Here is a 72,089-nt window from a genome sequence, read left to right as displayed (position 1 = left end):
ATTGGTTGTTGATACCTGTTAATAAGTGGGTATTTGATGTTGCACACTAGCCAGTAATTCCTCCTCTACTGTTTACCCATTCTTTTCTGTAGTCCTGCTCACCTCCAACTTTTTCATTTTCAATCAGCTGATGACCTTAAAATCATTAGAAGAGTTTAAAGTAGATGAGAGAAAAGAACTTGACAAATTCCCAATCTGCCATGTATGTATATAGTGGCATTTTTGCCTTCCCTCTTGGTTAATCAAGCTCATGGCTTTAGCAGTTTTTACCTTTATTGGTATTTATTTGACCATTCCCTTCCATCAGCATACATTCTGAAGTCTACCCTTCCAGGTGGCACCCTACCTAAACCCCTTGTAGAGCAAAGCTCAAAAAAGTTGACAATACATGCTTTTTCTTGGAAAGTGAGTAGTTTTTTGTTTGATGTTTGAGTAAACCATTTTCATTGTATCTTAATTTTACTTTTAAAATTACCCAATTAGACACATCCACAAGCTGTTGGCTGTGAAAGTTACAGTGACTTCGTTGCTAAGTCTAAATGGTCTATTTATGACCTTTTATGTGCCTCTAGTGGCATTTGACAGTTGATTTTCTTTGAGAATCTTAAAAAGATTTCCTCCCATGTCAGTAGCCATTACTAGTTCATCTCAGACTTGTTGGAGAGGTGTAGGGCTTAGTCCTTGGATAGTTATCAATACTCTCCCTAGATATTATTCAATATATTAAACTGACTTCCAGATTTTTTATTTCTAGACTGTACCTTTCTTCGAACTGTAGGTTTGTCTATCCAACTGCTTACTTGATATCTTTACTTGGATAGAGAATAGGCATTTCATCTTTGACAGGTCTAAAATGGTATTCTGGATCCTAACAGTTTAAACTACTCTTAGGTTTTAGGCCAAAATCTTCTGGTCATCCTTGACAATTCAGTTTATTCAAAATATATCTGGAATCTCACTATTTCTTAACCAACTCCATTGCGATCACTTTTGTCATCATTACTAACCATACTGTTACTGCCCATGGTCTGTTCACTCAAGGCCCAAATTGGAATTGTCCCTGACCTCTTCTTACCATTCCTTAACATTTGTAGCCAGATTGCCCTCACTATTCCTGGATGGGCGAGGTACATTGTTAACCTTAAGGATTTGGCACTTGTTCTTCCTGTGCTTGGAATGCTCTCTCCTTAAATGTCAGAGAGCTTGCTCCTTAACCTCTAAGTCTCTAAGACCCCCTTGATGGGCTTGGCCTATTAGAAATTGTGCCATATCCTCCAGCATTCCCAATTTCCCATTAAACTTTTTTCTGTAGTTTTGTGTCTACTAGAATATTCCATGAGGATTGCTCTATGGGCTTGTTCACCACTATACCTCTAGTGCCTAAGAGTTCAGTGTTTGTTGAAAAAGGAATGAATGCTGTTCCTATTAATACCCTATAGTGAAGTAAATGTTTTCAGTGAAAAACATTAGTTGTACATTTGGATCTCAAATACAGGGACTTCCTTTCCAGGGCGGACAAGTTAGGTCTAAAAAGAGGTTACTGAGAGTAGGGTTCAGGAATTGAGTTAAATGGTTTTTATCGGTGTTAATCAGTAGTCAAGCTCCAATCTGCTACATCTATATAGGGCTTGGCATAGCTCTGTTTTATCTTAAGGGTTCATTTGAAAATGGTTCAGAAACAATATGTGATTGGATTTTTTAAAATGGTTCAGTCGAAATCAGTTTGATGATGGGTTTAATTAAGTTACATTCTTGGCCAGCTTGAAGGTGGGTAACTTCCAACCAGTGGAAAATATGTAAAGGGTAATTGTGTTACCTGTTTCTCCTTTAAATTTTATAAACTTAATACATAGATCCTAAGTGTTTACACATGGCTTTTCTCTACTTGACTCTAATTGGAACAATTTCACTTTGGTCTTTCTTGGAAAACAGCTGCTGTAAGCAGGGATACAGGAACCTTCAAAAACAAGCTACTGGAGAGCTTTGTGTTCAGGCATGATTGGGTTAGGCAGTAAACCTAACAGGTGACCTTAAACTGGCTTTTGCCCTTTTTTTTAAAGTGGCTTTTGCTTCTGAATGTGTACAGTTGAGAGGTATTTGAAAGTGTGTACTAATGTGGGAAAAAAAATGCTTGGAAGAGTATCCTAGATAATTTGGGTGCACATTATGTAATTCTGCAGGTTTTTAACTGGAAAAACGAGGCAGAAGATTGGGGTAATGGAGCGTGAGGATTCTGCTTTGTTACTTGCTTTGAAGGGGAAAGGGCCATAGGCCAAGGGAAGTGGGTGGCACCTGAAAGCTGGAAAAGACATGGACATAATCATGTCACAATGGTATGATAGAATGTGACATCATTATTCATCCCACGTTGCATGCACAGTTGTCTTACCACCACCAATGTAAATTATTGGACAGTTTTTTAAAGAATGTGACATGGCCTGCTAATTTTTAAGATTTGTTTTTAAAGAGAATGCACATGTGCAAGTGGGGAGAGAGGCAGAGGAGGGAAAGGGAGAGGTTCTGAAGCCAACTCAGCACTAAAGCACTGAGTCACAGCTGGACATGGGGCTCAGCTCACCACCTGAGCCAGAACCAAGAGTTGAATGCTAAACTGACGGAACCGCCCCAGAGCCCTGGCACACTAAATTCTTACAACTGGCCTGACATTGCTTGAGCGCACAGCCATTACTTATATTCTCCCTCTTAGGCCTTAACGTAGTTTCATTGCTACAAGTATGTATATCCTTATTGCCCACTTCCAGTTCTTGCATTGATAGCTATGTAGTTAAATTTGTTTGAAGCTTGTCCTCTGGTCATTTCCTCTGGAAGTTCTCATGGCATTATTTTCTGAATTTTTGCATGTTTAGTATAGTTTGTGTCTTTATTCCTGAAAGTAGCTTTTACTGTTTTTTTTCTTTGAGCATCTTAAATATGCTCCTGCATTTTCCTCTGCCATTAAACATTACATTGCTAATGAAGGTCTGATGAGAATTTTTCTAATTTTCTTTCCCTTTTAAGTCCCTTTCTGTTTTGGCTAGAAGTCCAGAGATTTTTTTTTTTTTTTTAATCTAGTGAGTTTATAAAATATATCTTGGTAGTTGTTCTGACTGAATAGTCTCAGGTATGCAGTATACTCTGTAAATATGTAATTTCAATTCTTTTTGGAGGCAGAATTTTCATAAATTAAGGTTGTTAGCATTTGTTCTGTTCCCTTGATTGGTTTCCTTTATTGGGACTTCTTTGCCTGTGATTTCCTGGCAGCTGTTGTAGTGCCTAACTATCCATGTGATAAACTCCTTAGGTTGTATTTTTGTAGGATGTGTTGGCTAATACTGCCCATGGGCTGTGTCTGGCCAGTGTCTGTTTTTTGATGGCCTGCAAGCTAAGAATGGCTTTTCCATTTTCATATGGCTGAAAAAAAAAAGTTATTATATGTGAAAATGACATGAAATTCAAATCTCAGTATACACAGAGTTTACCTGGAACACAGCTACACATTGAGTTTTAGGTACCGTCAGTCACTGCCTCTGGCCCTGCAGTGGCTGAGTTGAGTAGTTGGGACAGACCAGCTGTGGCACACTCATTGCTTCACACTAAGAGGCAGCACAGTGCACACTGCAGCAACACAGTAACAACTGTTTTCTATCACCTACCCGAAAAGACCCCTTTGAAAGCGCAAGACATAAAATCTCATTACAAATCAGCATTTATAGATGAACACTGGCAGTTTACGGAGATTGCTGACTTGAACACTAAGGGAAATGTTACCCCCAACCCCCAAAGGAAGAACTTCTATTACTAAACTATTACTAAAAAAATTTACTCAGGGCGCCTGGGTGGCTCAGTGGGTTAAAGCCTCTGCCTTGGGCTCAGGTCATGATCCCAGGGCCCTGGGATTGAGCCCCAAATCAGTTTCTCTACTCGTCGGGGAGCCTGCTTCCTCCTCTCTCTGCCTGCCTCTCTGCGTACTTGTGATCTCTGTCAAATAAAATGTTAAAAAAAATACTCAACTGTTACAGCTTCTACTTAAAATTTTTGCAGGATTTTGTTTCTGCTCATTATGCCTACATAGTATCCTCAGTTTTGCTCCTTGGCCCCTTATAGAAAAAGCATACTGACACCTGCTATAAAAAAAATAAAACATTCAAATTAACTGACAGGGTTTGGGCAAAAGTTGCAACGGAGAAAAAAAATTATACTTGCAGAATAAGTGTGTATGTGTGCGCACGCGCGTACTTCTGGATCAGTCCAGCATACTACTGTATATTCTGCTAAGGCTGAGATAGATGTATACATGCTTGTGCTATAAATGCTTGTAAAGTTTCAAAGATTTTCCCATCCAGGGTACTGCTACTTTTATAAAGTGTTAATAGGACAAACTCCCCTGCCATTCACCACCAGTGGGTGGGCTAGGATTTAACACAAGGGCCTCTACCCTTCGGTGGCCAGTATCTTCACTCTGTAGATGTCCTATTAGTTGGTAAGGCAGGATCCTTAATCTCCTAGGCCTTGACTAGTTTTTATCAGCCTTCTAACAGGGATGTTTGAAAAACCAATAAAATTCAGGGACCTGCTCACCAAGTAGTTTCTTGGGACTGCGTGGGTGGATTTAGAATATTTAATCCCTTTAGTAATCAAGGCAGGTCTCTTGACCTGCTACAAAGGAGGCCCAACTCCCTGGAGGCTTTGGGTATTGGAGAAAGCATACATCTCAGTAAGTGGGCCTTTCCGGTCAAGTAAAAATGGCAGCAGCTTTAGCATCTTCATTTTGCATGAGGTTGTGACAGTTACTCTTGGGAATCCGTGTCTCCCAACCCATTGGCTGAAGCCTAGCTGCCAGCTCATGGGGGCCCTCACTTCATAGAGATCCCCTAAATACACACTCTCAAGCACTGGTGGCTCAGCCAAGCTGCAAGCTGATGGTACTCATTACGCTATGTGGAACTAAAGGAAGCGGTCACTGCTCAGTGCACTGAGGCAGTTCTCACAGACCTGCCAATCCATCCCTTGATCAAGTCCCCTTTGCTGACTCTTTGCCCACGGCCTAGCCATCTGGTCTGCCACTTTAAAGACTCTATTCAGGCAGATTAAAAACATCCCTCTTTTAGGGCTGTGAATTGTGGGAACAAATTGCAGCTATTGGTTGGGCCATCTGGTAAAGGCCAGCTCTGACACGACCTAGTAGAATCAAACTACTGATCAAGCCTGCACCACCTGGATTGCCACCACACACGGCAACACGTTCACCATTAAGGGCTGTGCACACAGCAAGGAACTCTCGTGCATGCCAGATGTGTGACTCCTGCCAAAAGCTGGCCCATGTGTCCCGAGGTGAATGAAGGCACAGACTACTGACAGGCTGACTCCACTGGACTATGCTGCCACCACTCAGGGCAACTGATGGTTATGATGTTGCTGTTCCACTCTGATCATCTGACCATACAACTGTAGCCCTTGAAACTAATATCATACGTGCCATGTTCTTAGCTTTCCAGACCACTTGCGATCTGACGTTGGGCCACTTTTGTCACAAAGGCCACTTAGCAGAGTATCTGAAGGATATCTCATGGCTAGCATCGCTGGGCATTGGGAACAGGTTTTTGATTCTACCACCCTCACTTTCTCCTGGTTCTACATACCTGAGTAAGGTAGTTAGGGGTCACAGAATATGGCAGTCCCCAGAAAAGGATCGTCTCTTGGTTGCCTTCTGGGTGATAATCAGGACAAAAGATCTGGGTGAAAGTGGGGATGATTGGAGAAAAGATGAAATTAACGTCTCCTCCGGCATCGGAGGAGAAAACACCTTAGATCCTAGGAGGGAGGGCAGCGCAGCAATTAATGTACTCTTTGTTACCTAGATCATTCTCAGTCTTGGCACTGTTAATATTTTAGGCTAGAAAATTCAGTGTTGTGAAGGGCTGTTTTGTGCATTGTGGGATGGTCAGCAGTATCACTTGCCTCAGCCCACTAGATGCCAGTAGCTCCTCTCCCTTAATTGTGACAATAATGACATTGGACATTGCCAAATAGCCAAAAAAATTGCTCCCAGTTGAGAACAGCTAACCTTAATCTAAAACTCCTACCCAAATCATGTGGCAGTTGCAGCTAACAGTCTGACCTGCTCCTGGGTTTCTCATCTGTGTCCATGTGTCAAAAAAACAAGAAAACTCGTATAGACATGTATGGCCCTGAACTATTCTGCTATGCCTGATGCCATCAACCGCAGCTCCCAAATGCAAATGTGTACAAACTGGCAGATCAACACAACCTTGATCTGATCTGGTTGATCACCTGCTTTTGACGTCTGAGTGGCTTTCAGTTAATGCCAAAAATGGCAACTGGAGCTGCAACTATTTGGTGACGCTGTCCCTGTGACTTAAACCAATGTGATGATAATCCCAATCACGCCTGACAGCAAAATCTGAAGTGAAGTTACCTTTGCCCTTTTGGTTGTATTTCTGGCTGGGGGAAAAGAAATGGGTCACGTCCCCTGGAGACAGGGGTTGCTTTTTGCCCACCTACTCCCCTGTAATGATTGACAATGACACCAAAGACGAGCAGATCAGTTGAAACTCATTTGCACAGTTTCCAATGAATGAAGGCCTGGCCTTAGAATCAATCATGGCTGCCTCAATAAGAGCTACTGCTACTCTCTTGGGCTTATTCACAGTTGGTTATGTGTAGAGGGAATGAGATCAATACCACACGTTGGCTTCATCTGTTGCTTCAAGTCTAACTGATGACAGTCTTAGCTATGTGCTGTGAGATTCTAACCTCTGTTGATTAACCAGAGTGGTTGATGGAGAAGCATATTCATATAAAAATTCAAATTTGGCTATGAATGTGTCACACTGAGCGAACTGTGAAAAGCAATCTGCTACAGAGCCCAAGTCCCTGCATGTGCTTGTTGAGTAAGCCAAAAATACAATTCTTTGCTTGCTCTTTGGGGCCATTTCTCAGGTTTGTGTTTGCATCCTTGTGGCCAATCTTGAGGGATGATGTGATGTCTCCCCCTGGAAAAAGAGCAGGCTTGCCTCCACTTACTACGCAAGTGCTAAATCTTAGTGTTCCTCTTTTGGAATGCAATCCACTATATGACGGGCCCTTTGCATTGCCTCTGTGGGATTTGAGGGGCATGGGAAACTGGAACAAATGAACATGAAGCTTTGGCTATTGGTTTGCTATGAGTAAAAAAATCCTTTCATTTCTAACCCAGGAGTCTCATGTCTTTTGCCAGCATCCATGAAATGGTGACAGGCTAACTTTTCAGCTTGTATGTTGGGTAAAATGTCAAACACTGCACAGTTCCTAATACTTTCTTCTCCTCAATTATTTTGAAGCAAATTTCAGATATTAAATGTAAATATTTCATCAGGTAAGTCTAAAACAATTCCTTAAAACAAAAACAAAAACATAACCACAATTCTATTAACATACTTCTAACTTTTAGTGATTCCTTAATAGTATTAAATATCCAGTCACACCAATTTAATTGGTGATTAATTCTCTGTTGGATATAATACTGTGATAGGCAATGCAAGTGTGAAAGCAAGGGTAGTGAGCTTCCATTTGCTAAGACCATTCACGAAGTCTACTGCAGGTATCATTAGCTCTTAGTCTGTTTGTGGAACGGTAATTATTTCTGTTCAAAAAGAAAATATAATTCACTACAGTGGCAGAAACAGACAATACAATTGGACTGTTAAAACCAAATACTGGGGCACCCCGGTGGCTCAGTGGTTAAGTGTCTGCTGGGACATGAACCCAGGGTTCTGAGATCGAGCCCTGCATCAGGCTCCCTGCTCGGTGTGGGTGTCTGCTTCTCCCTCTGCCTTTCCCCCCTGCTTGTGCTCTCTTGCTCTTTCTCAAAATAAATAATATCTTAAAAAAAAAAAAAAAGGACAAACCAAATGCTGTTAAGAAGTGGAGTAACTGGAACTCTCAAATATCACTAACGGAGTGTAAAATGGTACAAAACTTTGGAAAACAGGCAGCCTTTTTTTTTTTTTTTAAGGGAGAGCGAGTGAGCGAGCGAAGGTGAGCAGAGGGCGGGGCAGAGAATCTCAAAAGACGCCCCGCTGAGCTGGGAGCCTGACGCAGGGCTAGATCTCACAATCCTGAGATCATGACCTGAGCTGAAATCAAGAGTTGGCCACTTACCTTAAACTGAGCCACCCAGGCGCCCCAGATAGGCAGCTTTTTAATAAAATTAAATATGTTATCTATTTCACCCCTTAACAATTTTACTCCTAGATATTTATCCAGGAGAAGTGAAATCCTATGTGTGCAAAGGAGTTAAGAATGTTAATACTAGTCAACAATAAAGCTGGGGGAGGGGAATGTAGATACCAGTTTTATTCATAATAGCTAAAAACTAGAAATAAATCAACAGGATAAATGGTGGTGTATTCATATGATGAAATACTCCTGGGAAATACAAGGGAACCAACTATATTACACACAACATGGATGACTCTCAAAAATATGTTGAGCAAAAGAAACCAGAAGAGTAGATACTATGTTATTTCATTTTTATGACGTCCTAGAACGGGCAAAACAAACCTTTAGTGATAGAAATCAGAACAGTGACTGCCTCTGCAGGGGGCAGGGGGTGGGACAGGAGAGCAGGATGTGATCATTGAATGGAAGGCGGCATGAGAAACTTTCTGTGGTGATGGAAATGTTCTATATATTTATTGATGGTTTTGAGTGTACAGAATTGTCAAAAATCATAGAATTGCATACTTAAGTTCTACACATTTTGTGCAAAGTATGCTGCAAATTAACAGCAACAACAAAAAATGATCTAACCAGCTAGGTCATGGACTTGCTGCATTTTAGTGTCTGTCACATTCTGGAATATGCTTTCCATTCTATGAGCTTCCTCCTTCATATCTACTTCGGTCTGGAACCAAATCGAAATACACTTGTCATGGGCTTCTAGGCCGCCACAGGATTCAGGACCTTGGCTCCATGTACGGCTCTGCACGGAGGCTTGGGCATCATCTCCAGGAACCACGCCAGATCTGATCACAACGTCCAACATTCCAGTGGTTATGGTTATTACTGCCATCGATGGCCTGATGGCAGTTGTCCTTATTACCAAATTCTAAAGAAGAAAATCTTACTTTGTGCACTTGGACACCAGTTTGCGTGATTTGGCTACTGGCTTTGTGCAAGGTCTGCTCAGCAGCTCTATTTGTGAGTGAATTTCTGAGTCTCATCTTTCCAGAGGAACTGTTTCTTTGGTCTCATCATTTGCCTTTTATTCTCTTTATAAAGTAGTCCCACCTCGTGTCCATCAAATAGAATGTGCTGTAGCAGCCATCCAGCCCGATCCAGCAGGAATAGCCTGACACATCGCACCGGGGCAATCATCCCACTTAGCAGTTAGTCTTCCGGAGGCACGGTGCTTTAGTGCCCTCTATTCTCTTGCTTTCTGACCTTGCCCCAAACTGTCCCATTACAGTGGACAACTAAGCCTTCTCATAGCCCAGCCAGGCCCCTCTGACCAGCAAAGATGGAAGCCTCTGTCTGCTCACCAATATTCTTCTTCCCTGAGAGTGCTCTGTATATATAAATGAATTTGATAATTTTTTCATCACTGTATATTTTTTATTTATTAATTATTTTTTCTAACATATAATGTATTATTTGCCCCAGGGGTACAGGTCTGTGAATCATCAGGCTTACACACTTCACAGCATTCACCTTATCACATAACCTCCCCAATGTCCATAATCCCACCACCCTCTCCACAGCCCCCTCCTCCCAGCAACCCTTAGTTTGTTTCATGAGATTAAGGTTTGTCTCCCTCCCAATCCCATCTTGTTTCATTTTTTCCTTCTCTACCTCCCCCCCCCCACTCTGCCTCTCAAATTCCTCATATCAGGGAGATCATATGATAATTGTCTTTCTCTGCTTGACTTATTTCGCTCAGCATAATACCCTCTAGTTCCATCCACATTGTTGCAAATGACAAGATTTCATTTGATGGCTGCATAGTATTCCACCGTATACACACACACACACACACACACACACACACATATCTTTTTTTTTAAAAGATTTTATTTATTTATTTGACAGAGATCACAAGTAGGCAGAGAGGCAGGCAGAGAGAGAGGGGGGAAGCAGGCTCCCCACTGAGCAGAGAGCCCGATGCGGGGCTCGATCCCAGGACCCCAGGATCATGACCCGAGCCGAAGGCAGAGGCTTTAACCCACTGAGCCACCTAGGCGCCCCTCACACCACATCTTCTTTATCCATTCGTCTGTTGATGGACATCTAGGTTCTTTCCTTCAGATCTGTATATTTATTTTTTAACAGCTCTGACATTTCATATGTTAAAGAGAAGACACCACTGGTCTCCTTAGTACAGGTATAGCTCATTTGGGTTTTTTTGTTGTTGTTGTTTTCTTGTTTTTTCATAAGTTGGAGGTCTGTGGCAACCCCGCATCGGGCAAGCCTATTGATGCCACTGTTCCAACAGCATTTGCTCAGTTTGTGTTTCTGTGCCACATTTTGGTAAGTCTTGCAATATTTCAAATGTTTTCATTATTATTATATTTATAATGCTGGTGATCAGTGATCTTTTTTTTCCTTTTATTGTGCTGTGTGACCTTTTATTAGGTATGAAGACTTCCAATCATGTCACCTAGGGACCATTTTACCGGCTGCTCTGTTTGGCCGCCAGTCTCGTCTCTCTCTTCAGCAATGGTGGGGCAGATATCCTTTCCACGGGGAAGAGAAATCTATAGTTTGTTGCCTTTGCCAGTATCAAAAATGTTGGTAGTTGGGTAGCAAAGCTGTTGCTAATGGCATCTTTCATGTGAACAACATCAAACGAACCGGGGTGTCTCTCTCTGTTGGTGATCACACCAGTACTTCCCAGGTTAGCACCCCCAGTCACCATACACAGATTACCAGTGTCAAACTTGATGAAATCAGTAATCTTTCCGGTTTCCAGATCAATCTGGATGGCATCATTCACCTTGATGAGGGGATCAGGATAGCAGATGGTATGAACCTTGTGAGTCACCAGATGGGGGATTCCTTTTGTCCCCACAAAGATCTTTCTCACTTTGCACAATTTGTACTTGGCCTCAAGTGTAATGCGATGAAGAGCTTGGTGTCACAGATCAGAAGGAAATTCTCCCCAGTCTTGTCGATGCTGATGACAGCCATAAAGCCAGCTGGGTCGGTCATATCAGTTTGGACCTTGCCATCAATCTTAATAAAACCCTGCATACAGATCTTCTTTACTTCATCTCCTGTTAGGGCATACTTAAGTCTGTTCCTTAGGAAAATGATGAGAGGGAGACATTCTCTCAACTTATGGGGACAAGCAGATGGGTGAGGAGCAAAACACATTGGTCAGTTTATCCAGCATCCAACGCTTTGGCGCTGCTACACGCCTCAGGTGCTTCTTGGGACCACAAGCCATGGCTGTGCTAGGCACGAAAAGAGGACTGCCTCCTTCTGGTACCAGAGAAAAGAGGGTTGGAAGCTGTGTGCCGATCGGTGATCTTTGATATTACTTGAGACCCAACAATGTTGAAATTAGGCCAATTAATAACTCTACAGTGGCCTCCAAGTGTTCAAGTGAAAGGAAGAGTTGTGTGTCTCTCACTTTATAAATCAAAAGCTAGAAATGATTATGTTTAATGAGGAAAGCATGTCGAAAGCGGAAATGGGCCAAAACCTAAGCTTCTTGCACGTAAGTTAGCCAAACTGTGAATTCAAAGGTAAAGTTCTCAAAGGAAGTTAAAGGTGCTACTCCAGTGAAGAATGATAAAAAGTAAAAGAGCCTTATTGTTGATATGGAGGAAGTTAAAGTGGTCTGGATAGAAGGTCAAACCAGCCACAACATTCCCTTAAGCCAAACCCTAATCCAGAGCAAGACCCCAAGTCTCAATTCTGTGAGGGCTGAGAGAGGTGAGGAAGCTGCAGAAGAAAAGTCTGGAGCTAGCAGAGGTTGGGTCATGAGGTTTAAGGAATGAGTCCATCTTCATAACATCAAAGTGCAGGAAGAAGCAGCACATTCTGACGGAGAAGCTGCAGCAAGTTCTCCAGAAGTTCCAGCTAAGATCATTCATGAAGGCGGCTACACTGAACAAGAGATTTTCAACAGGGATGAAACAGTTGTACATTGGAAGAAGATGCCATCCAGAACTTTCATAGCTAGAGAGAAGTCAGTGCCTGGCTTCAAAACTTCAAAGGACAGGCTGACTCCCTTGTTGGGGGCAAATGCAGCTGGTGACTTCAAGCTGAAGCCATTTACCATTCCTCAGATCCTAGGGCCCTTATGAGTTACGGTAAATCTACTGTACCTGTGCTCTATCAGTGGAACATCAAAGCCTGGATGACAGCACATCTGTTTACAGCACGGCTTACTGAATATTTTAAGCCCGCTGTCGAGACCTACTGCTCAGAGAAGAAGACTCCTTTCAAAATATGACTGCTCATTGACAGTGCACCTGGTCACCCGAGAGCTCTGATGGACAACATCAATGTTTCCATGCCTGCTAACACAACACCCATTCTGTGGCTTGTGGATCAAGAAGTAATTTCAACTTTTGAGTGATCTCATTTAAGAAATACATTTCCTAAGGCTATAGCTGCCATAGTTTCTCCTCTAATGGATCTGGACAAAGTAAACTGAAAACCTTCTGAAAGGATTCAGCATTCTAGATGACATGAAGAACAGTTGTGATTCATGAGAAGATGTTAGAATATCGACACGAGCGGAAGTTTAGAAGAAGTGCGTTCCAAACCTCAAGGATGACTTTGAGGAGTTCAAGACTTCATGCAGGAAGTAACTGCAGACAGGATGGGACGAGCAAGAGAACTAGAATTAGAAGTGGAGCCTAAAGATGTGACTGGGTGGCTGCAATCTCATGATCAAACTTGAAGGGATACGGAGCTCCTTCTCATGGCTGGGCAAAGAAACCCATTTCTTGAGATGGCATCTACCCCTGCTAAGGATGCTGTGAATATTGTTGAAATGACAACAAAGGATTTAGAATATTCTGTAAATTTAGTTTGAAAAGACTGACTCAAACTTTGAAAATTCTTCTACCATGGGTAAAATGCTATCAATCAGCATCAAATGCCACAGAGAAATTGTTCATGAAAGGAAGAGTCAATTAATGTGGCAAACGTCACTGTTGTCGTATTTTAAGAAATTGCCACAACTAGCTCACCCTTCGGTAGCCACCACCCTGGTCAGTCGGCAGCCATCACATTGAGGCCAGACCCTCCACCAGCAAAAAGATTATGACTTGACTGGCTGAGAGCTCAGATATGGTTCCATTTTTTAGCAATTAAGTATTTTTAAATTTAGGTATATACATTGTTTCTTTTTAAAAACTTAATGCTATTGCACATTTAACAGACTATGGTATAGTGTAAACATAACTTCTATACGCACTGGGAAACCAAAATATTCATTTGACTTGCTCTGTTGTGATATTCACTTTATTGCAGTGGTCTGGAAATGAACCTCCAATATTAACGAGCTTTCTCTGTAGAGAGCGATCTTAGGCAGAGTACTGAACTGAAGGGTTAGTGACATGCTCTGATGCTCTTTGGAAGTAACAAATCTGCCCTTCGGCTGTTGGCTACTTGGGATCAGGAGAATACTGTGGTGGGCCTCAGTGGTCCCGAGTCAGGACTCTATGGAATAAATAAACTTAGATACGACTAGAGAAATAAATGCCACTGTCCTTTTTATTTTAATTGTGAAGAAGAACTAAATAATGCTATTTTGGTATTAAGACTGTCAGCTGATTCCTGTTAAAAGAGGATAGACAACCAACAGGTAATTTTCCTTTCTAAATTTCCTTTCCTTTCTAAATTCTAAAGGAATCTGAATCACTATTTCTCCTGAAAAATATTTCAGTGAGTTATTACTTAATTTGCAGTATTCGAAGATAAACAATCCATGGCTTATATACAATTAAGATTCCTTAAAAAATCCAGACTCTGGGGACGCCTGGGTGGCTCAGTTGGTTGGACGACTGCTTTCGGCTCAGGTCATGATCCCGGAGTCCCGGGATCGAGTCCCGCATCGGGCTCCCAGCTCCACGGGGAGTCTGCTTCTCCCTCTGACCTTCTCCTCGCTCATGCTCTCTCTCACTGCCTCTCTCTCAATAAATAAATTAAAAAAAAAAATCCAGACTCTGAAATATAAATTTATTGGCTTAACAGTGCCTGAGTTAATCTATTAGACTACAAAATACTGTAACAGTGTTTTGCACTACATGAAAACTTAGGTTTAGGAATTTTTGCTCTTACCAAGAGCACAGCCCATAGAAACACCTTTTCATGATCTGGTGTTTCAAGCATTCATAAATTCCCTATTAAGCCAAAAAGGAAACCCCATTAATGGTCAGTTTATGTTTGAGTTTTTAGGTACCATCAATATAAACTGTCTACATAAAATTGAGAAGCCAAGAAGGAATTTTCTTTTTTTCTTGAAGAGAAATAAATTTAAGGCTGTAATTTATTCTCTGCAGCTTTTTTTTTTTTTTAAGATTTTATTTATTTATTTGACAGAGAGAGCTCACAAGCAGGAAGAGAGGCAGGCCGGTGGGGGGAGGGGGTGGGAAGCAGGCTCCTTGCTGAGCAGAGAGCCCTATGCAGGGCTCCATCCCAAGACCCTGAGACTATGACCTGAGCTGAAGGCAGAGGCTTAACCCACTGAGCCAGCCAGGCGCCCAATTCTTCTTTTTTTTTTTTTTTTAACTGTTACTTATTTATTTTATTATATTCGGTTAGCTACTATATAGTTCATCGTTAGTTTTTGATATAGTGTTCAATGATTCATTAGTTACACATAACACCCAGTGCTCATCACAACACGTTCTGCAACTCATTCTAATCATATGTATCGTACCTGAGAAGTTATGTTTACAGGAAAAACAGATCTACTCATTTAATTGCTAGAGAGAAATGCATCGTGTTAGCACAACAAATGGGAAAAGGTACTCAACCGGGAATCAGTAGAGCTAGCTAGGTTTTGCGTTAGGCTTTGCCATACCAGTATGACCTTAGGCAAATCATTTACCCTCTGCAGGTTGAGCTCTGGTGTGCAGACTCTTCTGTGGTTTAACAGGACGAGCTTGCAATTAGGAGAGACGCCCCTAGATGGTGCTGTTGTTCTGACTTAGGCTTTGTATTTTTTTTCCCCTCTAGCATTACAGTGAGGTAAAAAAGCATAGGTTAGAAAACGTTTTCCTCTTAGTTCTGAAAAAATTCGCTCTTAAGTATTCAAAACGGCATTGAGTTATGAATCATAAGGCCCATGTGCATCTGGCATTAATTAAAAGGAATTAACCATAAAAAGGAATAAACCATTAATGATTATAATGAATATCTCCTATTATAATTAGCCCAAATATCCATCAATATTTCTCTAGATATATGTATCTAGGCCTAAGAAACTGAATAAAAACCAAAAAAATTACCTTTAAGAGTTGATGGATAACAAATACTATAGAAGAGTATTGTGTTTTTTTCGAGTGCTAGTTCTAACAAAAAATCTTGACAAAGACTGATGGTTTTTCACTATGAATGTTTCAGGCTATATTTAAAAACCTGTGATTTCCACAAGCACAATGACAGATACATTGCATTACCCCCCACCCCGCTCAGCTATGTAAACAAGGACATCTTTTTTAAAAAAAATCTACTTTAAGTATTTCAAAAGGATGAGAATAATGTATTAAATGACTTCTCTAGTTTCAACCCACTAACGACAAAGGATTTGAAGATTCTAGTTTGAGTAGGCTTTGGATGTACACTATCAGATTTCATCTAAAATTATGGAAAGGAAAAGTAATACATTCTTATTTCTCCCCTATGAAATTCACGGAGTATAAAAATTAGGTTCAATCAATACAGAGAATAAGGAGGTACCTATGAAAACCCATCCTGAGCAACATCCTGGCCTCTTGTCAGTTGAGTGGGTAGTAAGTGGCAAGCAAAAAAGGTGCCTTGAAGGAGTGAAATGATACAAAACAGAATTTTGTTTCAATAAAAACTTTTGTCAACAAGTTAAAGAGGTAAGATATTAGATCTTGGTGTATCCAAGATAGTACTGCTGTGTGTGAAATCTTTCCATCCAACCAACCAATCTACCAATTATCCAACCAACCAACCAACCAACCAACCAACCAACCAACCAACCAACCAACCCACTCAACCGTTTATTGAGCCCTGTATGGTGCAAAGGGCTGGAGACACAAAGGTATCATCTCCACTCTCAAAAAATTCAGTCTAGTATGAGAAAAGGACTTTGAAAAGTTCATTTCAGTTTATTATAGTGTCAAGTAGATTTACAACTATTGCACTTATCATTCTGCTAACACAAGGCCAAAATTTAAGAGGGATATTTTTCTCCAATAAAGCTAGGCTTTCACGATCTTTGATATATGATGTCACAATTATAGGCAAAATAATATACCTCATGTCCTATTCCAGACACATCCCCCACTTCCAGCTGTTGTGCACCTTACTGCAAATAAGAATTTACTTGAGATAATACTCTAAGTCATTCATTTCTCATGAAATTACTCTTAAGTGAGATTTGACAAGTTTTCTTTATAATGTCCTCTAACCAAAATGTATGAAAAATAGCTCCCCTACTCCAAAATCAATTATAACCATGTAACTGAAAAATGAAGTTCTATCAAAGACAAAGTAAACATCTCCTCCCATACAGAACGAGCTTTCAAATAATTGTTGACAACTGGCTGCCAAACTTTTTGGACAGTGGGAAACAATGACAAAAGCTAAAAAGTGGCCAAGCATATGAAACTCTTCTCAAAAATGGAAGAAAACCGTGAGGGCTGTTGGGGAAGTGTTTTACATTTCCAGTGAAATTCTATTCCATTGATCTGTCTGGAAGATTGTCTTCGACCTATTTGGCTTGAGCCCATAAACTGTAATTGATTCAATCACGTAAAGAACCACTTTTATCTTAAGTCTGGAATGCATAACAAATGGATAGCAGGAAAGTGTTTTTTTTAATTTACACTAATAATTTGCGCAGGAATAAACTGGGGACAAAAACCCAAAGAATTATCAGCCTTGGGTCTTCTTCAGTTATTTTTCATTCTGATTATAAGGAAGAAACGAGCTGTGGGGGTCTGGCGTTTTCTGTCTTAACAGTTGCTCTGTATTCTGAGATATATGTGATTCATAATGTACCACTATAACAAGACACAGGTTTTTATGTATTACTGGGGTAACACAAAGAAAATGAATTTTTCTTTGGGTACCAGTAATTGTCAAAAGAATGATTGCAGATTCAGAAAATGTGCTTTATAATAACCCTGTTAGCATGAAGTATACATGGAAGAAAGAAGGTGTGGCCGGTATGTGGAAGGGTTAGTTGTATTAGCAAGGCATTTCAGGATGGTTTTGGTTCTTTTGACTAAGATACATCAAATTCTAACCCCCTTTAAATCCTTGGACAAAGGGAAAAATACTTAGTAACAAAAGAAGCATTTGATAAGCACGAGCTGATTTACCAAGTGCTTATAAAGGCTCCAGCTAGTTAATAGACTGCCCCACCGGAAGCAAAGATTTGCCCTGGTAATAAGGATAATGGGCTTAAATGGTTAGAACTAATTTGAATGTCAAAAATGAAATTTAGATTACCAACCATGTCCTGACAGTTACAGCACAGAGAATATCAAATTACCAAATGTCCTCTTTTTAAACTAAAGTGAAAAATGAAGAAGCATGGTTAATTTCCTGGTGTTGAGGTCAAGATGTCAAAGTGCAACCTCTGCTCATAAGCCTCCCCATGCCGCCACGCCACCTGACGCTTTCCCTGGGGGAAGTGTGTACCTGCCTTGCTGATCCCACCAGAGGTCCTCCCTGGTAGGATACCAGGGTGGTTCACGGGTTTCCCCGTGCATGTTTCTACTGTGAATGAAAGCGGACTACAAAACCTGGACATATTCTGCTTTCAGAAAATTCTAGTGTACCATGTAGAGCACAGATATTTCTTTCAGTTTACAAAAATAGTGCAAAAACGTATCTGATAGTCAAAGTAATAGTTCAAGTGAGTGCTTATGCCAAAGAACACAGTCAATCTTCACCTTTAGCTGACTTGTAAAAACTGAACGTAGTTTTTGGGAAATATTCCAGATTTTCCCATTAGTTCTCCACTCATCCAGTCATCATCTACAGATTCCAGCTCTGTTATGATGTCTCCAGCCTGTCAGAAGACAAAAATTTCAAAGAATGATTATTTTCTATTGCGAGTAAGTGTGGAAAGAAGCCTCCTTGAAGAGGCATGGTTAATCTTCTCTTGATGTCACTCGCTGATCTTGATCTGCCCAGTGGGTTAACATGATAGGCCACACAGATGATGGAGACCTATGACACCCTCTGCTTATATGCCTCTTCTCAGAGCCCGTTCCTTCACCATTGTCACCCTTACTGCACTTTTATTTTCCCACTTGCATTTTGTGCCCCCCAATTCACTACTCCTAATCTCAAATTCTTCTTTAAGAACAGTCCTAGATGTCATATATGTTATATATAGATTTTTCATGTAACAATTACTTCCTGAGCACCCAGTATGTGTCAGACCCTGTTCTGAGTATTATGGACACAGCAAGGAATAAGGACTTCATCTTATTTATTTACTTATTTAAAAAAAAAAAAGATTTTATTTATTTATTTGACAGAGATCACAAGTAGGCAGAGAGGCAGGCAGAGAGAGATGAGGAAGCAGGCTCCCTGCTGAGCACAGAGCCCGATGCGGGGCTCGATCCCGAGACCTTGGGATCATGACCTGAGCCGAAGGCAGAGGATTTAACCCACTGAGGTCACCCAGGCCCCCAAGGACCTCATTTTAGAGTAGGGAGGCAAATAAATAAGCTGGCCCAAGAGGACAGAAAGTGGGGTTCACATCTCATTAGTTCCAGTCAGGGAACACCCCCCTAAAGGTGACATTTAAGCAAAGACTTGAAGGTAAGAGAGCCCATGTGTTTACCATAGGTAGTTCTACTCTGTGTACTTTACAGGAATTAACTCGCTTAAACAACACCACAGTCCTAGAGGTGGATGCTGTTATTTTGCTGTTTGAGAATTTTTTTTTTTTTTAAGATTTTATCCATTTATTTGACAGACAGAGATCACAAGTAGGCAGAGAGGCAGGCAGAGAGAGAGGAGGAAGCAGGCTCCCTGCTGAGCAGAGAGCCTGATTTGGGGCTCGATCCCAGGACCCTGGGATCATGACCTGAGCCGAAGGCAGAGGCCTTAACCCACTGAGCCACCCAGGCGCCCCATGAGAGAGATATTTTTATGGACTTCTTCATTTTACATCTCTCTGAAGCTCAGAGAGATTCAACAGCTTCCTCAGGGTTGCATGTCTAGTCAGTGGTAGGGTCAGGAGTCCAGTTCAGTGCGATTTCAGGGCTGGTGTTGCAAACCATTGGGATACATGGCCATCACAATTTACAGTGGACTTTTTACTTTTATCATTGCCTTTTCTCAACATCCTGAGCATTTTGAACTGTACATTCATTCCTCCACATAATGGTATCCTCCTTTACCATTTAGTTCATTCCATGCTTCTATGGTCTAACAATCAAATTTATATTCATTCCTTTAAAGAGCTTCTTTAAAGATGATTCTTTAAAGAGCTTCTCCCTGACTCAGAACATCTGATTTACCCTCATCAAGTTAGTCAAAGGGACTATGTGTCTTATTCGTGCGTGAATTATAATTCCTCAACAGATGAAGACATCATTTTTTTAATTTTCTCTTGAAACTATTTTGTTCTTTATGGATTCTAACCATTTCTTAGAATCTGGGCTTAAGATTCTATAATGGTTCAGGATGACCCTGGCTACTTTTAAGAATATCTTTATCAGGCTAAATGGATTTTATTTATAGCACTAGTACACTGCCCTCTGTAAAAATGGTTTGATTTAAGGCCTTTCTTTATGGAAAATGGAAGGGGAAAATGCTGACTATCAAATGTCATTAATTTACTTTACTCTGCCAAAATCTGTAAAAATTCTGGCTGTTCAAAGTTTCTATTATAAATAAGTTCCTTCTGGTTCCTAAATTATAACATAATAGTTAAATGAAACCATTTTTTTTTTTTTTTTTTTTTGGCTCTGGTCTATACGTACATACTATGTATGTCAGTTTTCTGATGGCGAGGAAAATTTCTTTTTCAAAAAAAGTTCTACTAAAATTCTGTGAATATTTAATAAAATATTAAAGATTAACAATGAATCCCTTAAGCTAAAAAAACTCAGGAACTACCCTGTTTATATTCAGTCATTTGTAAAATGAAGACACCCTATTTTCTGGAGAATATTGTGAATTCTGTTATTGACACTGACATAACTTAAACAAAGGCCAAAATAACATCCAAAGAGTTTGAATCCAGATTGTTCACTTGCAGTAACATTTTACGTAACAATAAAAAGAATGAACTTTGAGCCACTGATTCCCATGACAGAAAAAGATGAGGGCAACGGTTTCCAAACATTTGGATTCTGAGAACCAAGAAATTAAGGAGAAAAAAAGGGAACTGATACAAGGTTACCAAATTATAATTCTGCATAATAAATAGTATTTACTCACAGCATTTTATAAGAGAAATGACATTTTAATATGAAAAGGAAGAAATTCCCAGAAGAATGGAAAACTCCATAACAAAATAGGAAAGTTAGCAACTTTCTACTGACTTATCTCTGCATGCCCCTTACTCCACGACTTCCCAGCATCATCTTCAACTCCCTTGTTTTGTTTTTGATAGCTGGTGGGGTAGCCACTGTTTTAAGTCTCATCTTCTCCAATCACTCCCTGATGATTTAATTTTTTCTATGGCAACTCTGCCTCTGGCCGAGTATCCGGTGATAGAGAACTTCCCAGCATCTGACGCAGGCTGCTCTGATGGCAACTGAAGGAAACCCACCCTCTTTCCTCTTGGAACAGTCCCAAAGTCCTGTCCTGAGTGCCTTCCTCTGACCATGGTCAGAGGAAATATTCTGTTCTTACTCTTTAAAAAACAAACAAAAAAGAACAAACAAAAAAGAGGAGGTACTTCTTTGGTAAAGTAAAATTGGATTTTAGGCTGCTAAAAACAAAAAACAAAAACAACACATTTGCAGGGGCACCTGGCTGACTCAGTCAGAAGACTGTGCGACTCTTGATCTCAGGGGCATGAGTTCAAGTGCCACGTTGGGTGTAGAGATGACTTAAATAAATAAATAAATAAGCCTTCGCATAGGAGCATAACCTTTTGGGATCATTTCCCCAAAGTCTAGTCAGTATCTTCGTAGACAAGACTCCAGTGTTTTACGAAGCCTGCTGCCGTGGCCAGCTGTGGCAGGAACCATCTGATTCTTCCATTGATTTCGAAGACATGATAGTAGCAGGCTGCAAAGGCCATGGAGAGAATTATCCTTCACTAGGGCTACCAATGAAAATTCCAGTATTGTTGAGCTCAGATGTTACAAGGCCCAGGAATAAGGAATTTGTTTGGGGACTGTGGGGCGGTAAGGTTTTAAGTACTTAAATGCCTTGCTGATAATTTAAATGTGCCCTATTCACCTTCTCTAATCCTATCCATTAGAGTTAGCGTCTAAGATCTGTTCATTCCTGACTAATAATCAAGACTCCACCCAAATGTTCCCCTCTTCACTGGAAGACACTTCAAAATTTACAACCATTTAATGCAGTTACAAAAAGATACATGTTCTGACCTTGAAGGAAAGTTCATCTTCATTCTCCCCATGGAAATCATACAAGGCTTTGGCCTTCTTCCCCTTCAATGCCAAAGCAGACATACTTTTTGCCTCTGCTATGAAGACACCAAAAATCCAAATATATAGAGAGAGACATTGGACTAAAACACAAATCAAACATTTCAAGAAGCCCCCCTTCTCATTCCTGGGACAGAATAATTTCAATTAATTTTGTATCTATTTAGCTCGCAAAAAGATGTTTTCTTACCAGGAATAAAACTAGACAGCATACATTTAGTAGACAAAATTAGCCATTATTAAGTGAAGGCATTTTTGTCTTTATTTTCCCCCCAAAACAAGAGAGTTTGCATACATTTATGAATCAACTCTTTCAAATACAGGAAAGCAAGTTAAACTGAGCATGGCCAGAGGGGAAAGGAATATCTACCATTTCCAAAGGTCTTAGGCTCCCCTTCGAGAGAAACAGTCATTTCTGCAGTTGCCATACCTGGGCAGGGCCGCACGAAGACTGCTGGGAAGATCCCCTCCCTGTCACGCAGTCTGCCCTTGTACCAGTCAGAGTCCACACGCTCAAGGATCAGGATCCGGTCTCCCCTCCGGAAGGATAAGTCATCACTGGTCTCTGCTGTAAAACTGTGAAGGGCTTCACACCATTCTCCAGAAAGACTATCATCCTGTTACAAACCACAAGTTTGGTAAGAAATGTGAGATTTTATTTGACTTTGATTCCTACAAAGCTTAAAAAAGTAGTGGGGGAAAGAAAAAAGAAGAAAAGCTAAGGGGTTAAAGATTTCAAAGCCTGAAGGCTTCTTTAAATCACCCAAGACTTTATGTTTCCTACCAACTTTCAGAAATAAAAGCTTCCAATAACTTTTTTCTTAAAAGAGAATTCCAAATGACAGATATGATGAGATTTGCGGCTTTTTGGCTTTTAAGGTATACATACAATGCTTAAGCAAAACCTTTTTTCTAATTGTGATCTTTTTTTTTTTTAATTTTATTCATTTATTTGACACACAGAGAGAGAAATCACAAGTAGGCAGAGAGGCAGGCAGAGAGAGAGGAGGAAGCAGGCTCTCTGCTGAGCAGAGAGCCCGATGCGGGACTCGATCCCAGGACTCTGGGATCATGACCTGAGCTGAAGGCAGAGGCTTAACCCACTGAGCCACCCAGGCACCGTCTAATTGTGATCTTAAAATAACATCTGTAACATGAGTTACATTAAAAACGTTAGGTAAAAGCATATGGTGTTTACGTATAGTATTTATGACGCTTTGAAAAATTCTGGTGAAGCATATAATTTTCAGTAAAGCTCTTCTTTACCTAAATTAGGAAGGCTCAGAATGGGCAGTCTGTTAATTCCAGATCTTTACCTGATTCACAGGCTATCAGATTCCATCACGTGGGACTTCATTATTCACACTTTTAATTTTATGAGGTATATAGTTAGCTTTAAGGCTGGCGCGGTAATGACCCAAACATGGTGGGCTAGTATGAGGAAACGCTCCAACAAGAATGCTTTTACCTCACATCCAACAGAGGAAGGTTTTGCTCTGTAAAAACGTGTCTCTGCCAAGTCAGGATGGGAACCCCATGTTCGAGGAGCTCAAGCAGTGAAGAGAGGAAAATGCGAAGGCAAAGGCTTGGAGCCAGACAGGCCTGGGTTCTAGAACCGAGCCTCAGATTCATGTTAGTACTGCTCAGTGTTGTTGTGAGGGCAGAATGAGGTAATGCAGATTGCACGCTGGACACAGCGCCTAGCATAGCTGAAGTTTGCCACAACTGATAGGCTACTATACAAAAACAAAAATATAAGCAAACAAACCCCCTCTTTTTCTTGAACTTGAGTAACCCATCTTCAAGAATGGCACTTTCAACCCCTAAGAAATGCAGGCAACTAATGTGAACATTTCCTTCTGGAGAACTGTAGTCACCAACCTTCCTGTTTGACTTTATCAGTGAGCAGGGATCAAAGAATTTAGAGACACACAGCCCAATTACCAGTGACGTTTTGATAAACAATGACCCCATCAGGCTCACTCTTCTAAAACAGGTCATAAAAACAATGGCAATCACCCACATTCCTATTCCATTTAAACACTCTAAAGTCACATTATACAGCATAACATTTTTAATATTTTTTCTCTTTCCCACTATAAAAATAATAAAATGTTCCCAAACATTTGGCAAGTTGGAAAATGTATGAAGTTGGGAAAAAAAAAACCCACCCCTTACAGCAACTTAAATATATTTCCTTCTAGTCAGTCTTTTATGCTATATATTCAATTTCCCTATATGTTTTCCTCCCATGACATTTACTTTATAAATCTAGTATTCATGGTCTCAGAACATCCTCCGAATAATGGTCATATTTAGGTTGCTTCTAATTTTTTCCTATTATACAAACACCACCATGACCATCTTTGTGAAGAAAACCTTTTTTTTCCCCCTTGGGGGTCGGGGAAGCAAGGGGAAGGACAAAGGGAAAGGGAGAGAACCTCCAGCAAACTCTGTGCTGAGCATGGAGCCCCACGTGGGGTTCAATCACAACCTGAGTTGAAACCAAGAATCAGATGCTCAACCAAGATACCCAGGCGCCCTTTAAATTTTTTTTTAGTATCAGTCACTTATGGTATCTCTTTTATGAATATTCTAATCATGTCTCTTTGTTTTTATAAAAAAAAAATAGCACATCTTTTAAAAAAAATTTATTTATTTACTTGACAGAGAGAGAGACAGCAAGAAAGGGAACACAAGCAGGGGGAGTGGGAGAGGGAGAAGCAGGCTTCTGCTGAGCAGGGAGCCCAATGCAGGGCTTGATCCCAAGACCCTGGGATCATGACCTGACCTAAGCCAAAAGCAGACACTTAATGACTGGGTCACCTAGGCACCCTGTTTGCATGTCTTCCTAACCCATCTTTATGAGCTCTATTATACAGAATAAAGACAGTAACCTTCTAACCATTTACTTCAAACATTTGCTCCATGAATTGAAAAATGGTTTATAACATTTTCTCTTGTTAATTATGATTTTAATATTCCTCCCAGAGTTGAAAGCAGTTTTCACTACAGTTGCCTATTCAAGCGGCCTACCTGAGAATTTGCACCAGAATCTTCTTTTTTGGTCCTGGGTGGTACTTTTGTGCCTATGTTTAAGGAAAAAAAAAAAAAAAAGTTAAAACTTTAGATGTTGCTATTGGAGATGCAATAGATGTTGGAGAAAAACCACAGAGAGAGAATAAAAATTCGGGGACTCCAGATCAGTCTCTTCATGTTCTGGATAACTCTGACCAGTACCATCCTCTTTGGGCTTGTTTTCTTTACTGAGAAGTGGAGGATACACATTAGTTATACTAGATAGTCTACTTCTGTTTAATAGTCTATGATTCTTTACAATTTCTGATATGAAGCAATTGCTAATTACCTAAAACACCAATGCCAGATCTTTGAGAGATTACCACAATAATGGCTATCCCAATAATGATTATTATCATTTAAAAATAATTTTTCTTTCTACTTAAAAAAATATAAATTATTAAGCAGCTCAAGAATTATCCTATTATTTGGTTTAGTTGAATTAGGATAGAACATAATAAAAAACCATATTCTCCATACTCACTGAAAACATTTGTTCCAGAGGTGGGATGGTCCTCCACGAGTTCTACAAAATTAAGGGGAAAAATCCCAGTTCTGTCTCGAAGTTCTCCTCTGGCCCATTCTTCACTCACATACTCTTTAAGAATAATAATTTCTCCCTCCGAGAAGCTTAACTCATCCTTCTGGTCTCCAATATATTCAAACCGAGCGACACATCTTGGGCCCCTGAACAAAGATCAAGCTGTGGGTTAACCTAGGGAGTACTAACTTTCAAAATGCTGTAAAACCTGCACTCAGTCTTTCAATAAACATGTATTCTGTGGGGCGCCTGGGTGGCTCAGTGGGTTAAGCCGCTGCCTTCGGCTCAGGTCATGATCTCGGGGTCCTGGGATCGAGTCCCGCATCAGGCTCTCTGCTCAGCAGGGAGCCTGCTTCCTCCTCTCTCTCCGCCTGCCTCTCTGTCTACTTGTGGTCTCTCTCTGTCAAATAAATAAATAAATAAATAAAATAAAATAAAAAAAAACCCAAAAAACCATGTATTCTGTGTTTATTGTGGAACAAGATACACGAGGCATAATTTAAAAATTCCTGTGGAAAAGAGTAAGCTATATTTCTAAATGATAGTCCTTACTTTCTAGATATGAACCTACACTCTCAAAAAGAGTAAAGAAGAAAGGCCAAAGTCAGGGTCACAGAGTACATGTAGAATTCCAAATGAGGGTCTGGATGGAGAGAGGTCAGTCTACACTGGTCGTCTTTTGGTCACCTTTACTTCATTACATGTTGGTGTATGCCCGGGCCACAGAAATCCACGGCCGAATCCGAACCCTCTCAATCAGAGAAGGTTTAGGAGCTGAGTTTAGGAGCGTCCACCCTGAGAATCTCGGGGCAAGGCACGGAACTTCCGCAGCAGAAGGCAATGGGCATCAGCTGGGCAGAGGAGACCGCAACACGTGGTGACTCATCCGTGAGTTGTCTATAGGGATACGTGGTCTTCACAACCAGGAAGTTGGAAGAAAACAGAAACTGGGAAAATTGTAACAACCGTAAACTTAATGCGGTTTTTTAATTTTAATTTTTTAAAGATTTTATTTATTTATTTGACAGAGAGAGATCACAAGTAGGTAGAGAGGCAGGCAGAGAGAGAGAGAGGGAAGCAGGCTCCCTGCTGATCAGAGAGCCCGATGTGGGACTCGATCCCAGGACCCTGAGATCATGACCCGATTCGAAGGCAGCAGCTTAACCCACTGAGCCACCCAGGCGCCCCAATGCAGTTTTTTAAAAAGATGATTTCTGTAATCACCTTTAAAAAGGCTTCACTTCTGAGAATAAGAACAATCCTTCAATGATCTACAATTGTGACTAAAAATAAGGTGAAAGTAGAGATAAAACGGTGTCTCTGGAAGGCACAGTTTAATACCAAACCTTCGATTTAAGGCTTCAGAAAGGAAGTCTCAGTCGGAGACTCAGAAGCAACAGTCGCAGGAGACACAACTGCCTGAGGAGACAAGGTCGGTCCCGGCACCAATCAAAGTCTAATTTAGGTCCAGTTAATGGACCAACGGCTGCGAAAGCCCACTTTAAATTCAACCTGCTGACACAGTAAACACTGCTTAGAAATAGGAGACAAATTGAACCTGAGATAGAATTCAACTATTGTGACATCAGAAGTTTTCTTATTTGTGGTAACCTTTGCATTTATTTTCTGAAGTCCTTGGGGAGCATCTCCTTATGTCTGACCTATTCAAAGACAGGTTTACAGTCTTCAGCAGGTAGTGAATTCTACTAATTTGCTCCTCTAACTGGAATATAAAGTTGCAGTGTGGCAGTGTTTTAAATCACAAAGGAGTTACGGTGGTGCGTAAAAGGGTATATAAATTCACGGAAAGGTCTTTAGGCATAAAGGTAGACCTCTCCACCTTAACTCTTCCTTTACTTTCTTCTCATTCCTCTTAAAAACAAAACAATATAAAAGGCCTAGCAGTTTTTGTAGGATTCCTATTTCTATAAGGTTAAAATATTTTCAGTGACAAAGATAACTGAACCTTCTAAATAGTCTGTTGGTAGATAGACAGAAGGCCCAAGCAAAATGCATCAGATAACGAACCTGTCTCTGCTCGAACTCAGGCCAGGCTGTGTGTGGAAAGCTGCAGGAGTTAGTCTGTGGCTGTCTGTCTGTCCTGCATGACATGGAGCATTGCTCCTGCCAGCTTCTATCGGCATGTCGCATTTATCAGAATTTTAATCCACTATGGCTTTTTATTTTTATTTATTCATTTATTTTTTTAAAAAGATTTTATTTATTTATTTGAGAGAGAGCGAGAGAATGAGAGAGAGAGAAAGCAGGAGAGGCAGCAGGTCAGGGGGAGCCTGAGCAGAAGCCGAGCAGGGAGCCTGACGCAGGACTGGAACCCCTGACTCCAGGATCATGGCCTGAGCCAAAGGTAGTCGCCCAACCAACTAAGCCACCCGGGCACCCATTATTCACTTATTTTCTAAAAAGATTTTATTTCTAAGTGATCTTTACACCCAGCATGGGGCTTGAACTTACAACCCTGAGATCAAGAGTCACATGCTCTTCCAACTGAGCCAGCCAGGCGCACCCCTCCCCCCCACCACTAAGGCTTTTTAAACCCTCATCATTACAAAGACACACTGAGAAGGTGAATAATCACACATGTTAAGTGTTTGAAGTTTGGTAATTCTTTATGACATAAATGCTTGCCTCCTTTGCATTTTGTGCAAAAGAACACAAATCAAACTTACTTAACACAGTGAGATGAAACAGATTCTCTTTTCCCATTTCCTCCTTCTGGAACATCAATCTGTAAAGACAACGTCAAGGCAACAATTTTATGTTTTCAGATTTTAGTAAGATAAATGTAAGGCTCAGTAATTAGGAAATATGTGATTAAAACTAGCCAATTTACATAGGTATTAAGCTGATGAAGTTGTACCACAGGTGCTAAAAGGTAAGAAACCCAGAATTGGGGTTTTGAAAAAAAAAAAATATGTAACCTGTCTTTCCGCAGTAGCCTTTTTTGAATCGCCAATCAATCCTCTTTCTTGCTGGAATAAGCACACTGATACTGCTCTACAACAGACTCAATTTTCTCTCTCCCACATCCTCTAAGTCAAAAGCTTCAGATGAGGAGGACTGAAGACAGAAACTAGGCAGCAAGCACTCAGGCACCAGCCCGCCTATTTCAAAGCGTTAGTAGAATTCTGCCGTACTTTCCTGACCCCCAAACAAAAATTTTAATCAAACTCGTGGATTCTCTCTCTTTTCCCCACTCTGGACCATTTTCTTTTCCTTCAGTGTGAGTGGGGAAGAAGTAAGGAGAGAGTACTCAGTGAGCGTCTATTAACTGGCAGGCACTTTACAGAATACCTTATTTACAAGGCTCAGTAGAGCGGGGTTGTCATAAAATATTTGACCATAATGCACTACGCCTGACACTACGTTAAGGTTTTGAGGTTTATTTGAAATAAATCAGCACCCTTCCTGATCAATTCTGAAAGTTTAAAAACAATTTTTTAAACCAGGAGGCTTCGAAGTGGCACTTATACCAATAAAATGGCAGATTCGGTGTGACTGATTTCACTGTGGTTACTGGGCTTTTTAAAGTACTGCCATATTGGGCAGAAGAAAAATAAGGAAGAGTGCTAAAACTAACATTATTCTTAATATTAATTTAGAGAGTGTGGTAAAGATTTCTCTAAAGAGTCAGGGCATATAGAGATCTCTATCTATATATACACTGCACAATTTTTAAGACCCTCATTTTAGAATTCAAGAGACTCAAACTCATTTATCTTTGAAAAATACAGTTTTTTAAAAAAATATTTTATTTATGCATTTGACAGAGAGAGATACACCCAGAGAGAGAGAATGAGCAGAGGGAGAAGCAGGCTCCCCACTGAGCCAGGAGCCTGACATGCGGCTTGATCCCAGGACCCGGGGATCATGACCTGAGCTGAAGGCAGACTTTAATCATCTGAACCACCCAGGTGCCCCAGGTTTTCTGTTGTTTTTGTTTGTCTTGTTTCTTAGGTTTCTGATGTAATGGAAAATGCTTGGCTTTTTCCCCTTCAAATAAGCTGTTAATGCTCAATGATTTAAGCTAGCTTTATTGATATCTTCCAGTATCAGTAAGTTATATTACGGACTGAGTCATACTCTTCCTATTGATATAAATGTTCAAGTGGCATTCTGATTTTCTGTCCATGTTTCACAGACATCTGGGCTTACTAGCACTGAAGGCTCTACAATATGGACTCACATACTGCAGGCTGGGAGGGTGTAAAAAATTCTGATACTTTAATTTTTTCCAATCAGATTTGAATTTATTATGTGAAAAACCATGAATGGACCACTACCTCTAATGAAAGTACTTTAGTAACCCCAAACCTTTTTTTTTTTTAAGATGAAAATAAATGGGAATGGAAAGAATGAAAGAAACCAAAATTGATATGTACTCCAAAGAAAGTAAGTGGCACCATAACCTCAGGGAAAATTCCTCTGGGACTATCTGGTACCATTTAATTGTTGTTTACTAAAAGTTTCAAGGAGTTAATATATATCGTTTAGTGCCTACCCACCCCTCCAAGTTGGTTCGTGTGTTGACCTGCAGTCATTTCCCACCTTCGGATTTCAGACAACACTGAGGCATTAAGTTGTACACTCCACATAAAATAATAATAATCATTATCTAGTTAAACAAAACTTTATTTTTCAAATTTTCCAAATACCAGATGCATCAACGTTAGAACATGAACAGGAATGTAAGAATCTAGGCTTCCGTTTTTTTCCAAACTGCAAGTTACACAGAATATATGACAAATTTAAACAAGCATTACCCACTTACAATTACTCTGACGTAGTTGGCAGGAAATATGCCAGTCTGGTTTCTACATCTCCCTCTATACCAATCTGGGTCTATTTTTTCCAGAAGATAAACAATTTCTCCAGAAGTGAGGTGCAAGTCATCAGCTTGCTCTGTAACATAAAATTATAATTACGTATATGATGAATTCTCTTGGTTGCAGATTTGATTAAAGCAGAGCACAAAGTAACATTTACTTCTGTCCACTGAGGCAGTATGTTCCAGTGATTCTGAGAACAGATTAGTTCAATCAAATTGACTTAAAAATATATTCTTTTGGGGGGGATATTGTTATTATGAGCTTCCTCTTTAAAGACCAAATTAGATGCATTTACCATGCATTGATTGATAGGAAATGGTTAAAAAAAAAAATACTATGCTGGCCAACGGTTCCTACAGGGCCAATATAAACGTTTGCTGAATACATATTGAACAATGAAAGATTTTATAGACATAGTATAATATTCTTATTATTCTCAATCATGCTTAAAAATCATTTTAATCTCAAAATATTAACTAAGGGACTACTACAGCTCTTTAGCAAGCAAATGTACTCACACTAAAATAAAATCAGTCTACCAAGCAGATCAGAAGAGGTGTTAAATAAATCAGGAGTTTATTTGTAGTCCTGTAATCTTAGATATAAAAGGTATCTAAAAATTTATTACAAAAAATGTATATTTTCATCTTGTAAATAATAGCTATGTGTGCAAATTTTGCAACTGAAAATTATTTCACTTATTAAATTAGAACTAATCTCATTATAATTGTTAATTGGTATGCACTGTTTTTAAAGAGTTAAAAGTTTGCAGTTGGTAGGCAATTTGATATTTGTTCATTGTAAGGAACCCTCCCTCCTTTCTGCCTCCCCTCACTCTTTCTCTCTCACAGGAGTTTCAAAGGCAAGGGAATGCAGCTAAGCTCTCTGGAATGGTTGGGTCCAATCGACCCTTCCTTGAAGGCAGGGTGATAGATAAAATGACCTTTCCAATTCAGAACTCCACTGGTACAGAATATGAAGATGTCCTTGAGAGGTTAATTCAGGGAAGATGGCTGCCTGGCTATCCTAAGGCTCTAGCACCTGATTACTCATGTGCTTACCTGCTGGAAAATCATGAAGAACAACAGCATGAGGGGCACTACTGTCAACAGGCTTCTGGGCATGGTTCGGATCCTGAGGGAGAAAACAGGGCTATGAATGAAATGTGCAGGATGGATGCTGGATTTGCCAGTCACTCTGAGACCATTTTTTTTTCTCATTAGAATCCTCTTGACACAATTATATTCTGAGTACAAGATGCAAACCACACAGCTGAGCCAAACAAGGCAATCATTATCAAGTTGAAAAGGCATGTGTCCTTGCCAAGGGAGGAGAGAAATAACTCAATTGTAATATCCCCCAGCACTTTTTTGAAACCAAGAGAGTAAAATAAAAGGGAATTAACTTTTTATCATTATTATTATTATTTTTTAAACTAGTACCATTCTCCTCTGAAGTAGTGGTTTTTGATCTGTGTACCTTGCCAAGGTCGCTTTTTCCTTAAATTACGATCAGTATTAAATTTCAACAGAGCCTTAAAAGTTGAATCTTCATTAAAATGGAAAAAGAAGAAAGCTCTGCAATTTATGCTCTTGCCTTTCATAATGAAAAGAGCTAATGACTTCCACACAAGTATAATTCACAAAAAGTAAAATCTATTTCATTTATTACCACTTAACAGAATGCTTTCTCTAATTTGAAGGCCAACAACACTACTTCCCATGCCTCGTCTGGATTTTCTATTTAATCTAAATGGTTTATTCAACAGTAATTCTAAGTAAATTAGCAAAGAGAATTCAATACTCTCTACTCATGTAGCCAACTTCCTAGATTGGCTAGGGGAGAAGGTAAAGTTGAAGAGTGACCTTTTCTCATTGGCAAGCAGTTGTTACTCTTAGTTTAACACGAATAAGTTATCATCATCATCATCTAATCTAACTAAAAGATATTATTTGGAGTTATAACTTCAAACTCTTCAATACTCACAAACTTCTGAACTGAATGAAGGTAGATTTATTACCTCATCTTTCAATCAAAATACCTCCCCCTCCCCCCCCAGGCATGCTATATTCTCTCAAGTTAGGTAATCATAAATACTAATTTAGGCCAAGACAGCTTACCAAAGTAACACTGATATTTTCTTGGAAGCTGCTCAGTGCTTTTCTCTAACTAAATAAGCATGATGAGAATTTCAGGAAAGGAGCTGTGAGGTATCTGCAGTCTGGAGGGGCTTTAAAAAATTTACTTAAGTGGGGACCCTGGGTGGCTCAGTGGGTTAAAGCCTCTGCCTTCAGCTCGGGTCATGATCCCAGGGTCCTGGGATCGAGCCCCGTGTCAGGCTCCCTGCTCCTCGGAGGGCCTGCTTCCTCCTCTCTCTCTGCCTGCCTCCCTGCCTACTTGTGATCTCTCTCTCTGTCAAATGAATAAATAAAAAATCTTTAAAAAAATTAAAAAAAATTCACTTAAGTTATTATAGGTGTGTCTGTATGATTTTCATTTTTTTCTGATTTACCTCTGTGGAAAAAGGAATGACTATTCAGTGAATGGTGTCAGGCTAGATGGCTATCTATTGGGAAAAAAAATGAAGTCAGAGGCTTACCCCACACCAAACACAAACAAGAATCTTCAAAGGGGCCCAACAATCTGAACATTACCAAGCCTGAGAGGGAAGATGAGGTGGGACAGTAACTTGAGCCTCCCAATTAGTTTCCCTTCTCCGTCTTCAATGCAAGGATTTCCCCAGCAATGAGGCCATAGACCTGGCCTGGCCTGGCAGCTGAGGGGCAGAGGAACAGGGTTGGCCACGTGGCCACGACTCTGACCACGCCATCAGGGTGGGTATCTGGTAGGTACATGGAATATATTCCAAAGCTCTTCCTAATAGGACTATAACTGCTGACACAAATGAGTAATAAAAAATGCTAATATTCAGTATTTACTCACTATGTGCTACTCACCAGGTTAAACACCTTAATATGCATTAATTAGTTCTTTTAAGTTTTTAAACATCTTTGAGATATCACTCACGGATCACAAAATCCACCCCTTTAAAGTGTACATAGTTTGAAAATTCACAGAACCGTGCAACTCTCACCAAAGTGAGAATTTAGACCATTTTTAGGTCCAAGTTTAGACCATTTTTATCACTCCCCAAAGAAACCTCCTCCCGGTTAGCAGTTGCTCCCCCTGCACCGTCCCCGTGGCCCTTAGGCAACCACTAGTTTACTGTCTGGATTTACCTCTTGTGGACTTTTTATATAAATGGAATCATACAATAAATCAATTCTAAAGAAACCTCTGTGGTGTTATCACAACTATTTCTCACATTTAAAAAAATGAAGTTAGAGGTTAAGAACAGCCTGGTGACATACAGTGAACTGAAACCATGATCTGAGACATTCAACCTCAACTGATAATGTTCACTATTTTCTGTCTACTAAGGTAGGGGAGAGTAGAACTCAGTTTTAGAAATCTTTACCTTAAAACTAGGCTTACAAATAGGTAAATTTTATTTTTCTGAAAAATGTAATGCTAAGCCATGAACCCAGAGTCTACAGGAGGCTTCATTTTGGTATCACGAGTAGTTGGCCAAAGGAGGCCGGGTGTCTTCAATTCTATGGTACAAGGGGAAGGAGGTAACGTTTAAAGTGGAAAAAGCTGGGGTTCCTGGGTAGCTCAGTTGGGTGAGGGTCCTGGGGTCCTGGGACAGAACCCTACATCAGGGTCCCTGTTCAGCAGGCAGCCTGCTTTTCCCTCCCCTCCAACCCGCTCCTGCTCTCTCTTGCTATCTCACTCTCTCTCTTAAATAAAGAAAATATTTTTTAAAATAAAGTGGAAAAAACTTTGGACTGTTATAAAAGAATAACTTCTAATTTTTTTTAGCTTTTGTTTTTTTATCGAGGAAAGCTTTTTGGCAGTACAACTCCCACTATTACCTATCGGTATGTTCTGAAAGAGGAAGGACAGCTGGGACAGATGGATAATGCTGTATCAAAACAAAGGGAAAATGAGCAACAGGGGAACTCTACGTATGCGGACTAAACTTAGAATTTCAGTATCCTAGCGGTGACTAGTTTCATACATATCTTCTCTGCTCTCCGAAATATCATCTCTTACGTTTCTTAGCAAACTTCAAAAGATAAACCGCCTTCTGGGAAGAAAGAATTGGACTAGATTTTGAAAAGCAGGACAAATGGCCAATCAAATATACCCCCTTGTGTTAAGTGATAGGTGGCTATTATTTTTCATGTGTGCCACGTTAACGACCAGATAGTGAAAACTTAACGGGATAACTTAAGAAGCTCTTTTACAAACAGACCTCTGTAAATCATTCGGTGCTACTTTTCTGGCGAAACAAACGACCTTCAACAACCACCGCATTCTCCTAGGCTCCGCAAATTTGTTAGGCCTACCCTGTGACTTGAGGTTGTTGGATTACATTTCATTTCATTATTCTGAGCTACGATGAGAGGAATGAGGCTTGCTCTAAGCTTCAATCTTACAGGGAAGTGCTTCTTAATGCCAGACTTAGCATTTATAGGGCCCCCTTAAAAATAATTATCCATTCTGGTAGAAAACTAATCTGTGGCACTTTGGTAAACATGTTTACACTATTTCAAAAATAAATAGCTCTCACAGTTGAAAATTAATGACGGAGCGGCCTGCTTGCTCTAAGTCATCATGAGATGAAGAAGGCTAAACACATGGTAGTCATTCTCTGTAGCAAAGTGATTAGCATGGCAGTGGCAAGTCTTTTAGAAGTAATTTATTCTTAAAATGAAATAAAACGCTACCGTCATTTTTAACTCTGGTTAAGATAAACGTGCTAATAAAAACCTGAGGATGAGATATAATTAATAGTTCTATGAAACGTGCTGCCATGTGTGATATGAGGGCCGTACAGCATTAATTCCTTACGTTTGGTCTGCTTCTAAGATGTTCGTCAAGTGGGGTGATAATCTTTATCTGAGACAGGTGAACTCTGCCAGTATCTTCTCCCTTTTGGCATTCCAAGTAATTATTTTCCGCCTGCTTCAGCACCACAAGTACGTCCCCGCGCTGTAAGGCACAACACCACACTCTGCAGCAATTCTTATTTAATAAAACATTATTACCTTTTTCACATTTTAATCTTCAGAGCCTAAAGCATTTAATAACGTGTAAAGCAGTAACAGAGGCCAGTGATTTTTTTTTTTTTTTTAAATCAGTCAGTAAAGAAAGAGCTCTACTTTACCTTACAGGAGAGTTCTCCAGGGTTTTGGGAGACAATGTCTTCATTGGCAATTCCATGAGGCACAGACAGCTTAAACACAAACCCACAAAAGGATTATTCGCCATCAAATGACCTCCTCCTAAGCTGCTGATAACATGGAGATTTCACACGTGCACAGACGTGCGCGGACAGTGCAACTTCTCCAGCAGCTCAGCTCTTTGGCTTCCTCAGGCTCTAGATCTGGTTGGGCCTGCCACTCTCATGGATCCCTCAATAGTCCCTGGGGAGGTGTAGTTGAGCCCACAGGACGGTGGTTTAATGTGGCCCCAAGTTCCCCTTAACAACCACAACCTGCAAGTTCTGCTCTGCAGGACTAGGCCCACCATGTCTCCTGGGCATCTGGATCAATGCTCAGCACCCGACCTCAAGCTCTGTCAGGACAGGGTCCTCAGTCTTCTAAAGGCTGACGGGGGGGCTGGAGTCTCCTCTGTAGTGCTTGACTGACTGATTCCATCTGCCTTGCATCTCATTTTCTCCTAATCTCCTCGACACCAAGGGTCTACTTAATCCTAGTTCACTGTCTGACCCCAGTCACTTCGTGGTCTACCCCACTGCTTTTCTATCTGCAGCCCACCCTGGCCAGAAGAATCTGTTCCCGGCCTCTGGTAAATTCAGGCCCGTGAGTGCAGATCAGAGGCCTGTAAAATATAAAAGGCATACCCAGGTAATGTGAGCACACAAGCTCACTTCCAACAAGGATAAAGGAGGTTGCCTGGGTCCTTGGATCACTCAGGAGCGAAGACTCAAGAGTGCAAGGATGTGTGGCCCTGTAAGGCTGGGTTGGGTGGTGCTGATTCTCAGGATCTCTGTGAAGAGCCCCAGGCTCCTGAAGTAACCAGATTCCTGATTAGTAATTTAATGAAAGGGTGGCCATGGAAAAAATGAGAGATTTAAAGAATCATTTCACAATGAGACACTTTACTCTACTACCATTTTTAATTTATTAACTTGAGACATCTAAATGTTTTATACAGTTATGCTAAGAACCATAAGCAAAATGCGGTTCTTACTAAATGAGACTCTGAACATGGAATGGCCCAAGCAAGTAGACTTTACAGCTAGTAACACTACTGTTGTAGTATGGTTTAATGGCTCGAGCATGGGCTCAGAGCCAGCTGACCTATGTTCAAATCTTGGCTCTACCATTAACTGGCTTTGTGATCCTGAACAAATTCCTCAACCTTCCTGTGTCTTATTTTCCTCATTGGTACAACAGAGATCATTATAGTATTTACTTCACAGGGTTGGGTGAGGAATAAATGAGTTATTTAAAAGGCATAAAGTGTTTCAAACAATATCTGGCTCATAGTAAGTACTTAATACATCAACCACTGTTTATTATTTTAAGTCAAAGAACATCCCTGGGTTTTAGCCATTAAAATTTCCTCAGTTTAAATGAAAATGAAAATGGATATACTACCTCTTTCTTACCTATTTCTTATCTGTCTATACCCTTCCCTCAGGGGGACTAGAAAATCCTAAATGGCTTAAGGTAGAAACAGATTCTGCCATAATGATGGAAATGCAGAACATCGACTTATTAATTAGTATCCTTGTTAGAAACCACTGTCCTATAATTGTTTAAAAAGTGCAAACAGTTCTGTTCCCCTTCTTTTTATTTGCTTTGCATTTTATCAGGCTAACCTGACCAAAGTAGAGACAGCACATCAGCTCTGTTTTCAAGCGTGGGGAATGGACAAATGTTTAAAGTGGAAAAAAACCTTCAAAGAGAACAGAATTAATACCTCAATGATCTCAGTTATCGATTAAAAACTTCTAACTGGTGACTGTTAAAGGGGCCATGATAATTAGGTTTAGAAAAGGGAAAAGTGAGGAAGAATGCACCCATTCTAATGAGGAATTCCCTTCTATTGCAATTTGAATTTTAGTCTGTGGGCAAGGTGGCTGTAAGACACAAACTGTATCAAGTTATGAACTACAACATCTGTCAGAGCTACTCCCATCGGTATAACCCACTGGGTCAGGTTTTTCAGTTTCTGTTTGGTCAAGCCAGACAGCAGGTTACAATCTCTGTCTGCCCTACTTCCTCTTCCTGCATTTCTTCTAATAAGGAAACCCCGCTGGAAAGACCTAGGTTTCACTCTGGCCTACTTATCTCAAGCCTTCTTGGCGCTCAAGGGGCAATTCCACATTTGTCTCATCATCTTTTTCTAAGGAATAATGGGTCTTTTATGTACTTCAGGACCAGAAACATTTTTAAAAGCTACATTTACCATGTATTTCCTGTAGAGAGGGTGTCCTGGTTTGGGGCGAGGGGGTAGCACCGGATCTTGGGTTCTAAATACTTGACTCTTGGCTTTTGAGAGTCCAGATGCCAAGTTACTTTGCTTTTTCTGAAGATCCATGTCAGAAGAAGACCGATTAAACGGCAGTTTTTTACTGGATGCTCTGGCTGCAGAAAGTTTGGGGGGAGGTGGTCTCTCAGGGGCTCCCTTGTGAGGAGGGTGTCGAGCTGGTATCGCTTTTCCATTTACAGGTCTGAAAGTCAAGTTGGTAGCTGTGAGTCCGTGCTTAATCAATATTAGGGTCCTGGTTGACTCTTTATTATACACACACACACGTTTCTGCTGGTGTAATATAATTTACTAAAACATGCAGGGTATGCTATTTTTGAGCAAATGACTGCTGCATTAAACATTATATTATTAGAGGAAATGCCATGATGCTCCAGCTTCCTCTTATCTTGCACTAGAGATTCATTAGTTTCAGACAAACAAGGCTTTACTATCATGAGCTCTCTAAGGCCCCATTTACTCTGAAACACACCATGATGACTTCAGAAGACTAAGCACTTTCTACCAAAGTCTCAGATGAGAGCTAATAATAAGGTATCAGGTGTATCTATGGGGTCTTAGACGTAATTACAAAAGGAACATCAAACTCCAATATTCGTGTTATAGGAATTATTATTAAAACCCCAATTTAGATTAATATAAAGCAAGCTAGTTCTGCAAATGGGGTTGGACAACTATTATTTTGAAAGCCTTCCCTTAACTGCTATGATAAAAATAATTTCCAACACAGTAACATCTTCCAATAGCATCTTAGCTTTTTGTTCAAAGAGCCCTGGAACTCAGGAGGGCAGGGAACCCCTGAGCTCACAAAGTCTGTCTCCTTCTGGAGATACTTCCCAAATCCAGGCTGGTTCTCACAGCAGGGAGCATGTGTGTGTGTGCGTGCGCGTGTGTGTGTGTGTGTGTGTGTACACGTACACATTCCAGAAGTGGAGTTGCTTTAGGTTCAGAAAGCAATCTTGTTTATTTACTTGAGGAAAAGAAATAGAGATCCATGTCTGTGTTCTAGGAGTTGTGGAATTGTGTGAAAAGAAAGAAGGAGCAGAGATTCCTACAACCTGCCGTGGGAAGCAGACCAGAGGTTGGTTAGTGCTCTGGGTGAGTTTGTGAGTTCAATGCATCTCTAAAAGATCTAAGAACAACGACACTCAGTTTTGTTTTGTTTTGTTTTGAAAGAACTTATTTATTTATCAGAGACAGACGGAGAGGGAGAGAACAGGAAGGGGACAGTGGGAGAAGCAGACTCCCTGCTGAGTGGGAGTACAATGCAGGGCTCGATCCCAGGACCCCGAGATCATAACCTGAGCTGAAGGCAGATACTTAACTGACTAAGCCACCCAGGTGCCCCAACTCTCAGTTTTGGTAACAGAAAAGAGAGTCCAGTCTTTGAATCATTAGTTTTTCTCTAATTTACCTTTTTAAAAAAGTTTATTTATTTTTTTAATAATCTCTGTACCCAATGTGGGACTTGAACTCACGACCCCGAGATCAAAAGTCACATGCTCTTCTGACTGAGCCAGCCAGGCAGCCCTTTAATTTACTTTTTACAAGTTTTCCCACACTTCACTTACCTTGGTGGCAACCTTGGGGGTCCTCGCACAGAGCCTCCTGTTTGACCCATGTGGTCAGATTCCTACAATTATCAGAGAATTCTTTTAAGTTAAGGTAAATCTGAAACAGGAGCTTGTCAAGAGGAATTATGGACAACTTGTTGGCTAGATCTCTAAGTGGAAATGTAGCTGAGTTATAGACAGTAGCTTAAGAGTTTCTGGTCTTAAGCAATATTAGCTCATTACTTGTTCCTACCTAAGTTTTCAAGTCCTAATATAAGTGAAAACAGAGAGGAGACCAGCAGGTGGACCACAGCGCAACCGAGTGGACAGCGTGGTTATGCACGCAGCAGACCCACCAGGGAGGAAAGATGTTTCTGAAATCCTATATAGGAGCAATTTAAGCAGGCCCTGTTGGGAATTAAAAAAAATATATATATGGCCTCTATTTATCCCATGACAACACGTAAAATATGCATGGCTCCTCGGTTTAAACATATAATAAGTGAGGTGGCGGTTATTTGTTTTGCTTCGAACAGGCAGATCTCACATCGCTGGATGGTTTATACTTTAAGTGGTGGCTTTTCAACTGGGAGAAGGAAGAACACAAAAGAAGCTTAAGGGATGGCCTGAAAGCAATGTATGTGAAGAGGAACAGAAAAGGCCCAAGAAAGAAGAGAGGGGAAAAGGGGGTACCTGGAAAAAGAAAAGAGAGGTGGAGTGGGAATATACGTGCCTAAGAGCAGAGGGGAAAAACTGGAAGCGTGGAGAACAACAGGGAGATTTCTTTAGGGTAAAGGAATCAAACCGTGTTGTTTCAACAGGTTCTTTGAACACGGTGTAGCCCAAGGACTGGGACATGAGTACAATACAAGGGGAAAATGCTAGTCCTTTAAAATTACACTGCCAATAATAAGCAATAAAGATTGAACTATTGCTTGGGGTTCTTTGGGCCAGTTTGGACCGTTTTCCTCCTTCTCACCTGATAAATGAGTTAAAATTCACTTCCACAGTGTTTTAATTTGAACTGAATACTAGCTTTTCCTTAAATACCAAATGATTAATTGCCAATAACTGCGATCATTTAAGTATGTTTCAAAATCCCATTTTAAAAAACAAATTAAGCTTGCCCTTAAAACCTGGTTTCACTAATGAGTTCAGTTAATGTAGTGAGGCGAGTCACCAACGCATAAACCCTGCAATATTCCAGTCTAATCCATGCCTTATAAATACACAGCTGCCCATTTCCCCCCACTGACGAATACTCTATGACTTTGAAAAACTCACTCATATCTTTGGCCCTCTTTAAGATTAACAGGCAGGAACTCTTACTGGTTTTTTTTTCAGAATTATAGTTGTTAGGTAACTTAAAAATTAAGGGCAAATTAAGCAAATATATTCGGAGAAATCTGACAAAGTTATAGGGGATGTACTTTAGTACACCCGCCACAGAATCCTAATCTTGTGTCCAATACGAGCTGCGATTTTCTCTCAGTGGTGTTATGTTTACGAAGGATCTTAAGTATCTTTTGAGTTTCTGAAGTTTTCTGAGAAAATTTTAACTCAGGAGAAAAAAAAACAGGGAGGGGACGGAGTGCCCCCACCGGCCAGGAACAGCAGGCACTTGGTGGAAGGCACTGCTGTGTCCCGTATCCGTAGTGAATACTGAGAAGAGGGGAGGGGACTGGCTCCCGCGGAGCCCACTGTCGTCCTGTTCGCTCAAGTCCAGCTTTGTGCCCAGTTCCGCCAACAGTCTCTGGAAGATTACTGATTAGCGATTTCCTCCTTTCCAATATTCCACACCTAACTGGAGCCTCTCTGCATCTGCTTTTTTGTAGTTCTTCTTTAGCTCTGACATCTCTGCACTTTGGCTTTTGATGTGTTTGGACAGGCATTTTAGTTCCTGGAGACGTTGGTTTTTCTGCTTGTACTGTTCCTGCGGATGCCATCTTTTTGTTCATCGGCTTTGAAACGGCTTCTTACTTTCTAACATCAAAATAATCCCGCAGTTTTTTGCAGAACTTCAAAAGACCAGGGGGTAGTCTTGTCTGTCGGAACTACTGAGCAGTCTCCACGGATGCTCCTTCTATTCTTTCTCCAGGAAGTGGGGCCCCTTCTTCGCTCCTGAAGGCCGCCCGGATTCCTTAACCACGCCAGGGGCGCCTCCTGACTCCTTGCACCCGCTGCAGCTTCCCCGAGAAGATCTGGAAGCCCGGAGTTCCCGCAGCGAGGTTGGGGCACACAGAAGCACCCGTTCCTGCTCCGGGGGCTCCTCATGGTCCTTACCCTTGACTCCAGTGTGAGATTTTTAACAGTTATCTTGTCCTAAGATGGAAAGTTCCCTGGCTCTCAAGGCAGGAGAAATAGTAGAGAGTTTTCATCCTGCGCCTCATCAGAAGACATGGCCGGCCAAGAACAGGCCTATCCCCACCGGTAATTACACTGGTAAAATAGTCTTTCCAGGATCTTCCCCGATACCTGAAGGCTTTATGGTCTCTGGTCTACTATTCATTCAGTAATTCTAATTTTTCAAACAGAAGGAATTCCTCAGGCATAGATTTGACTTCCTGGCCCTGGAATTCTGTCTGTGTGACTTTAGCCGGCTCCTGTCCCTTGTGGTCTGTTTCTTCTCTCTTCTTGCTTCAGACCCAGTACGTCTCTCATGGTATGGATTGGTTATAACACAGCATGGAATGCTTGGCCTTCCTTCGTAAACAGTGTAGGACAGGATTTTCCTGTTCACGTGAGGTACAATTGTGATTACAGTACCTCTCCAGATGGTCTAGTTTATTCTAACTTCCTCTTGTTTTTCTAAAATGTGGGAGTTGCTTCGTGGTCCGCTTAACACCAAATGTAATAATACCTAATACTTTAATAGAGCTTTATGGTTTACAAAAGCCCATTACACGACTTCTGAATGAGGTATATGCCTGCTCATCATCCTCTCACTCTCCTTTACAACCCTTTAGAGTAGAAGCCAGTAACCTTCTTAAGTAGATTTTCCTCCATGGAAATTTGGGATTCTCTCCTATTCAACAATAGTATTATAGGGACCCTATTATCCCCTTTTGGGCTTTCTTGGCCCAGTTTTAATAAAAATTTATTACCAAGTACTTTGAAAATGCAAATGATCACTAAATTTTAGTTCAGCCTACAGGAAAATCTCATTAACTTGATATTGGCTAATTCAATTTAATGTCTCCTTCAAAGAAGTATCTTTTCACTACATGATTAGATGGGTTCGCATGTCTAATAAGCATAGTTAATGCAAAGAATAAAACTATTATGAAATTTGAACTGAAAATTTGGTTCAAAGGCATTAAGAATTTGTTCCTTAAATTTTTTTTAATTTTGTTTTTTAATTTTTATTTTTTATTGAATAATTAATATATAACATTGTATTTCTGGTGTACAACACAGTGATTTGATATTTATATACATTATATAATGGGCACTACGGTAAGTCTCGTTACCTACTCTCTGTCACCCATACAAAGTCATTACAGTATGTCTTCTTTGGAGAAGTATCTGCTCATGTCTTCCGCCCATTTTTTTACTTAATTGTTTTTTGGGTGTTGAGATTCAAAAATTGGATACCAGCCCTTTGTCTGTACTGTCATTTGGAAATATCTTCTCCCATTCCGTGGGTTGCCTCTTTGTTTTGTTGACTGTTTCCTTTGCTGTGCAGAAGCTTTTTATCTTGATGAAGTCCCAAAAGTCCATTTCGCTTTTGTTTCCCTTGCCTTTGGAGAGTGTCTTCAAAGAAGATGCTGTGGCCGAGGTCAAAGAGGCTGCTGCCTTGAGGATTTTGATAGATTCCTGCCTCACTCTGAGGTCGTTCATCCATTTAGAGTTTATCTTTGTGCATGGTATAAACGTATGGTCGAGTTTCATTTTTCTGCATGTGGCTGTCCAATTTTCCCAGCACCATTTATTGAAGAGACTATCTTTTTTTTCCACTGGATATTTTTCCTACTTTGTCGAAGGTTAGTAGCCCATAGAGTTGCAGGTGCGTATCTGGGCTCTCTACTCTGTTCCCCAAAGTTGTTAGAGTATTACTGACCATATTCTCTATGCTGCATACTATACCCCCATACCTTTATTTATTTTAAAAGCAGAAGTTTGTATCTCTTAATCTTCTTCACCTATTTCATCTATCATCCCCCGCCTTCCACTTCCATCAGTTTGTTTTCTGTATCTATGAGTCTGTTTCTATTTTGTTGTTTGTGTTGCTTTTTAGATCCCACATATAAATGAAGTCATAAAGTACTTGTCTTTCTCGGCCTGACTTATTTCACTTAGCTTAATACCCTCTAGGTTCATCCATGTTGTCACAAATGGCAAGATTTCATCTTTATTTGTGGCTGAGTAATATTTCATTGTACATAGACAGCACATCTTCTTTACCCATTCATCTATTGATGGACACTTAGGCTGCTTCCACATCTTTTTTTTTTTTTTTTTTTTTTTACTTGACAGAGAGATACACAATGAGAGAGAAAATACAAACAGGGGGAGTGGGAGAGGAGAAGCAGGCTTCCCGCCGAGCAGGGAGCCCCATGCGGAGCTCGATCCCCAGACCCTGGAATCATGACCTGAGCTGAAGGCAGGCGCTTAACAACTGAGCCACCCAGTTCCACCCAGGGAAGCCGCCCTGATGCTTCCGTATATTGGCTACTGTAAATAACGCTGTGATGAACATAGGGGTACACACGTCTTTTTTAATTACTGTCTTCATTTTTTTTTTTTAGGTAACTACCTAGAAGTGAAATTGCTGGATCATATGGTAGTTCTGTTCCTAATCTTCTGAGGAACCTCTACACTGTTTTCCACAGTGACTGCACAAATTTATATGCCCACCAACAGTGCAAGAGGGTTACCTTTTCCCCACATCCTTGCCAATACTCGTTAAGGAACAAACCTTAAAAGATAATCTAGCATTTGGGAATTAGAAACAGTATGGGGAAAAGGTATTAAGATTGAAAAAAATATATATATATATTTAAAACTTGTTAACTACCATTGTTTCACAAGTCCATGGTAAAGTACTATTTTTTATTTAAAAAAATATTTTCCTTAAATTTCAGATGAACAAATTCTTATGGTAATTATCTTAAAATTATGTCACCAGTTGGACATTTTAAATGAAACTGATGACTAAGTCTATTTCCACAAATATTAAAGGTTTTCGGAGATTTCAATAACTTTCTCATTATTAGTGCCATTTAAAAGACAATATAGGACAGTATAGGACAAATTATTTTATGATGAAGTATAATGAACTGGCCTAATTCTTTTGTTCTACGAGAATTTTAAAAATATTGAACAACAGGGGTGCCTGGATGGCTCAGTGGATTAAAGCCTCTGCCTTCGGCTTGGGTCATGATCCCAGGGTCCTGGGATCGAGCCCCGCATGGGGCTCTCTGTTCAGCGGGGAGCCTGCCTCCCCCACTTCTCTGCCTGCCTCTCTGCCTACTTGTGATCTCTCTGTCAAATAAATAAATAAAATCTTCAAAAAAAATATTGAATATCACATTAAATAAGTACTGGGGCTCAGAACTGGTTTGCAATAGAAGTCTTTATGTGACCAACAGTAAAATAATTCGGACATCATAATTTAAAATTAGCACATAGCTTCGTCTTTGATCTAAGACAATTTATAAGGACAACTTACCAAGTTTCTAGTTCTGTCAACAGTACTGAGCTTTCCAGACACTGTACTGCAAGTGTTTCCAATAGGTTTTTCAGTAGGGAGAGGAGGTGGGCTTTGTGTATCCTCATGTAAACCTGGAAAAGTAGCAGTAATTCATCAGTAATTTCTGGCCTTTGGGGATTCTGAAAGATGAAATGATTGCAGCTTGCTTCCTCAGGAAAAAGACCATCTTAAGAGCGCCATACAAAGAATGGACAGCGAAGTAAATGAGAAGGAGCTAGGAAGCCTCAGAAGACTGATGCGTTAGGAGACATCAGGCAGTTTTACTGAATGTTGTACAGAGTAAAAATAATACCGAATAAATACAGTAGCAGCCCGCATTTTTGAGAACCCTCAGTGCGCCAGGCACTAAGTTAAGGCCTTTGGTTCATATACATTTCTCCAACTGATATCTATGTGCTCTATCTGCACAGTTCCCTGGCTAGTCGTCACATGTGGTGATTTAAACTTACATCTTAAACAAAATTAAAAATTCAGTTCCTCGGCTGAACTAGCTACCTTCGCTCAGCGGCCAAGCGCTCAGCAGACACATCTGGCTAGCAGTTACTATCATGGACAGCACTGTCTTGGAACATTTCCATCTTTGCAGGAAGTCCTATTGGACAGCACTGCGCTACATAATAACTTACCTATTCTATAGATGAAGAAAGCAAAGCTGAGAAGACAATAAATAAGCCATTCAATGTCTTAATGCTAGTAATTGTCAGATCCAGGGTTTTGAACCCTAAAGGCTGTGCTACTGTAATATGGCATGTTGCTTCCTAATAAGTTGTGTAATCCAGACGTCCCTCCCCCAAATAATTAAATGTTTTCTAATTCATTAGCTCCAGATTAATGGACTTAACTGCCTTCATTTTAACAAACAGTATCTTTACATCCAAACTACATCCTTAAGTCAGTGATAGCATAGGCCCCTTAACATATTCTAAAAAGAAGAAAAAGATCAGATTTAATTAGTGACAGCTAATTAAAATCTGTGTGCAAAAACACTTGGAGAGAGGATGACTTAACATACTAAAGGAGGCTAAAGTCACCTTTCACACAGATTTAGACACTTAAAGGAGATGGGATTTTTTCCCCCTTTTTTCAAATGAACACTCTCTACTCTCATTTCATATGAAACACCTATAAACAAGAGGATGATCTGTCAGGTTCCTATTTTATCTACAGGCAGGAAAACACTCTCTAAAGGAGGAAAATACGCAGACCAGCTACTAGGAAACAATGAAATGAGAGATGAAATGAAAGAGAGACAGACAAGCATTCTCAGCAAGAAGCAGAAGACACACAGCAACATTTCAACTCAGCTGCCATCTTGAAGACTCTCACTCTGGTACAGTTTTCTTATTCTTATAAAGAAATGATCAATCACTCAGGATACTGTATTGCTGTGACGAACCATTAAGGGTACAAAGTCGTAATAACATGAAAGTAGAGAGGAGATACCTTACTGGCAGGATGGGACATAGGGATTACCAGGCATGCGTGTGTGGGCTAGGTGGAGAATTCCGATTTCAAATCATGTGGTCAGAAGAGGTCTCAATGAGAAAAGTGGCATTTGAACAAAGACCCGGAGGAGTGGTGAAAGAGGGAGCCATGCACCTATCTGGGAAAAGGACATCCTAGTCAGAAGAAACAAACCTCAAGGGAAAAGATCTGACAGGCTCAAAGAAGACCAAGAAGTCTTGCACCACAAACTTTCCTTTCTTCATTTGACCATTCCAAGTTCTTCCAATACCGAGGAACTTTTTTTTTCCTCCACAGCACATATGAATTGCTTAATAACCAGAATAATACAGTCCTGGGGAACTGGTTTTTAATATAAATAGAAATAATGCTCTAGACACTGGCATGTCCGTTCTCTCACATACGGCAGTTAGAATCCAACTTTCGAACAGTTCCTGGAACTTTGTCAGAATAATAAATAAAGGTGATTTCTCAATATATTCACTACAGGATTCTAGGACTATGAATCCAATTTTTAAGTATGCAGACAAGAATGAATGTAGCAGGCCTGGGACTGCTTATTCATAGAAAGGCCTGCTTCCAGGGTGGGTCCTTGCTGGCATCTGGGAATTTGGGAGTTGGGGAAGGTTCCCACCAGCCCCAGAACTGATAAAATGAAAAAATATGGTTGATGCTGAATACCTGCTTTTCTTCTCAGAATCTAGAATTTTAGAATGTGCCCAAATTCCCAGAGGTGCCTATGTGACCAACCCCTAATAAAAACCCTGGGTATTGAGTGTCTAATGAGCTTCCTCGGCTGACAACATTTCACCTGTATTGTCACAACTGGATCCTGGGGGAATTAAGCAGAGCCTTTGTGATTCCCCTGGGAGATAACACCTAGAAGCCCATGCCAGGTTTCCTCCAGACTTTGCCCAATGCACCGTTTCCTGTTGCTGATTTTGTTTTGTATACTTTTGCTTAATAAATCACAGCTGTGAACATAATGCTAAGTCTTGCCAGTCCTCCTAGGGATCGTCAAACCCGGGGTTTTGGGGGACCCTGGTGCAACAGGAGAATAAACTTAAATGTAAAAACTGTATTACTTAAAACCTACATGAGCATCAGGCAATATTTATGCTCATTGTATTTCACTGTGCCTGTTAAAATCCAGAATACATTTTAACAAGGTAACAGCAAGCAGACAACCCACTGAACTATCATCTGTGAGACTTACATAGCCCACTGATTTGCGGGCTATCTAATGCTGTCAAAAGAAATATAGCACCAGTTCTTTAACCTACCACATAACCTCCTAAGAAGCAAGAACCCACCAGAATTTGGTACCCTTGACTTTTTCTCCTCCGCATTCTTCATAGTCACTGTTTAATCTTCTATGTGGCTTAGAGCCATCAATTAATAAAAAACACTCCAAAGACCAAAACCAGTATGATCCTTCTGGGTAGTTTTTTACAGAAAAACCAAACCCCTGAAATAAAGGGGTTTCATGGCATTCCAGGGTATGCCTGGAGAATAAGCTGGGGATGTTACAGATGGGTGAAGGACGGGGACACTTGATCTGCTACCAGGAGCAACGGCGTGGCAGGATCTCCTGCTGGCTAGAGGCAAGGATGCATCTGGACCATGCAAAGGCACTGAATGAAATGAAATGAGAGCAGACGCTCCCCATGAAAACTGCGTGCTGGCCCCGAGCAATGCCAGGAACCGCTTTGGAACCACTGCACAAGCACGTGCGTGCACATGTACACACACCTTTACACACAACTTTTAACCATCTCCAGGGTCTAAAATAAATGGGCCTGGCCTTCTTGGCTTCTCTCTTAAAATAATTTCTTTGCAGTCCTTATAAAAGCTCATAGGAAATATCATTTATTGTACCATTAAAAAAATCAAGGCATGAAATAATATCAAAATGGAAAGTTACACTGATTTTAAAAAATGTTAGACATTATGATGTCTTCATAATTCTTGGTTACTGCTCTTCATATAATTCATACATACTTATACTTAGACTATGGTATCCAGGCAGACACACACAACGTTATTTGCTATCACTTTCAATCAGAATTGACATGTGAACAAGTGAGGGTTAGAGGTGCTGATACCCTGGTGCAGCCAAAAATCCGTATGTGTCATCTTCTTCTTTTTTTTTTAAAGATTCTATTTATTTGACAGAGCACAAGTGGGGGAAGGGCAGAGAGAGAGAGAGGGAGAAGCTGACTACCTGCTGAGCAGGGAGCCTGATGTGGGGTCCAATCCCAGGACCCTGGGATCACAACCTGAGCCGAAGGCGGACACTTAACCGACTGAGCCACCCAGGCGCCCCCAACATGTAACTTCTGATTCTCCCGAAACTTAACTACTAATAGCCTACTGATACCATAAATAGCCAATGAACACAGATTTTGTATGTTATATATATGACATACTGAATTCTTACAAAACTGTAAGCTAAAGAAAAGAAAATGTTATTAAGAAAACCATAAAGAGGGACGCCTGGGTGGCTCAGTTGGTTGGACGACTGCCTTTGGCTCGGGTCATGATCTCAGGGTCCTGGGATTGAGCCCTGCATCGGGCTCTCTGCTCAGGAGGAAGCCTGTTTCTCCCTCTCCCTCTGCCACTAGCAACCCCCACTTTCGCTTGCTCTCTCTCTCTCTCTCAAATAAATAAAATCTTAAAAAAAAAATAAGAAAACCATAAAGAAAATACCTTTATAGTACTGTACTGTAAAAAAGTCTGCATATAAGTGGACACACACAGTTCATACCTGTGTTGTTCAAGGGTCAACTGTACTTTCCTACCATCTTTACCCAAGGCACTAACAAGATACTACAATTTTTCTGAGTTTCAGACTCCTTCTACTCTCTGCCTAGAGACCACGGTATAGATAAATGAAATCCATATTTACTGTACCAACTGTCTAAAGAACTGTGAAAAAAGAACTTGTTTTCAAATGTCCTTTCACTGGGGCGCCTGGGTGGCTCAGTGGGTTGAGGCCTCTGCCTTCGGCTCGGGTCATGATCTCAGGGCCTTGGGATCGAGCCCCACATCGGGCTCTCTGCTTGACGGGGAGCCTGCTTCCTCCTCTCTCTCTGCCTGCCTCTCTGCCTACTTGTGATTTCTGTCTGTCAAATAAATAAATAAAATCTTTAAAAAAAAAAAAAATGTCCTTTCACTGTAAATAATAGCAAATGGCCGATCACACATAATTTCAAAAGCAGACATTGACCAATTAGTATATATTTCTCCCAGGCTCTGGAGAAGCAAAGAAAGAAGGTGATTAGTGCTTACATTTTCCTGGTTTGGCTGGAATTCGAATCACAGTGGGCTTCCTGGTGGGTGCTGGTTGAACTGCTCGTTCTTTTGTTGGTTCTGTTTTTATGGGGAGCTGAAAGGGATCTAATGAAAAACACAGTTTATTTTGCATGTTTTAGTTAACATGGACTCAAACAAAAAATCTCATTCATAATTAAAGAGTCATATTTTCATGCCCCAGGGAAAACTATTCATGGATAAACAAAATCTCAGTTTGCAGAGACAAAAACAAAGTCGGGAGCTCATGAAAGGAAATAAGTTGGTGCTCTGTAAATAATTCATGTGGCTTTTCTTCCTCTCTGATGAGAGATATCCAGGACAATCTTGAATTATGTAGAAGCTATCTTCCACGGGAGTACAATCATTTCATTAAGTGTCGCCTGAAAATGAGGGACAATTGAAAGAGGAGCCAATTTCCCCCCTACTGGGAGGCCTCCCAGTTCCCACAGGCAAGAGGTCTTTTCTCCCCCACACTCCTGTGCCTGGACTGGAAAACAGGGCTCACCAAGGGCCCTCATCCTCCCCAGCACCGTGCCTGCACAGGGCAGGTGCCCAGCGGAGGAGTGCCAGTCGTTCAGTCAAACCACACTTCAGTCAACGTGAAATGGAAAGTGTTTTATCCTGGAGATAAAATCAAACATCTTCCTTCAAATATTTAATTTGGGGGCAAGGACACCAGGCTGGGCATTTCTCCATTTAACGGATTCATTTAAAATTGACAATACATGTTCAGATAAAGTATTTTAAACAAAGACATAATTACCAAACTTTTTTTTTTTTTTAGCTGAAAGAAATAGTCTTTTTTTTCCTTAATGTAAATATTCTTTTCAGTACTTTGGGGAAATGACCATACAATTTCTTAAAGACGAGAAATCTAAAAATACTAGATTAGCAAAAATAAAATAAATGCTGTATAATGGATACTATGTGCAGCACACAGACTCTCCTGAGCTGCCTCTGCCTTTAATTCTACAAGAGGCTGCAATTCTGCCCCTGTTCTACACTCTTCACTATAGGGAGATACTCCCTGTAAAAACAACATACACCATAGCTCCTGTGATGAACAGCATTCATATTTTGCCGATTATGAGCTCTAGTTCCAGAAGCACCTTCTGCTGACCAGCTATTTTCAGGACACATGAAGAGCTGGGCTAAGGATAAGAAGGCCGTCCAGCCCTTCAATACCTGACCTTCCCTTGCCCCGCAGATCACAGGCAACCCTACCATTATCCATGCCACCAAAGGCATCATCGCTCACTCACCAGCCACTTGCTCCCATGTGTATGTCTACCACGTGCCAGGAACAGTGGTAGGTGGGTAGATACTGTGGTAAAGTACGATCCCATTTTATTATCTACCACCTAGGAATGGCCCTCAAGTGGCGTGCCAGGTAGAACAATTACTACTAGGCTACTGAGAAAAATAATATATTACATGACCCTTTCATGGAAACATATTAGCTCACAAATGAGGAAAGTCTTGTCTAAGTTCAAGAAACCAACTGAGGATTATCGAAACAATATCAAACTTGAAAAAAAGTTGTAATAATACAACTTTCTTCCACTGTAACCTAGGATCTCACAAAACAAAGTTCCTTCTAGATCGAACCACATTTTTAAATTCTATATTTTGTTATACCATTTTTTACTTCAAAAGTAGTATTTATTATAAAAATCGGAAACATTAAGAAATCTATGAGGCAAGGTCTCCTGTAATCCCATCCCTCCAGTAATAATGAAACTTTGGTGATCTGCCTACAGATTTTTTTTTACTATACTGCCTGTATTATTATGTAGGTATTTTGATAAACAAAAAACCCAGGATCTTATACCATGCCTTGTAATCTGCTTTTTCGCTTTTGTTCACTCAAAAGTGACTGGATGTCTGCTACAAAGCAAGTGCTGTTCTAAGTTGCTGGGAATACTTCAGTGAACAAAGCAAAGCAACCTGCTCTCACGGCACTTACATTCCAGTAGGGAGATGGCGGTAATAAACAGTAAATACAATAGTAAGTAGTTCGTGTGGAATTCCACGTGAGAAGTACTGCTGAAAAAGGAACACGTAGGGCACGGTGAGAGATTTTGGGTGTGGGCAGAGTGAAAGCAGGATGCAGCGTCAAACAAGAGTGCAAAGGTGAGGGGGGGGTTCTCTACCACTGTCTCTCCAACAACTAGATTTCACATATTCTAATAGTTCTTCCAACTTGGATAATATGCACCAGTGTCTGGGAAACAGCAGTGCCAGCGGATAGGTTCCGCTTGGATTAAAAAAAAGGGGTATGTTCGCTTGTATTAAAGCCCATTATTGCAAATATTACCTGAATGTGAACTCCCTAAAGGGTTCATCTATTCTGAGTGATACTAGCTGAAGTGAAAGAATTTGAAGGCCCTATGTTATCCTGGTATGCATTTTATTCAAACACAGAAACATAGTATCTTTCATTTGTGTTCATCTTTCCTTCCTATTCATCTCTCCCTACTATTGCCCTTGTTCTGCCTCCTTGGCCCTTGTTGGACCCCACTGACTTCCAAGGACCCACCTTCCTTTCCCCAGCTGTGGAAGACACTTGACTGTTCAGAGACTTGACTGTCCTCCCTCCCCCCAGTCTTGGTTGTCACATCCCATTGTATCAGGGGTCTGTTTTCTGTTGGGAAAAGGACCAAAAACTCAAGGAAAGGATTAAGGCTGGTGACTGTTCACTGTGTCCTACCTTTCAAGTGGCATTTCTGCTTTAATAGTTGCTTCTGATACCTATAATCTTTTGGTTATTAGTATAGGTTTTTAGTTGAGGTTTTTTTGGGGGAGAGGTTGGTATGGAGAGGGAAGAAAATCTTGAGCACGGGATGACTTCAATTATTTCCCAACCCATAGTATATTCTGAGCCAGAATACCACCTACACTCTCTCACATTCCAGGGGGAGGGCATGCACAAGGCGGGGCAGGGAAAGGAGAAAAGACACCAATCAATGCCTTGAGGGGCCAAGCACAGGGGCATCCAAATTATGCTTGCTGTTGGAGGACAGCCCTCAAGACTCCCGCTTCAAATCCTGTACACTGTGCAGAACTCACCCATTACATGGAAGGGTCCAGTTACTTATTTTTTTTAAACCTAAAGGATTTACATTGAAGTAGTATAGATACAATTTTATAACAAACTATTCCAAGTGTTCTAGTTACCTACCCACTCTTTCTCTTTCTTGGTCTTTATTTTTAATATCATTAGCTATTCTTTCGTAACTGGTACTCAGATCATGTAAAATTATTCTACTACACGTCTTTGGAAAAAAAAATTCTTAGTACAGTGAAGCAAGGAAGTCTTCGGGTTCTAGTACGGCGGGCTGTTTGGCAGGAGTGGGTCTGTTTAATGACCTGCCCCAGCTGTGCTCAGTGAGTCAGTGAGCTCAGCATCTGCCTCTCTGTCTGCATGCTGTCCAGGCTATAATCCAGACAAGGTGTGCAGATTAGTGGGGAGGACACAGAGCATCACTTCAATAAGGGGGAGGAAAACTGGAGGCCTGTTTTCCATCTTGATGATGGTGTGCAAATCTCTTTAGTTAAACAGTACGAAGTCTACTTATGTCTGTTCATGAGCAGGGTATTTTTTCTAACAGAAATGAAAGTGGGCAACCTATAAAGCAAAGATGGCATCTCATGTCTGGGAACTCCAGGCAATGCCAAGTGGGAAACTGGATCGCTGGTACAATGAAAATGTTTCAAGTTCATAACCTCTGACCCAGCAATCTCACTCCTTGGAAATTTATCCTTCAGAAATAAGAGCACTAGTAGGAGAGGCAATATTTATTAATGTTTACTACAGCATTATCTGTAGAGGAAAAAGAAATCCAGAAAATCAAAAGCAATGTCCATGGATAGGGGAAATGTTGACTCAATCACAATATACTCACACTAAGAAATATTAGGCAGGTATAAGGAAACAAGGAATTAAGACTTAGACCGACTGGACTGAGAAGTCCATAAATCTCACTGTTATATAAACAAACAAAAAAACAAACAAGGGTATAGTATGATGAAAATGTTCGTAAAAAGTAGGAAAAAGTACATATATGTATGTTTGTAAGTTTTGGTTTGAAATGTCCAAAGGCACAGAAGGCCGCATACAACATTGAGGATATGGACGGACTAGAGGAGATAAAATTTTTTTTCTTTTAGTAAATGTTTGTATCATTTCACTTGTTACAGCAAATATGTGTTACTTTGTAACTGAAAAAATCCAGTAAAATAAATTCAACCACAAGAAAAAAGTTACAAGATGAAGCTGAAATAACTCCCCTGCCAAACAAACCAAAAACCACTTAAAAATAAGGGGGAAAAAGAGAAAATTCTAGTCCTTTTAGTTGCTTTTTAAAGGCAATAATTGGCATAAAATTTTCCATAAGGTAATTAGAAAAATTAAAGCTATATGGAAAATTAAAACTCTTTTTTGAGTCTATGTAATAGGATTTAATGCACATATGTTTTTGAATGTCTTATTTATGCATATGTAGTTCAAAATAATAGGCTTTCATTTATAATCTTGAATAACAGCAATTTAGAAAAATCATATACTATTATTTTTAACATTTCTACTCATCCCAAGACTGAGGGTCAGTGCGGGAAGCAGCTATCTCTCTGCAGCGAAGATGACAAGAGCTAACTCCCCCAGGTTTTCTTTTCTTTTTTTTTTTTTTTAAGATTTTATTTATTTGACAGACAGAGATCACAAGTAGGAAGAGAGGCAGGCAGAGAGAGAGAGGAAGGGAAGCAGGCTCCCTGCTGAGCAGAGAGCCCGATGCGGGGCTCGATCCCAGGACCCTGAGACCATGACCTGAGCCGAAGGCAGAGGCTTAACCCACTGAGCCACCCAGGCGCCCCTCCCCCAGGTTTTCATCCTAATTCTGCTTATGGTTAGCTATTGGAAAACCAGGTTCCCCTTTATGAGGGAACTGGGTTGGCAGGAGAGGAGACCATCCTCTCCTGCCAACCCAGTTCCCTCATAAAGAAAACCTTTGTTACCAGCTTTTTATACATCTTTCCAAAGATACTACATATCTGTATGTGTGTGTGTTAACACAAACAGTAGCTAAAATGCCACGAATATTAATCATACCTTGCATTTTTCACCTAACGATATCTTGGGTGTTGGAACACAGAAGGAAGTAATAGGTGGTGTGCCTCCTTTTTAATTAGCACACAATCCTTCACTGCATGGGCGTACCAGTCCACTGGAGGTTATCGTAATATTCTGTGGAAGTGCTTCATTTGGGGTCCAAGAATGGGCCCTTGAAGCTCTGGAAATTGTGCATATGTGAGCTAAAGGGCTATTTTCAAGAGAGAGAGAAGAGTCCCAGGATAATAAGATTCTTAGAGTTCTGTGATTCCCAGGAGGGGTTAAGAACCACAGTGCCACGACTGTACCACAGAGTTTGCTCCGGCTTCTAGAGAGAAAACACAGAGCATCTCAAAAAAAAAAAAAACCAAACCAACCAACAAACAAACAAAAAAAACACAAAAAAAACAAAACAAAACAAAATCCAAAACGCTCTCCGATCTAAAACTAAGGAACGTCCATGGCATTTTTGTCTACTTTTATTTGCAGTAGTTACTCTGCCCTCCTTCCAGCGTCTCGCACCAAACCAATTATTCCACACCGGCAGCCAAACAAGCCGGCCCCTTTTACACTTCTATCCGCATGGTCTTCATTACTGGGCTGAGAAAAACACTGATGGTAATGTAGTTTTCTGCCCATTACCTGTCTCTCATAATATGCTTGTCATCATAATTAGTTTCACCATCCTTGGCTTGCTTTTCTGTCATTTCTTTCCCTTGAGTTCTGTTAATAGCAGAAATTGGCTGCTAAACTATTATTCTGGTCTGTGTAATGGGGCTGACAGCAGAGCATTCTGCTTTTTTTTTTTGACAACTGGGTATGATTTGTAAAGGTGTGAAGAGGAATTGCTAATACTTCTCAGCTCCATTACATTAACCTGGAAGGCATTCTACCCAAGGAAGGAATCCAATATTAAATTGCTTGTTTTATGAGTTTTCCCTTAAAAATTTTTCTAATCTTTACCATGTTTTCACAGCTTCAGTATTTTCTGATCTCTATTTCCTGAGATTAATACGGCAACTTCATTTTATGAAAACCAGTTGATTAGATTTTCTTTATTTTTGAGGGAAGGAAAAGGAGGAAAGACATATTTGTGAGTTCCTCTCCTTTCTTTCGCGTTCCTATCTCAGTTTCTGGCTAATGCCAGGGTGATTAAGTAAGGTTTCACAAAGAGACCGTGATTCCTTATTTACAAAGACAATGCTACTGATGCACCATCAAAAAGTCACGGAGCCCCAGATCAATAAACGAACAAAAACCTCTCTACATGCTGAGGAATTCAGGGTGATCCTAAAGGCCTCTGGAGGACATTAAGTGGGAGAGCAACAAGGTCCAGGGTATACTCTAGAAAAATCCCTTGGGTATCCATAACATGGAGGATGATGGGTTTGAGGCAAAAGCAGGGGCTCAAAGTAGGAGGCCTCTGCAGTAATCTGGCATAAAGACCCAAAGTGGGGCAGTACAGGCAGATGGAAATGAGAGGGCTCAAGAACTACTTAGAAGGTTAAACCAGCAGGAGCTGGTATCTAATTGGATGTGAAGGGCAAGAAGTAACAATGATTACTACTTAATAAGCACTTACCACATTTCAGACAATGGGACAGGGCTTTCCTGCACTATCACATTTAATCCTCGCACTGCCTCCAAGAGGAGTATTATTACCATGTTTTATAGATGAGGAAATCGAGGCATACTAGGGTTAAGTAAATAGGCCAAAGTCACACAGCAGTTAAGTGGCAGACTCTGGGCTGACTCCAAGTCCAAACAAACAGTGTGACACATAGGAAGACTCGAAGATGATCTCTAGGCTTCTCCAAGGAAGGCTGGGGACATGATGGGGGACATGATGGCATTATTAAGTGAGTACAGAAAATAGGAAAAGGAGCAGGTTTAGAAAGATGATGAAGTAAGCTTCAGTGTAACTCCACAGTCAAGAGCAATGGTTAGAGTCAGGTAGGGCAAGCAAATTACATACTTCGCTAAGAGATTATGCCTACATAATTAAATATTGTGCAACGAGGTGGTAGAAATCAAGGGACAGAAAAGGCTGAGTATGAGGCATGAGACTATATTCATGTTGAATGTATACTGTTGACCTTCTTTTGGAAGATGACTGTAATTATCCGTTTGATGACAGGGAATAAAGTCTCAGCAGTTATTAATCAAGTTGCCATCCCCACAGAATCTAGCAGTTTTTACAAAAGGTGGTATTTCTTTGGCTTGTGCTGTTTCCACCCCTTAACAACTTGCTGTTGTCGGTTTTACCATTCCTATCCCACCGTGAACCTTGTAACACCAAAAGGTTTAAATAAGAAAATGATGTAACAAAGACTTGAAGGGTTAAGGATTCATACAATGTTGGTTAGCAATGTCATATAATGAAAAATACACTAGACCTAGAATAAAAAGATGGGAGTTTGAATCATGCCTTGGAAGCTGCTAATGTTATGACACTGGGCAAGCTACCCACTGATTTCTCTCAGTCTCATTTTCTTCTTCTGCAAACTGAGGCCAACAATACCAATACCTTGCAGAGAGTTACTGTAAGTATTAAATTAAATGATGTAGGTCTGGGTACCTAGCAAAATGTTTGGAACACTGCAGAAGCTCAGTACACTCTAACGTCTTTCCTCCTGCCTCTTATAGACAAGAGGCATGCTGTAGCCACTAACATGTCATATGCATGATAAATATTTAATAAATATGTTTGTTATAATTTAAAATACACCTGTGCTGTACAGAATTTGGTTTTGAATCACAGAGCTTATCCCATTTTGATGCATGTTAAACATTCATAAGATGACAGCTAACCTTTTGAAAACACTATTAAGCTCATATGTTCACAAATGCTACCCAAATAAGTAAACAGCAGTAAAAGGAATCATCAATGACAAGTAAAGCAGCTTACTTTGACAAATCAAAGATAAGCTTTACCATCATAGCCTCCATCTGAATAGTGTGAGCAAAGAAAACATACTCTCTGAATTTCCTCTTGAGAAATTTAATTGTCCTGATCCTGGCAGGAAATGTACAGCTGTTGTATTTTATTTACAAAACTTTGTATTCCCCAGGGAAGATGTTCTGTGAAGATAAGCGAAAAAATTTTTGGTACATATGGCTGGGTCGTCATTCCTGGCTTTGCTCTTGCCAGAGTCCTCCCCAGGGTCGATGCCTCTCCTGGCACTCCCCATGGGGCTGGCTCAGTCTAAGGAGCCCTTCTGGGGCCACACTGTTGACTTCTCATCTATGAGAAGTTTCCCCTGCCTCCCCCTAGTGCTTGACTCTCCACCTGCCGGAGTTAGGAAGTCAGCCTCACACCTGGTTTAGCCGCTAGACCCAATCTGCTTATTTCTAGCTCACGTAGTAGTCTACACGTGTCTCCCGCTTTCTCTGTCTCCATCTCCCCCATTCCAGATTTTCCTATTCCTCTGTCTCCATCTCCCTCCCAGCTCCATGTTTCTTAATCTGTGTTTCTGTCTCTGTACACACACAGGCATGAGCGCGCATGCATGCACACACACACACCACCACACACACACACACACACACACCCTCCAGAAATTATGTCCTAGAAACTGAAACAGCAAGTGCCATTCAAGATGCCCTCTGGTGAGTTTTCACTCCCTCCCACTTCTCCTTTTTACTCACCCAGAACCATCTCTGAACCAAGAGATTCTTCAACCAGGTTCCCAGCTGGTGTGGGTAAAACATCATCATCAAAACTGATGAGGTCAATGTCCCCTGGAGGCTTGCTTTGCTGAGCTGCAGCCGGGGAGACGGCCAGGGGCCCTTCTCCCAGTGACCTGAATGCTTTGGCCTGTGACGCCACTGAGAGTCGGGGAGGAACAGTGACCGGTTTCAGCAAAGCTGTAGAGTTGGGGATTTCTAAGGAGACCGATTTCTTCGGCAACAAAGGCCGAGGAGCGGGGGTTGGGACTTTCTTCCCACCGTCAGGGCTCTCAGCCATGGGCCCTCCTCCCAGAATCTCATGATTAATACTTCGTGTAAGGCCAGCATTTGGTTTCTTTGGCAATTCAGGTTTGGTTACTGGGATGCTCCCTACTTCTTGCGGTGGAGACTGCGGGGTAAGCCCTTCCCTGGGGGCCACCTTGAGTCTGTTTTCAGTCCAGGAGTCCCACTCTCCAGAAGCTCTGTTGGCAGCTGGCTTGGGAGCCACTGAGGGTTTCCCTGAGGGAAGAGCAGGCCTGGGGGGGAGTGTGCGGGGAGCGATTTCTGGTTTCGCGGGTGGTCCCAAGGTTTCTTTATTTGTCTGGCCCTCAAATGCTTTGATTCTTGAAACGACACTATTTTGGCTTCGTTCTGTGTTCATAATGTTCATCACTGCCTGACTATCCAAGTTGTTGGTACTATCCAACAAACACTGGGGCTGGCTCAGCGAGGACTCCTTGTCTGTGGCTGTGGGGCTGGTTTTCTGGTGATTTTGCTCTTTAATGTGGCTGTCTCTGGCTACAGGTCTGAGGTTGGCTTTTGATCTTGGTCTTGGCACTGGACATCTTGTAGCACTGGAGTTCTCTGGACAGTTCTGTTCTTCTGAAGTATCAAAGACTATTAAAGGTGCAACATTTGTTGGAAGATCACTGGCCGAGACCACCTGGGAAGGCTGGAGAGGCTTGAGAGGTGCCTGTAGTGCTGACAAGACCAAAACCCACAGACACAAGTTGCAACATTGTAATTTAAAAGAAAAAAAAAAACAACCCAGAAGATACACAGACTGTTTAAATATACATGTAGAATATCAAGAGATCTTGGTTTCCTTAATTAGTAAAAAGTAATTCCAAAATCAATGCGGAAATGTTTACACTCAGCTTCTCACAGGAGTGTTCTTCAAGTTGTATTTATTCATAAGAGAAATATTCATTACATAATATTTTTAAAACACCATTAAATTCTCAATTCCCAGCAGACTTACCACACGAACCCTTTCCCTCTTGTCAGAATTCCAACACTGCTTGCTTTACTTTTCCAAAGTAAGAACTTACTCTTATCTGTTATACGAACACAATGCTTTTTAAAAGCCTAATGGAACAACCGTCTTTTACACTCTATCAAGTTTAAGGTTGCTAAATAGAGCATCCTTCTCAATGGGCATAAAGGGGATCAACAGTAATACAACCGTGAGTTAAAAGAACGCTGTTTTTGTGATATAAACAGGGGTTAGCCTCAGAGATTGGGGCTGCAGCTCATGAGAATGATCTGTTGTGATAATCACAGCAAACCAAAATAATGGAAGCACACAGTGATCACACTGACTGGGAAGCAGAGCTCAATGAGTTATGCACAAGTCGCAAATTATTTTAAAGGCCAGAAGCCTACTGATTACTTCCCTAGATCTAGGTCAGAATTAGAGAAGACAAATTACTTGCATTACTTTGAGGCAGCTGGTTGTCTATTTCTTCTGGAAAGTCAGTCTGAGTTGCAGAAGTAATTGTGTGCCTTGGAGTGGCAGCAGCATTATTATTATTCGTAGTATTCACTTGAACTTGGTTGATTTCTTTTATGACTTGTTCATAAGATGGTGGGAGCTGCAAAAAAAGAATGAAGATTTTAGACATCTATGGACAAGAGCCAAAGTATTGATGTATTAATAGTCTCACTCTTCTTATCTTTGAACTCACTTTAAAAAATAAAATGCAGCCGCAGCAACATCTTCCTAGGAACATCGCCAAAAGCAAGGGAAGCAAGGGCAAAAATGAACTATTGGGATTTTATCAAGATCAAAAGCTTTTGCACAGCAAAGGAAACAGTTAACAAAACCAAAAGACAACTGACAGAATGGGAGAAGATATTTGCAAATGACATATCAGATAAAGGGCTAGTGTCCAAAATTTATAAAGAACTTAGCAAACTCAACACCCAAAGAACAAATAATCCAATCAAGAAATGGGCAGAGGACATGAACAGACATTTCTGCAAAGAAGACATCCAGATGGCCAACAGACACATGAAAAAGTGCTCCACATCACTCGGCATCAGGGAAATACAAATCAAAACCACAATGAGATATCACCTCACACCAGTCAGAATGGCTAAAATTAACAAGTCAGGAAATGACAGATGCTGGCGAGGATGCGGAGAAAGGGGAACCCTCCTACACTGTTGGTGGGAATGCAAGCTGGTGCAACCACTCTGGAAAACAGCATGGAGGTTCCTCAAAATGTTGAAAATAGAACTACCCTATGACCCAGCAATTGCACTGCTGGGTATTTACCCTAAAGATACAAACGTAGTGATCCAAAGGGGCACGTGCACCCGAATCTTTATAGCAGCAATGTCTACAATAGCCAAACTATGGAAAGAACCTAGATGTCCATCAACAGACGAATGGATAAAGAAGATGTGGTATATATACACAATGAAATACTATGCAGCCATCAAAAGAAATGAAATCTTGCCATTTGCGACGACGTGGATGGAACTAGAGGGTATCATGCTTAGCGAAATAAGTCAATCGGAGAAAGACAACTATCATATGATCTCCCTGATATGAGGGAGAGGAGATGAAACATGGGGGGTTAAGGGGGTAGGAGAAGAGTAAATGAAACAAGATGGAATTAGGAGGGAGACAAACCATAAGTGACTCTTAATCTCACAAAACAAACTGAGGGTTGATGGGGGGAGGGGGGGTTGGGGGGGTGGGATTATGGACATTGGGGAGGGTATGTGCTATGGTGAGTGCTGTGAAGTGTGTAAACCTGGCGATTCACAGACCTGTACCCCTGGGGATAAAAATATATGTTTATAAAAATAAATAAATAAATAAATAAATAAATAAATAAATAAATAAATAAAATGCAGAGAGATAATGTGATATTTATTTACCTCAGCAGGAACCAGTTCACTGGGCCTCCAAGGACCTGCTGCAGAAGAGGGGGGAAATCCCAGTCCCGGGGGTGGGGCTCCTGGGAACCACGAGGCCGGCCTCAGGGGCTCAGCTGCCACGATGGTGATCTCTGGGCGCCTAGCAGACAAGACCTCAGTGAGGGTTTGCAGGTTGATAACAAGCTATTGTCTACCTCAAACATTCAAAGATTCCTAAAAACAACCACTGCCTCAAAAAAGTTACATAAGAATTGCCGTAGTCCTAGAAATGACCTGTCTGGCCTGGGCTATCAAGGGAGCAGAGGACAGTCATCTTCCAGGACTCCAGGGCTCAAAGTTAGAGATGTACCTTGAGCATACTCAGCTCTGCCTTGCTGGATAAGAATAAGGGCTAAGGAAGGCTCACACAATCTCTTCATTCCAGGGTTCTGCTATCCAGCCTATACCATGAACATAAATAATATATGGTAAGGCAGAAAGTACACCGGTCAAATAGAACTGCTTCATTTTCTGCCATTATAAATGATATACTCTGACATGATACCATATAGAACAATATCCTTTTCCTCCTCACCCAGCCTCTGCCCCAATTCAAAGTCATCTCTAAGTGTTTCGAGATTGCATGTTCATTTCTAGACCCTGCTATGTGTGTCTGTGCTCCTGGTCAGTGTGGTATATGACTCTGGTAACTAACCTTTAATACTGGCACCACAGTAATTCAGGCAATTCAGGCATGGCTCCTTTCATCATTTTCTTAATCTGATTCTACATTCTCATGTTTAAACTTTATAGTCAACCTCATTTCCTAACAAACACCAACTGTGTGACCCTGAGCAAGCAATCAACCTCTCTGAGCCTGAGTTTTCTTATATAACAAGCAGGGATGATGAGATCTGCCCTGACCTTCTCTAGCACTCTACAGAAAATGAAAATAAAAAAGCACTGCTGGGACGCCTGGGTGGCTCAGTTGGTTAAGCCGCTGCCTTCGGCTCAGGTCATGATCCTAGGGTTCTGGGATCAAGTCCCGAATTGGGCTCCTTGCTTGGCAGGGAGCCTGCTTCTCTCGCTGCCTCTGCCTGCTTGTGTGTACTCTCTCTCTGTTGAATAAATAAATAAAATCTTAAAAAAAAAAAAAAAAAGGCATGGTATTGAGGCACCTGGGTGGCTCAGATGATTAAGCATCTGCCTTTGGCTCTGGTCATGAGCCCGTGATCCTGGTATTGAGCCCTGGCATCAGGCTTCCTGCTCAGTGCAGAGCCTGCCTCTCCCTCTGCCATTCCCTCTGCCTGTGCTCTCTGGCTCTATCTCTCTGTTGAATAAATAAATAAAATCTTAAAAAAAAAAAAGCACTGCTATTATCAAAACTGGGCATATTCACACATTCTCGGCTAGCTCATGAAACAGTAGAACCTGCTTATTGATTAAATTTGAATTGCATTACCTAAAGACCTCTGCTCAAAGCTTTTGTCTAACTCATGAGTTATTGGCTAACAAATATTAAGCACTACGCATGCAGTAATCCTTATGACAGCCTTGAGATAGGTATGACTAACAACATTTCTCTTTTAAAGATTTTATTTTTAGTAAATCTCTGTACCCAACACGGGGCTCGAACGTAAAACTCTGAGATCAAGAGTCGCATGTTGTACCCATTGAGCCAGCCACGTTCCCTGATTAGCAACATTTTAAAGATGGGGATACAGAAGCTAAGAAAAGGTTAAGCAGCTTGCCCAAGGCCACACAACAAGAAGGCAGTGAAATCAAAATTCGAACTCGGTTATGTCTGATGCTAAAATCCTCATTCTTCATTATTCTATATTACCCTGTAAGAAATGTGAAAGCAGATACCGTCTTGTAAAAATCCACCTATCCATGCTTCCATCCATTCAACCATCTGTCTGTCTACTGGTACTTTCTTCTGTCTATCCAGCAACTCTCTCCTCCCTTCACCCTCCTTCCCTCCTTCCTTCTCTCCAACCAGTCATCCAGCCATTTATCCAATTAGTTATCCATCCATCCTGACTCTTCTCCTCTCCTTATTCTTCCATTGTTTTCTATCTTGTCATCCATTTATCTATGCAACATTTACTAAGCAGCGAGGAGGTACAAAGCATTTCTTTGAGCAATTCTTTGAAGCAGTTATGACAGTTCTTTACATATAGCAGTCACGTAATAAACATTTACAGAATTAACTTCAGTAAATAATTATTGCCAAAAGAACATTCTGAGGTTTGTGTTGCTTCTTTTCCCACCAAAATTTTCATCATTCGAGCTTACAGATTAATTCAGGAAATGTACTGATGAGGCAGAACACTGCTTATGTAAACACACTGCTTATGAAAGAGAAATATTTAACTTGTTAACGGGCAGCACACTTTGATTTCATTATTAGCAGAATAGATGACCTCTGTTATAACCATACCTCCTATCTCGATGAAGCTCGCTCTGAAAAGAAGTCCGAGAAGCTAGAGAAGGAAGAATAAACTGTTAAAATACAAAATCAGTACATTCAATTAAGGTTTAAATTTTTATGGGTACATTATTGGAAAAAGTTAGCTGATACTTCAAATCACAGAGGATATCTGAATTTTAACATCCATAAGTAGAAAAGCAAATCAAACTGATCTTTTTATATGGCATAAAATTAATTTTATTTACATATTTGAATTACATAAGAAAACACAGATTTCAAAAACTCCCCAAAGCACATTCCATGGTTCCGAAAATAGTTTGAAGAGTGAAAGGGAAAAGAAGACAACTATTAAATACGAATTGCCTGGTAAGAGCATTACAACAAATGACATGAAATTACAATGGGCAGAAAAAATTTTAAATATCTATTCTAATCCATGTGACTGTACTTTTGCAATAGTTGTTAACAACTCTATTGTAAAGAAAGTGAAAGAGGTCCAATTTCCATCTATTTTCTAATATTTCTGGAATTTTATAACCTTTAAATTGTCTTATTACTTAAATTCAAAGATAATAGTAAGAAATGCAAAAACTGTTCACAACACTTTTATAAACGTGTTTCTAGCACATACTACTGTATACACAGCACTGAGTTTTCCTTTAAGCCTCAAACTCAAAAAACTAGATGGTTCAGACTTTTTCCAAATTTATTTTTAATTAAATCAAGTCTTAATCATATGATCTGGAAAATGTCACATACGGTGCCACACATTACATGTATGTGTAATGGAGAACAGTATTCCTATTTTCAAGAAGCACACTCTAACAATTCCTTTAAGAAAACCTTCAATTACCAAACTATAAAGATATGCACACAAAGGGGAAATTGTTTCCGATATAAACTATTTCTACCAGCTGCCTTTATCTCTCACTAGTAGTCTACTTTTTCCATTCTTCTGACTCAGACGGCTGATGACATGAATCTCTCCTTCCTTCCTCCTATTAACTTCGGATCCTCTCCGAAGATGGAGGCTGCCAAAGCCGGGATGCAGGGGTGGAGGTGGGCGGTGGGGATGAAATCTAGGCTGGAGTGGGAGCTGTGACAACTGCTGGGCTGGTCTATCAGGAATCCTACATGTGTATCCTTAGCCAATGGCACTGTCAAATTTTTATTGAGAGCTAAACCAAGCAGAGGTACGTTTTGTCTCCTGGAATAAGAGAGGACAGAGAGGCTCAAGCTCTGAGTGGGGTATCTGATTCGTAAGAACTGTTGCATTAAGTCAGACAGAGGCACAAGAGTGCTATGATCACGTTACCACCATCGCGACAGCCAGAATCAGCAGACACAACACTATTAAAAAGATACCATGTCATTGTCACAAACGTACCTCTTCCACGGGGCATTTTGGCTGTGCACTATTCATGAGTGCTAAGGGAAAAAAAGAAGGGGTTATAGAAGAGGAAAGGGAGAAAAAAGAAGAGTGAACCAGTTGCCTCGGTTTTAAAGGGAATTCAGGAACAAGACTGTTCTGCCATGCTGCTGTTTCTCTCCCATCTGCACACTGGGACAGAAAAGGGAAGTTGATGCACCACAGTTTCAGAGAGTAAAGAAACAGGCAAGGAGACATCTCTACAGACCACATAACCCCAGTAAAAATAAACCCACATAACCCCAGTAAAAATAAACCCACCTACAGTTTTTACCAACATTGCAAAAAACAAAACAAAACCAAAAAAACCTAAAAACCATTTTGAAAAATCAATTTGCTACTTTAACAGGGAATAATTTTAAAGTATGAATATAGTACTTAAAGGGGAACCCGGGAGTCAATTTACTTTCTCTTAAATCAGTGGCTTTTCACTTGATTCTGCTCCTTCACAGCAGAGGTGATTAGTAGCAGGAGTCCCTGGTTAGCAGAGGGGTACTCCCCCTCGGGAGGGGGCAGAACGAGAGAGAGAAGATCTCCCAGCCTTACTTGTCGATCTCCTCCACGTCCTTTGGGAGTCACTGCTTTCCTCTCTCCTGCTTTGAATTTTTTTTTTTCCCCTTCGTATTCACTGATGTATGAAATCTCTTTTCTCTCTTGATCCTTATAGAATGACCGGTCTTTTTGTCAGTGTTGAGCAAGGTTAGTTGCTAGAAATACGTTAGATTTTCATACAGCATCTCTCAGTCTTCCTGCTAATAAGTCAACTATCCACTTCCTCTCATTCTCGCTTTCCCAGATCAAACAGACTTGGTGTAGGTGTTGCCAGGATGATCAAATTCGCCACTGATGCTCATACAGACCAACATGTTCCTCTGAACCCTGCCACAAACTGCTAGCTACTCTTCTGTGCCTTTCGGATTAAGGCCACAGTTAAAAGTTATCCTGTTGTTCCACAGAATTATTTTCAAACTTGTCTAGTTCATATGGTTAAATTCTAAGTACAAAATAAATTCATATTCAGCTGTTTATAAAAGACAGAGATCTGGATTTGCAATATTACTACTAATAAGGAATCCTTCTAAATTCCAACAGGATCGTAAGCACAGACAGACGCTCAGTGATTATCCTACTCCAACCTTACAGATGAGGAGGATGGGACACAGAGAGGTTAAATGAATTATCCCAGGTCATACAGCCTATTATGAGAAGGGCTGGGAGAACTTTGTTCCTGGAAGCAGTTTAACTCCTCATGGAGCCAAGAGAGGTGGAAGCTAATCCTGATTCTAAATAATTCAAAATTACTGATTAAATGATGATCACATGAAATAAACACATAGAAGGATTATTATAAGCATCATTGCTACAGGACAACCTTGCCAATGAAAACCACAATAATCACACACACACAAAAAAACCCCCAAACTCCCTAACATTTCCTTGAGATGGTATGAGTCACGTGTTTGACATGATAACAAGAACATCTGTAGTTTGAAAGCTCAATGACCTCATAGTCAGGCAGTTTGGATTAACATCTCAAATCTACCTTGTGCAGCCATTTTATTTTTCTGAGACTCAGTGATCCTACCGTCTGTAAAATGGGGTTAACATCTACCATGCAGAGCACTGTCTTATAATGTATGTGAGCGGTTCCAGACTCTCAGCAGGCAATGAATAGTAGCTGAATCTGAATTTCAGAGAATAATTTTCTCTTAAAAAGTTAATGAAAGGAAAAGCATGAAATTCCAGATATATCCAATTATAATCCTTCAAAATCTTTACCCATAATATTTAGGGCTCACAAGAATGACTGCAAAAAGAAGGACCTCAAGACTTGACTGGAACCAGTATCATTATGGAAGAATTTAAAATACCACCAGTAAAGAAACCTTGCTTTTCAAACGTAATGAAGTCCTTCTCCTTGCTGGAGAAGGATGACTAAGTATGGGAGAGTAAAACAGGCATTTCACTGGGTTGAGTAGGCCAAAAATTGTTTACAGCTTTTTCTTACAGAATGGGCAAAAAGTGCAACACAGAAGGGGAGGACACAATTATTCTTCATTCTGCATTTACATGGTATCATATGAGGATGTCTGACCTTCTTGCCTAAACATCCAGGAATAATACAACTAACAAGTATTTCTCTGAGTGTACGCAAAGTAACTGATAAATAAGAATTAAAAGATAACCGAGTTGTTTTTTTTGTTTTTTTTTTGTTTTTTTAAGATACCTTAAAGCAAGTTTTCTTGTTGTTTCGTCTCCTTCCTCTCTGCTACGGCCCTATTTCACCAAATGCCCCTTTTAACGTGCCAGTCTGATCTCTCCATGAATTCCTTCCCCACTGCCTACAAATGTCTCCAAGCTTCCTCATCCTGAATAGTCATGTTCAAATCTCCTCTCTGTTTGATACTCCTCGGCCTTTCCTTCCTCTATTTACCACCAAATGTCATAAAGGAGTAGCCTACCCCAGCTATCATGACCTCTACATATTCTATTCATTATTCAAATTGAGGTGTGGCTTCCAATGTCAGTGTTCCACTGAATGTGCTCTCTCCAAGGTCACCACTGGCCTAAGAGCCACATAAGATGACCTATTCTCAGCCACCTTTGGCTTGTTCTTACTGAAACATTAAGGGCTATTTGCAGTTCACTTACCCTTTAAAAAAAACCTCCCTTTCCTTAACCTCTAGCGTACAGTTGTCTCCTGCTTTTTTCCATTTTCTGATGATTATTTTTCAGCCTTTTTTTCTTTTTGCCCACTCCACCTTGTCTGCCTTCTCTAAAAGCCTTGCATAGCACTGGGGCCTCAAGGTAGAAGCAAGACCCATCCTAGAGGATCTATGGGAAGTCAGGTTCAAATTATAGTCCCCAACAAAGAGGTCCTAAGATCCAAGAAGAAGCCAGCAGACAGGACTCAGTCTCTCCTCCTTAGCAGGGAAGAATTTTGGGGGGGTCATTCACCTTTTGCCCTGTGGCACCCTAAAGGCAGAGCATGGCCTCTCAGACATCAATTATGTCCCAGGATTCTGCCCTTTATCACCTTCTCTGGCCTCTATGTTTCCTCTTTAAGGATTCAGCTACTCCTTGGTTTTGGCTATAACCTTGACTACCCCAAATTATATCTCCAGCAAAAAATTCTTGCCTAAATCAGACCCTGATTTTTTTTTTTTTTTAATTTTCTCTGTGCCCCCTCCCAATCGTCTCCATACACCACCCTGTCCTCAAAGGACTCTAAGGCATGAATTTTCCTTTTTCATATCCGAATTCCCTTCAACACATACTGTGGCATTCCCGTATCTTTATAATTCACCACCAACAAAAATAAAATGTGGGAAATGCAGAATATCCTTCTGTATGGCCACCTTGCAAAATTTTCACTGCAATGGTTCAAATGCTTGCTCTTCACAATCCATGGATATCCTAAATTTATACTCAGTACTACAAAATTATGTTTTTAAAAATAGGGATATATTCTCCTCAGGGTGGTGACCTCAGCTCAAATACTGCAAAGAACATCTAAAATCCCTACCTTATCAGAAACCTCATTTTGAAGGAGGTGAGAGGCTGGCAGGGGGAGCTCTCATGCTCTACCACTTGTCGCCAATTACAGATCCAACAGGAAGAGCTCAGCAGATACTGTGATGCTCCGCCTTCAGGAAGAAGAAGGGCTTTCCTTTTCCCCTAGCAAAACTTCAGTCAATGAGAGACTGTCACAACTCAGCCAGTGAGAAGCCACTATATTTTGAACTCCCCAGTTTACTCCAATGGGCTTTTTGTTTGTAACAGTCTTCCCAATTCCCCCCTTTACTTCCTAAAAGAATGTTCTTCTCTTTTGTTCTGCACACTTGCCTATGGTTTTGCTGTAGCTTGCTCGTCCCAGATTGCAATTCTCTGCTACTCTTGAACAAAATCTATTCTGCTGGTTTAAAAAAAAAAAAAAAATCCCCTCCTTATATTTAAAACAGGTAATCCATGTTCTGTTTAGTTTCCCTAAAACTAAAGGGAACTTTGCAGACTCTTCTGTTAAAAACAATGTAAAAATTCTGCACCAAAAGCAAGTTTTAACCAAGAGGTTTGGTAAAGCTTTAACTAAGAGGTAAGACTGAAAGTATGAATGCACCATTTTGGAGAGAATTCTATTCTGGCACTTGTATGTGGAAGTGAGCCGATCTCCACAGGCATTTATACAGTTAAATAAAAACACTACAGAAACAAATGAATCAAAAAGGACAGGGTTTGACTTTTCTTTTTTTACACCCATCAGATGTTTCTACCTATAGAAAATGGTAAATTTATTTTAGATCATAAAAATTGACCATACAATCCATATTTTAAAAAACAGTTTAGTTCTGTGAGAGAAAAATGTTATTCTGAGGAATGGGCTTATCAATAAATGAAAGTTGAAAAGAAAGTTGAAAAACTAATGTCTGAAATGGTTTATTATTCCTTAGGAGAAGAGGGAAGCTACTTTTGTTGGATTCTTTGTAAGATTCATCAAATACAATCACTTGCTGGAAGCCTAAACCAACATTTAAAATATCACAGAGGAAAATACAGAGCAGGAAAAAACAAACTTACATCTCTTGATTACCGCTCTAATGGATGACAAAGGTCCTTGGCTAGAAAAAGAAAGAAAGAAAATATTATTGTATTCATTAATCCTTTTGAAGAAGAATCTTTCATAATGCCAGGTCATTTCTGGGACTCAATATGGCGCCAAGCAGCAAGTTTGATGTATTAGTTACTGGCTTATCCTCCTTACAAAACATAAATTAAAAAAAAAGTTTTTAAATTGCCTTGGATATAAAATGTTTTATGGGAAATGAGAAGGCTGGTGAAGTATATGTGCAGTGCAAATAAAAATCTGCCTTAAAATTGCTTTCACAGCTACCTACACACTGCATCTTCCAGTGATGCTTTGGACAGCACTTGAAGTCAGGCAGCAATTACACGGTTATCAGAAGAGTTCTGACCCCCCTATATGTCTCTGGTGTCTGACATGGGAATTCCTGTCTTCTCACAACAGATCAAAATAGATCATTTTTATAGTTAATTTGACCTAAGAATGAACAGCATTTCTTCCTAAGATTAGAACTTAGAACATCACCACCTAAAAATGAAAGTCTTCTGGTTGCTTTGAGTTTTGTTCAACGGCTGGTTGGTCCTGGGTGTCCCTGACTGTGTGACCTTGGGTTAAGTCGCACAAATCCTTCCGAGCCTCCGTTCACTCACCGTCAAGTTGTTAGCTGCAAAGGTTTATAACCACTAGTTGGTAGGGCTGTTTTGTTTTGTTTTGTTTTTTTTTAAAAATTTATTTATTTATTTGACAGAGAGAGACATAGCAAGAGAGGGAACACAAGCAGGGGGAGTGGGAGAGGGAGAAGCAGGCTTCCCGCTGAACAGGGAGCCCTACGCGGGGCTCCATCCCAGGACTCTGGGATCATGACCTGAGCTGAAGGCAGCTAGCTACCAATTGGCTGAGCCACCCAGGCGCCCCAGGCTGTTTGTTTTAAATTTTATTCCAACAAGCTGGCCTAACTGTTTTCAGAATCATTTAGAAAAAATACACAAACCTAAAACATTAATGATATGATTTTTTTTAGGGGAAAAAAACCGCCTTGTTTATAAAATTCTTCACTTTTTTCCCTGAATGCTCTTAAAATTTATACTTATTTTTGATCTTATTAAACTCATGCTTGTGGTAATCTGTATAAATCCTCTTGCTGTTTCTTAGGTAGATATGATAAAACTTGGGGAAGATGCAGTAACAGATCAGTTCATTTTAGGGGAGACACTTTAAGAATATACTGTTCCGCCTGACCAAACAAAAACATTACAGGAGGTCATGACAAGGTCATGAAACTAGGACCGTAATATAAAAACATGTGTTTTCAGCAATACTGATTTTGTTATCTTAGATTAAAAAAAAAAAAAATCACATATAATTAAGTTGTAGTATCAGGTGTACAACACACTGATACCACAATTCCATACATTACTCAGTGCCCATCACAGCAAGTGTACTTTTCACCCCCTTCACCTACTTCAACCATCCTCTCACCCGCCTCCCTTCTGGCAGCCAGTTTGTTCTCTGTATTTAAGAATCTCTTTTTTTGTTTTTCTTTTATTTGTTAAGTCTTAAGTTCCACATATGAGTGAAATCATACAGTATCATTCTCTGACTGACTTATTTTACTTAGCATAATACTCTCTAGATCCATCCGTGTTGGTTGGATAAGCAATGCTCATTTTTAAGTTTATTTTTTAGTAATCTCTACTACTCAACATGGGGCTCAAGCTCACAACTCTGAGATCAAGAGTCGCATGCTCTTCTGACTGAGCCAGCAATGTTATTATTGTTTTCATTTTATTTATTTTAGAGAGAGAGGGAGAGACAGT

The 72,089-nt window shown here is 40.5% G+C and overlaps 1 protein-coding gene and 1 pseudogene across 1 annotated transcript; both read right to left on the bottom strand.

Annotated features, from left to right (window-relative positions):
* Nucleotides 1-10,669: 10,669 nt before the first annotated feature.
* On the bottom strand, nucleotides 10,670-11,446 carry LOC111153006 (annotated as a pseudogene).
* A 4,853-nt stretch (nucleotides 11,447-16,299) lies between these two features.
* On the bottom strand, nucleotides 16,300-65,667 carry LOC111154298 (SH3 domain containing 19). Its single transcript, XM_022513808.1, has 19 exons — nucleotides 65,652-65,667; nucleotides 64,274-64,316; nucleotides 61,852-61,990; nucleotides 60,392-60,554; nucleotides 58,660-59,661; nucleotides 49,881-49,988; nucleotides 45,084-45,196; nucleotides 39,431-39,492; nucleotides 37,779-38,043; nucleotides 35,506-35,574; nucleotides 35,190-35,330; nucleotides 31,334-31,406; nucleotides 30,215-30,345; nucleotides 28,113-28,171; nucleotides 25,369-25,571; nucleotides 24,843-24,895; nucleotides 22,237-22,423; nucleotides 21,747-21,844; nucleotides 16,300-18,232 (listed from the first exon to the last, which is right to left on the bottom strand). The coding sequence occupies exons 1-19, from the start codon at nucleotides 65,665-65,667 to the stop codon at nucleotides 18,116-18,118; spliced, it is 3,042 nt and encodes a 1,013-aa protein (XP_022369516.1). The 3' UTR covers nucleotides 16,300-18,115.
* Between the last annotated feature and the right edge of the window lie 6,422 nt (nucleotides 65,668-72,089).

The sequence above is a fragment of the Enhydra lutris genome, unplaced genomic scaffold (assembly GCF_002288905.1).
Source record: "Enhydra lutris kenyoni isolate GAN:26980312 unplaced genomic scaffold, ASM228890v2 scaffoldscaffold3, whole genome shotgun sequence".
NCBI lineage: Eukaryota > Metazoa > Chordata > Mammalia > Carnivora > Mustelidae > Enhydra > Enhydra lutris.
This window is presented reverse-complemented; position numbering and strand designations above follow the sequence as displayed.

What these genes read in the sequence shown, in the direction of transcription:
- LOC111154298 (XM_022513808.1), bottom strand. An exon ending in CCCCCAAGGTTGCCACCAAG is followed by an intron (nt 38,044 to 39,430) that starts GTAAGTGAAGTG and finishes CTTGACTTTCAG; the next exon opens with ACCTGTAAATGGAAAAGCGA. An exon ending in CCAACTACGTCAGAGTAATT is followed by an intron (nt 28,172 to 30,214) that starts GTAAGTGGGTAA and finishes TTGTCTTTACAG; the next exon opens with ATTGATGTTCCAGAAGGAGG.